The sequence below is a fragment of the Lygodium microphyllum genome, chromosome 20 (assembly GCF_053477565.2).
Source record: "Lygodium microphyllum isolate KBCC chromosome 20, Lygodium_microphyllum_v1.1.10, whole genome shotgun sequence".
In the NCBI taxonomy this organism is placed as follows: domain Eukaryota; kingdom Viridiplantae; phylum Streptophyta; class Polypodiopsida; order Schizaeales; family Lygodiaceae; genus Lygodium; species Lygodium microphyllum.
Genome location: NC_141154.1, coordinates 34946112 through 35018200, shown reverse-complemented (window position 1 = coordinate 35018200; position 72089 = coordinate 34946112). Strand labels below are relative to the sequence as shown.

At 40.7% G+C, this 72089-nt stretch overlaps 1 protein-coding gene across 1 annotated transcript; it reads left to right on the top strand.

The window, feature by feature from the left end:
* Positions 1-47200: 47200 nt before the first annotated feature.
* Positions 47201-68538, top strand: LOC148018830 (P-loop containing nucleoside triphosphate hydrolases superfamily protein). Its single transcript, XM_087701131.1, has 13 exons — positions 47201-48266; positions 54430-54615; positions 63296-63481; positions 64827-64910; positions 65052-65093; positions 65179-65250; positions 65370-65468; positions 65560-65760; positions 65848-65886; positions 66094-66198; positions 66277-66345; positions 66515-66640; positions 67520-68538. Exons 1-13 carry the CDS (start codon positions 47328-47330, stop codon positions 67727-67729), a joined length of 2358 nt encoding a protein of 785 aa, XP_087557257.1. The 5' UTR covers positions 47201-47327; the 3' UTR covers positions 67730-68538.
* The last annotated feature ends 3551 nt before the right edge of the window (positions 68539-72089 follow it).

Genomic DNA, 72089 nt, shown 5'->3' with positions numbered 1-72089 from the left:
TTCCTTTTTTTTTCTTTTTTTTTGGTGGTGGAAAAATGAATACAATCAATGCCATACTTTGAGGCTGTTAGCCTTTCATTTGGATTTGAGAAATGTTGGGATCCAAAGGCTATGAAGAATGGATATTACAGATATGATTGTGTCACCAGCCTTGATGCTAGAAGAACTGTTGTTGAGATGAAGATATACACTTGAGATTTTGCAAACCTCCTTGCGTCACACGTGATGTTGGTACAAGTGAGGTAACGACTGCCGTGAGCCAACTATAGAGCTTGACCCAGAAAGGGAGCGTGGCCCATGAATGTGCTTTGGGCCATGCAATGTGGGCGGTTGGCAAGGGTGATTCGTGCTTTCAGCAGCGTGGCTTTGCCGCGGCTCCTTGTGGGGTCGATGGTCTTGAGATGATCAGGCATTGAACACTTTCGCCCAAAGACCTATCTCATCCTGTATCCACTTGTCGCTTCATGAGCCATGTGTTCCGTCAAAAAAGGAAGCCTGCAAGATACAATCCAAGGGTTAGACCTGGATATAGGATACAACTGTTTGCAAGGAAGGGATTTTAGTGTGGTTTATCAAGCGCATATGACAAAAAGGGGAGGGGTGAGGCTTGCAGTGTTTGTTGTAGAGGGATGGCCCCCATGATAATGTTCATTTTGCCTCCAGCCATTAGCAGGTATTGTCTTATTCTAAGTTGTGTGGACTAGTTGTCATGGAGTGGGACAGGGCATACCCTCGAAAGGATAGACCAAAAAGGGAAGAAGGTGTATTGAAAGGGACTACACCCTGTCTACACCATTAGAGTTGTTGGTCAAGGCTTCCTATGGCGGCAATGTGGGTTGCATGCCCTTCACTTGGAGGTGGGGATGGTCACACGGCTTTTAAATGCGCGATGAGAGGGGGACTTGAGGAGCTTAGTTTATCTGACCCAACTCTTGTCCCTGCGCTTGACTATCATTGCTTCTGTGTGTTGACATTGTTTATACACGGTGACACAAAAAGCAGTGTTTATTTATATACATATTTATGAATCCATGTCACTTCACGAGGATAAGAACCAAGTATAGAACTCGAGGTTGTACCGGAGCGTGGCACACGCATCTAGTATTCGCGGCAGCTTACTTAATACCGACAGATATTTTGCCATGTCGAGTAGCATGGAACCTTGACCGAGTCTACTGGCAATATGTAACTCCTCCTCAGTCTAGATAGGTTGGGTCCTTTTGAGACCGCCATTTGGCCAATCGCTCTTCTGAGACCGTCAGCCCCTAGTTTGGCCATTACAACGTGGCTTTCGCACCAACGCTGCTCAAATTGACTCTGGCCTACTGACAGTCGCTTTAGTTGCTCTATGTCTACGAGATTCGATCGGCAGAGCATTTCATTGAACGTGACGGTTAAGCGCAGTTCGTCAGCCTCCTCGTCAGAGATGAGTCGCATGCGTTCATGCAGGAGCCTGTCGTAGTGTTTGTTAAGATGTTCTTGCTCTTCCCATAATAGAGGAAAGGTGAAGTAATCTCCAAGCTGCTCCTTGGGGATTGTGCCCATGTCTGCAAGGACATAGACACGTGCGACCACTTTGAGCTTAGCATCCAACTCAGTTAAGCATTCTGTGACACTTCTATGTTCAACGAGGGCTCGCTCGGTTGCTATCTCATGCAAAGTTCTAAGAGTTTCATTAGGCTTTAGCATGGCTGGGGGCTCAATCCTAGATGAGCAAGATTGGTCAACGCTAGGATTTCTTATGCTCTTTGGGTTCTCACATTTCTCCTGAGGTTTTGCTGCTATTTCGTCATGGTTCTTCTTGGATGTGACTGGTATAGATTTGTCACCCTGTTGTGATGATGTTGTATCCACTCTTGATTGGTCAATGCGAGTTCTATTGTTAGTGGATAGAGTGTTGCAAGCAAGTGTTGATGGCAATGGTTGCTTTGGTTTTTCAGAGCACACGGGTGCGTCTGAGGGTTCACCCCTATTAGGAGAGGCATTAACGGGTTCGTTGGTGGATGGACTCGATGCTTTATTCCCCAGTTCTCCATCGCTCTTGGTCTCAATGCTCTTGGGGTCCACAACCACCTGTGATTGTTGTTGCCTTCGTTGTTTTCTCCTCTTTTTCTTGATCAATGAAGGTGCATCGCTCAACGACTCAGGACCCTGAACTAGATCAACTGTTGATGTGCTTGGTTGGGCCTCAGCATTCTCTTCCTTTAGTGTGTCCTTACGGGACATGGCCGTGGCCTGCTAAATAGCCTTGCTAGGTTGTGAGAGCACAATTACCTCCCTTTTCGGAGAGTCTAGCTCTAACTCCCTTGAGTTTAACTCCTCCAGCCTGGGCTTTAGGAACTTTTGAAGCGCTGGAGTTGTCGAGGCGGTTGGTTGTGACACCTCCTCCATAGGTAAACCACTAAGGACACGTTTCGCAAGGGGTGTTGTCACGGCCAAAGATTGTGATTGCTGTGGTCCCCGATTGGAAGTAGTGGTGGCTAGTTCAGTGGACTGGCTACCATTGGTAGATTGCGGTGTCAAGTCGTGAGGCAGATCAGAAGTGGTCGTGCCTCTTGCTACCCTTAGAGCATTCACTTGTGTAGATCGAGTATCTGTTGATCTAGCCACTGTGGATTGCACCGGCACATCCTTAGGTTGAGAGCTAAGGGTGATGTTGTGTCCTGCCTCTTGGACATTTGGAAGCTTTGATGTAGGTCGAGATTGGGATTGAGTAGCCGCACTTGGCAAGTGTTGTGCTTCCTGTGTCCGTGTAGGGGAAGAGGGTGTAGGAGACTTAGGACTCCTAAGTGGCTTTGACACTGGCTTGGAGATTTGCTCGTGGATGTTGGATGATTGTGCTATTTGCTTTGTTGAGCATTTAACCTTACCCTGAGCAATGTTGTGCCTATGATGCCTGCTATCCTCTTGGGGAATCAAAGGCTCCTTGGGCACTAGCGGCTTCTGCGTATCCTCAACGATTACATTTGGCATCTGCTTGTCAAGCCCGCTAGGCCGAGGATCTACCCTCCGATTGGTCCCGTTTGGTTTCTTGATTTCGATCATGAGGGGCTCGATCATTCCACTGTTGTTGACTCAAGACTTGGTTTTTCGCTTAGATCTCCTCCTACGCTTCTTTGCTCTTGATACGATCTGGCCTTCAGTCGACCACGGAGGTTTAGCAAGGGGTTTTGGCACCCAAATCCATCGGTTGCCTGTATAATACCCTTGAGCCCAAAGCCACACCTTGGATATCCATCGTGGCGTTGTGCTAGCTCTCCATCGATGCTTGCGTCTATAAGGCTTGGGCTTCTTTTGGGGTCTTCTACGATATTTGTAGGTCCAAAGCATGTCCTTGGCATTGTCTCTTGACCTTCTTGGTTTAGGCATGGCCTCACTCACTGGCTCTTGTTGTTCGACCTGTGCTTGTATTAACTCTTCCAACAAGTCCTTGCTCTCGTTAACGGGCTTGACTGTTACGTCAGCACCTTCCTTGCCTTTCCCTCGAGGTTTGCTGAGGTCACCCTTGCTAAAGGTCATGACTATCCTCACACCCGGTAGTGTCAAGTGTATCCTCTGAGCTACGTAGTCCGCCTCACACTTGGCAGCCTTTTTGAAGGGCCTTCCTAGGAGGATTTCCTTTCCACCATTCTTGCTATTGGGAGGAACATAGAACAGGAGTGGCAAGCTCTCTGTTTCAATTGTTACAAGGATTCTGCACTTCCCTAGAAGTGCTTGTGGGTGTTCCCCGTAAGGATTAAGAGTTGCATCAGTCGGTGTGAGCTCTGGTTGGCCTAGTAGGGTCCATGATTCATAGGTCAAGATATTAAAATCTGCTCCTTCATCAATTAGAGCATCAGTAGTATGCTCTCTTTTCGCGGTGAGTTTGACCCTAAGATGAGCAGGTGGTACTATGTCTTCATCTTCCGGGTCTTGGCTTGTAAATTTAAGCCTTCTGACAAATGCCCTTGAGTTCTTGATTGCACAACCAGATGTGGATTCTCCACTGCCGTCTTGGATCGTCAGTGTAGTGCTATTCAAGGTACATCTCTCGTCAAGAGTGTCGTGTCTAGTCATCCTTGCATTTGTAGCTTGCTGAAGTTGCATTTTGCTCTGACTAGACACGGTTTGAACACAATGTCTTTGTGTTCTCATGGTGTGGCTTTTTTGCCCTTGATGGCTAGATTGGCCCATTGATGCTTTAGGGTCTCTGTTTCTCTCTGTTCGGGAATGGGCTTTTGGTTGCTCTATTGCAAGTGAGACTCCATGCTCGTGTGGAGCCATTGCTACACTAGGGTCCAATTTGAAGGACTTGTCACCGCAAGGCCATAACGGTAAAAGCCATGCACAGTTTGGAGGACCGTTTATAGCCAAATTTGAACCACTTACTCTCAGTTTCAACCCAGTAATGGATCTGTGATATGGTTTCGACTCTACATAGTTTCTCGGTTAATTTCACTATCTTCAGGTTAAAATTTGAGAAAATCTAAATTCAACCTAACACGTCCGAATTGCAGGGTCCGAGTGGGTCACTCGGACGGGCCGAGGCGTATGGGCCGAGGGCCAAGTTCGGACTATTCGGACGAATTCGGACACAGTCACTCGGGCGGGCCGAGGCATTTGGGCGGAGGGCCGAATGTGGGACGTGGCCGAGGGCCGAATTTGAGTCTCAGACGGGTTTTTTCCTCAGACGGTCTAGGGTTTGGCCGAGTGGACCGGGTGGTCCGAGGGCCGAGTCTAGGCCTCGGACCAAAGTGCGATGTGACTCGGACGCGCCGAACGCCGTGCGTGTTTTTTTGCCGAAGCTCGCAAAATTCGTCGTGCAAGGCGCTGGGGGTCTTCCCCCTTGTCGAGCAACTCCATATTGGTCCTACTACTGTAGGGGGAGGTGTAGAGTTACCTGGGCTAGCCAAAGATCTCCCTGGTGCCAAGATTGAAGCGAATTTCCTCGCCAAGCTTTCCTCTTCTCTCCTGCTCTCCTGAAACCCTGCAATGCACACTATGGCCTTTCTTGCCACTTCTGGCCCTTATACCCTCTTCCGGGTATGGTATTGGCACCCCCAATAACTCACTTACCGACCTTAGGCATCATAAGTAAGTTTTTTACCCCTTTTGCACGATTCTTGCCCTGTTTTGCAACAATAACCCTAATGCTTATTTTCTTTGTTTTTCTTGTTTTCTCCTACTCTAACGCATCCAAATCACAAAGTAAATACCTACACTACTCCATCTCACAACATAAATCTCAAGAAAAACAACAAACCTACTTGCCAAGGAGATCAAATATCATGTTCAACCCCCTTGCTTCCTACCTATCTCAAGCACCGGTTCGGGGGAAACCCTACTCCAATGCTCGATTCGAACCGCGCAAGCGCTCAAGGCTTGAATCCGTTGGTCCCGGCAACGGAACCAAAATGTGGGGGTTTTCACTCAACCGCCAAGACCCACGGACCGCTTATTGCTTCAAGCGTTCCAAGCCGAGCACTAATGGCTACCTCTTACATAGCCGACGTGCCATCCATATCTATGGGTGTAGTGAGCTTACCTCCATGCCGTTCGAGTTACCTCCTCTCCCGCGCACTCCGGTAGCTCCATGATCCAAGTGCAAGCCATCCTCAAGCTCCACGCTCCAAGCTCCATTGCCGCGAGCAAGACAAGAGAAGAGAAGAGAAGAGAAGAGAAGAAGAGAGGAGAAGATGGAGAGCTTCTCCTCCTCGGTCCCTCACCCTCACACACTCACTCCCTCACACTCTCACACTCCCTCTCTCAAGCATAAGCTTCAAGCAAGCAAGAAGAAGAAGAAGAAGAAGAAGAAGAGGAGAGCTACTTTTGGCCACACACAAGAATGAGCTTCTCATTCACTTTTCAACTTTATATACAAAACCCTAAATCCCTTTTGGGCGGTCATCCCCTTTTCCCCTTTTTACATGGCCGGCCGTTGCCTAGGCCCTTTTTCCCATTGTCCTTCTATCTTCCTAGCTTCCTGTCCCACCGCCCGTCTACATTTACAACTTGCATGGATGAGAACCCGGTGCTCTTTTACAAGATTTCAGGGTGTGCCTTTTTATTTTAAAATGCGCCTTTCCCCTTTTGCCTTTGCCTTGGACTTTTTAAGGTTGCCCTTGCGCTTTTGGCCTTTTCTCCTCTTCTTTCTTCAATCGGGCTACCTTTTTTCTGCCTTTGCCCTGCGTCTTTTCCATTTCCTTTTGCTTTCTTCATGTTGGGGTTAACAATCAACATCATAACTATCCACAAATCACTTTACTACTTCTTCTTTAGTCATTTCATAAGTTCTATCCACCTTGATTCTAGGAGCAATGCTTTTGATTTGACTTGTTATTTCAAGAGCATCCAATGTAAAGACTTCTCCACGTGATTGTAAGGTACCGCTAGAATCCATTCTTGTGAAAAGAAAGGAGTATTTCAAGCTTAACAATATTGGCTATGAAAACTCTTCAATTGAATCAAAAAATCTCAAAATAGACAACTTCAATGGAGGGCATCTAGGTATAGCTAGTACTAAGTTTTAGCCTCACTTTTTTATTCTACCCTTGCACCTGAAGATGAGGCTCAATTGAGCCTCACTTACTACTTCTACAGTAGCATGCATCAACAAGGCTCAAACTCATATTTGAGCCTCACTTGTAATCTCTAGTGTAGCACATCATGGAGCGAGCCTCACTTGGTAGAGGGAGGTGGTGCCCAAACTCACATTCATACCTCACTTGCTAGAGCAACACAAACACATAAAGAGAACACTTTATGGAGGCTCACTTTCTGGCTCTACCCTTGATCATGAATGTGAGGCTCAAACTAAAGTTCGTGAGCCTCACTTGCTACTACTACACTAGTATATGGATGTAAGGCTCAAACTTAAGTTTGAGCATCACTTGATAGCTCTATGCTAGAACATGAAGGTGAGTCTCTAGCTTAAGCTCCGAGCCTCACTTGCCAACTCTATATTAGAACAAGGAGGTGAGGCTCAAAATTAAGCTCACTTAAGCTCGAGCTTGAATTACTTTCTCTACACTAGTAGAGGGAGGTGAGGCCCAAAGTCAAGTTCATGCCTTAGTCGTTAAATCTATACTAGTGCATGAAGGGAACACTCTATTGAGGCTTACTTTCTAGCACTGCCCTTGACCATGAACATGAGGCTCAAAATTAAGTTAAAAACTTAAGTTTGAGCCTCACTTGGTACTGCTACACTAGCATATGGAGGTAAATTTCAATCTTAAGTTCGTTCGAGCCTCACTTGTTGATTCTACACTTACACATGAAGTTGAGACTAGACAAGCCTTGCTTGCTAGATTTACACTAACAGTTGAAGGTGAGGCTTTAACTTCATTGGCTCACTTACTAGGGTCCCACAAGCACATGAAGTGATAGCTACAATTTTTTGTTGAGGCTCATACATAGGCTCAAGCCTCACTTTCTAATTTATGTTACCTTAGTAGAAGATCACGCTTGTGAGTTTGAGCTAGTCATATAGTGTGGAAGCTTCACAATATAATCTCAATTTTGTGTTATCATAAAGACTGGAGGAGTTGAGGAGATAAAACATTTAAAGTGAGCAATCATCACCAAGTAAAAATGGCACACACTTTATCTAACTAAGTAAGTTCTTCTAGCTTGTTACTTTTGAACAATTATTTGTTGAGTTACCTAGTTAATAAAACTCCTTTTTATTAATATTGTTGAATGAAAACTTAGATTAGACATTAGTGACTTACTTATCATGTTGCAGCAACTTAGATTAGACATTAGTGACTTACTTATCATGTTGCAGCATACAAATGAGCAACAACAGCAAGTTATTGTGAACTTGGAAAAGAAGGCTGGAGAGCAGTAACAAAGATTAGGGAGAGATGAGAGAGGAGAAAAACTTTAGGAATGATTAGTGATAGATTAGGAAGGATTAGTGGTACATTATGAAGGAGAGAAATGAACAAAGAGAGACTGAGGAAGGAGAGATATGGACACACAGATTAATGACAAGATTTGAGGAGAGAGCTGGATGTAGGTTGGAGGAAGGAGAGAGATAGGCACACATGTTAATGACAAGGTTGGAGGAAGGAGAACAACAGATGCAGGCAAACAAGGTTAGAGGAGCAAAGCTTCAATTCAAATTCGAAGAAAGGGGGGGAGAGAGAAATGGGTGGACACAAACAAGATTGCAGGGTGTGAAGGAGATGTCGAACCAACTTCAAGTGCTACTATCATGCATTGAGAGAATGAAAGGAAAAGAAAATGGCGTTAAAAACTCATGCATAAGTAATAATAGTATTGAATCTTCCATACGCTGAAAAAACTAAAGGGAGAGATGGTAGTGGTAGCTAATGGGTCCTTGACATGTCCTTAATTCCCATGCAGCTCCATGGTCTGACATCATTATCTCACGGTTCCTTGACACGTGGTTAACTACTCCATGATCTAACATCATGATCTCGTTATTTTTCACAATAATTTATTTATTTATTTATTTATTTAAAAATAGAGGTAATATTTTGATGCTACCTAAAACACATTCTAGAACACTATCTCTGTACACAATTCAATTTTTTTAAAATGAAACATCGGTTTGTCATAGCCATTTGATACACATCAAATGTTAACTTTTATTCTTTAGATGAGACTTTTAGGCTCAAAATCAAGTTCAAGCCATGAGCAAAGCCCATAGCTGTCTTGGCTGGAACTAGAGTTTGAGCCTCAAAGAGAGGTCTTTCACTAACCAAGGTTGATGAACTTAAGTTGAAGCTTCAAAGTGAATTGCATGACCCTATATTACTCAAAGTCCACTACCATTCTCTGCAATAGTGTAGCATCCCCATTCTCTAAGCCTCTATCTAAATTTTAAACAATGCCTATCACATACTAGGGTTGTATTTGGTTCTATCCATTTTGTTTGCAAAATACCACGCAACTCTTGCAGCCTATAGGTTGTCAAATCCTTAGATAACACTTGAAGCTCGAACTTGAGTTCAAGCCTCATAGCGAAGCTCATTGATATCCTACCTAAGAATAGATTTTGAGCCTCAAAGAGGTCTTTTAATGAACCAACAAGATTAAGAGCCTCAAAGAGTAGTGTGACCGTACCCTGGCCAAACTTGATAACCATTCTCTAGAAACCGATGTGAATTCAAAACCATTGTCTACGACTCAACCTAAAGTTCAAGTTGTGAATTGTGGCTACCTTGAGGCCATAACCCTCCTATGAAGATCAAACTAAAGTTCAAGACTCAAATTCCATTTTTGGCCAACCATCAATGTAATCTGATCATGAAACCTCATGTTAAGGTGCCATGCTATAATCAATATGCTACAATGGAAATTTTAGCACATGCAAATGCTACAATGAAAAGCAATTCTATTCATGAGCTTCACTTATTTCTCTTTGCTTTTTGCAAAAATTGGAGGGTCTAAAACAAGGTGATTCAATGTTTCTTGTTGATGATTGTTCAAGAAAGGCACATGGGGTTGTTCATTCTCTTGATCCATCTCAGAGATGTGGATTTCAATTGATCAGTACAACATGTGTGGCCATACATGTTCTTGAGAGCTTTGATTATACATTCTTGATTCCATTTATGACAATATGCAAGAAATATGTCTCAAGCTATTGCAAGATTATCAAATGGCCATTGAATGGCATTGTCATTGACAAAGACAAAGTCGGTACAAGAGACAACATATTTTAAGGAACAAATGTTGAGCAAGAGGATGGCTTCATAGGTAGAGAGAGTTGGAAAGAAAAAAGAGCCATCCTACAATATGACAATAGATCCACAAAACTTGGTGAATGTGTACTTTTGTTGGTCCACCCATATGAGGCCATAAATTATAGCAAACTAGGGGAGACTAACTTGGATGTCTTTCTTGAAGTATCCCTAGATCCATCAAAGCCAAGTGAAATGGATGTGTTAGATTCGAATTTAGTTAGATGGGGCCTATTAATCAATCACTTTTGAGAATGGTGAACCCTAGAGAGATAGGAAACCATGATCTACTATTCATAGCATTGAAGATGAAAGGATGGAATAAAATTTTTATCTCTATGAGAACCTAGATGGTCTTAGCAATGAAGATGAAGATGATTCCATTTTTCATAACAATGACAATAGTATTGAAGCTGGGAGTGACAATATAGAAGTAGGTTTTTTGCTTCAAAATGAGGATGCTAGAGAAGAGGATGCCATGATTAGTGACTATGATAGCATAGATGGGATACTAGAGAAACGAAGTTATGTGCATAGAGTAAGGGTTCAAAAAACAAATAGGAACCCTACATTTGGTAAAAGATGTGATATTGCAAACATCCATCAAGTTGCAACAATTGATTGTTGTGTGAATAAAGATGTTGCCAAATTGGAGATAGATCCAAAATCATGCAAGTGAGGTCAGTCTTCTGGGGACACATCTATTATAGTCAATGCACATATATACTAGATTATATGAACATGGCCTTCGAACATCACCAAGACGAGGACTACTTTGAGTTTACATTTGATGGGAAAAAGGTTTGTAATAAAGCATGGTATGTAATGCAAGAAATCAACATTTTATAGGCTCAAAAAAAAAAGCATAGATGGTGCAAGGAATGTGTGTCATGGAAACACTAGAATAATTAGGAAGGGTATGACACATTTGGAGATGGCAAAATCGCTCATACTAGGTTTCATTGACAATAATGTAGATCAAATGCCATACAAGTCAAGAACATTTATGCATGGGAATCGTGAAATGCAGCAAGTGCTACCATCAATGTACAAATAGGTTAATATTTTACATGAAGTGAATGACACTTTGGTCACCCTCAACTACAAAATGCTATCACAACCAACTTCGTTAAGGTTGTGGAACACAATATTCAAGTCAGTCTCCATATCTAAAAATAGTACATTCTCTAAATTTGACATTTGCATGGTAATAAAGGTCAATAAACTAGAGTCAAGTATGAATCAAGAGGAGCATGCCACATACTTGGCACAAAGGAGAGCACACATGTTGCAACAAATGAGTTGTAGAAATCTATACTATGCATGGAGAAGCTTGTTATCAAAAATATACCCGAACAAGTTCTTGTGCATTATACATGATAAAATGGACCAAAATAAGGCTATTGTATCACAAATCAAACTAGTTTCCAAATCACTAATTGTTGTTGAGAGGCTTCCAATATCCTTTACAGGAATGCTCACACATGGACATGGACAAACTGCTTATGATCGCTTTGCTTGGGTTAATGGCCTAGTGATCCCAACTTCACAATTGCATCTCTCTCAAAATGCCCGAGTAATTTGAAAAGAAAAGAGAAACACATGTATGGTGACTTGAGCTCAGAAAACTCAAATGTTTCATCTCAAATAGATCTTTTTTATTGTGTTTTGTCTACTAGCAATGCTTTATTATCACATGAACATCACAAAGGAGGAAAACAAGTACTACAATGTACAGAGTACAACCAATGATGCCATTATGAATGTAAGCACAAATGAGGACATATGAAACAAGTAAAAGAGTTGCTAAAAATGGGTTTTATTTAGCCAAGTCAGTCCCCTTTTCCTTCTCCAATTCTTTTAATCAAGAAGAAGAATGGATGGTTCCACATGTGTATTAGCTATAGAGATCTCAATGAGAGTACAATCAAGGACCGATACCCCATTGCTCACATAGTGCAAATCTATCCCAAATTTTGCAATCTTGGGCAAGGAATAGTCCACTGATTCACATCAATATTTCTTTTTTTTTCTAATTTCCTAAGGCTGTGAAGATCTCTATTTCCCATATTTATAATGGAGTAGATCAATTTAAGCCTTGCCTTCATGATTTTTCCTTTCAAAACTCAAAGTTTGCTTTTCAAGAACTCAAAGAGAGTTTTTTTTTCATGTCTCTAGCTTTCCATGGTGAGTTTTCAATATTTTGAATGCAGCAATATGGCACCTCAAATCAAGTCATCAACATCCTCTTGGGTTGCATGATTCACAATAGTAGCTCACTATGCTAGCCACATTATTTTGATTATTAGAGAGGGTGTATTACCCTTAGAAATTATACTTTTTGCTTGCTTTTGGATTTTTGGTCATGTTCATTAACCTTTGGGCACTTGGCCATATCCGTAGGGAACTTCCCAAGGCATTTAAGCTAATCGTGCAAACTACTTATTCGGTTGTTTGCATGAGGATTTGAGTTAGTTCCGTGATTGGACATGGAGATTTAGCAAGTGGCTTAAATATTCAATGGAATTTTAGTCATGTTACTTGACGAGTTCATATGTATCATGCTTAAGTTTAGATGTCTGCAAGGCACCTTACATAGGAAAAGTTTTACCTAGCCTTAATCTATCATTTTGGGGATTTTAGGAAGGGGCTCTTTGGGCTGAAATTGGGTGTGGATAAGGGCATGGATTTTAGTGCAACTCCAAGGAGAGTAATGGTATCATTTGTTGTAGGGAGTTTGTTGATAAAAAATGTATAAGGAAAAGGAAGATATCTCATGCTTTTTATTCATGAAGAGAAGTAGCTCATAGTAAGAAACACCAAGAGAGATCGAAGCTTGAAGAGAGAGAGCTCTTGGAGGCCTTTTATGGATTGGATTATAGTAGTTCATGGCTTAATACACGGCAATGTGACCATAAGGGTGACTTTATAATGTACAATGCATACCCTCAAACCTTGGCTTTGTCTTATAATATCTCTTGACAATATTGTCAAAACATGTATCTAAGTCTACTCTCCATGTTGAAGTCCTTGTTCATTAAAGCGATCCTACGTGCATGAGCAAAAAAATGTATGCATCATTCATGAAGTCAATAATGAAAGCCTATATTGTCTCTTATAAACATACAATAGTTGACGATTGGCCACACCTCTTATGAACCCCCTAGACGACTTGTGGAAACCTTAGACAACCCAAGGAAGACCTATTAGAAAACTCATTTACAACCCTAATAAATACTTCCCTAAGAATAAGATAATTGGTTCCCCTTTGATATTTCCTAATTTCTCTAAAGCATATCTACATATAATACTAGCTAGACTTCCATTGCCTTTTTATTAGTAGAGATTTTAGAGATTGATCAATTAGAATAGTTGAAGGTTCAACATTATGTGGAGTAGGTGGAGCATCACCATTCTTTTAAGATTTGGCTCACCAACAATTGTTGGAGTTTCACTACCAGTTGAGAAGGATTTCAACAAACCATGATCTATAAGAGCTTCATCAAAATTTGTGGGATCTTCACCTGTGTTGGACTAGCTATCTACTTAATTCTTTCCATAGAAAAGAAATCCTAAAAGAATATTTAAAAGGTGTAAGGAGGAGGGTGTGATGAGCCTTAGAAGTTGTTATTCACGCCATATGGGGGGGGGGGAGGGGGGTTGGGGGTGGTGTGCTATATGGATACAAGAAGGAAGGGTGTCATGTACAATGCGAGCAAGGTTGTGCAAATCATATCGAGTATCTCTCTTCATGTCCTATTAGCAAGCATTTTCATGGAGGAAAATAGGAAAGAAAAGTGTCTAACAAATATATGAAGTGGTACAAGGGGTCAGAGGTGGGGGGTGGCAATGTGTGGTGGGTTTATGACTTGTCTTGATGCTTGCTACTCGCTCCATATAAGACAAAAAAAAGTGACCAAAAAGTGAATACCTCATATATTTAAGCTTCTCTTTGCCACATGGCATTCATCAATTGGATGGAAGAATTCTCTTTGTTTGAGCAAAGCAAAAAAGCAAGAGAAATTTGACCGACTTCAAGAGAGGCTTGCAATTTTCAATTTTAGGAGAGAAGAAACTGAGTATGTAAAATAGCTCAGAGACACCAAGAAAACATCAATCAACTTATAGAACTCACACATCATTGGAGATTATGAAAATCAAAAGGTAATATAATCTTTAGCTTTTGTAAAATATTGTAGGTTCCTTTTTCAAAAATATTCTATTTTTCCAATTGGAGATTACGTATGAGGATAGCTACTTAGGAAGAGCCCAAGGGATCAAGGAGTGATTCAAGGATGTGGTTCTTGGGTATTCTAGGATTGATCCTCATATTTCATTAGTATTCCATAGCACTTACTCAAAGAAGGCAACATAGCATATACTCTGCATAGAATCTCTTAAAAGGCTTCTTACCTACTTAGGGCTATAATATAATGATAATAAAGTAATGTTTCTCAAAAATATAACTACCATTAGGATTCTTAGATATAGTCCTATCTAGTTGGTTCTGAAAGAAAGACATACATTCTTAGTAACCCATACCTTGGCTACGATAAACTACTAAGTGCCCTTGCTCTTCCACAAAATAGGACCCATGAATTCGAAGGATATATTGCATAACAAAAAAAAAGTAACAATGAGTGTATGTCATTAGAATTTGTATTTCAAAAACATAAAGATTCAAATAGATCTTACCAAATAAAAGTGATATCTTTTTCTCCCCATTCAACAATTGCCTAAATAAGATTTGTAATTAAACATCTAGACTCTTTTAAAAATTATGTCTTTTGTTGCATAAGAACTTTTAGAAAGATGTCTAAGAGTGTCCAAGCCTCTACTTGTAGGAATATGACTTATGATGTGTTGGCCGCATTTGTCATTATCTCACACATTACTCTTCAATACTCCGATATCACATTTACCTGTTTTTCTCTATGCTTTTCAAAAAATCATCTGGCTTTTGATCTTACCATAGAAACATCTCTTGTTTTCCTTTAAAATGTTGGATTTTTTATTAAGTGAACCTAACCCCTATAGAAACCTATTTTTAAGAGTAACATCTCACATTTATCAATATACTCGTCTAACAAAGATATTGTGTAATTGAGTGGAGATGATCAAGATGAAACCTCTAAATCTTGAAAATTATTCTAATATCTATATGCAAAGTACAAATATGAACAGCCCTGTAAGAAATTTAAAGAATGGGATCTTATATGTCTTCTATATTTTTAAATTTACTAAAATCTACATAGTCTCTTGTTGGGACTCTTCTTAGTGATTGCAAACTCCTCCAATCTTTGGACCCCATACTTTCCATGCAGTAAATCTAATGATATTTTGCATTGGCCTCATTACATATTCTAAGCATTTATTTTGCAGTCTTTAAATCACAAATTGTATGCCATTCTACATTGGAACTACCAACCCCATCAACTACCAAGATTTCTCCAATATTTTGAGTTTGAATGATATTAGAAATGTTGAGATATCGAGCTCCACTCGTGATATGCCAAGGTGATCGTTGTGCATTTATGTCACCGACTTGTCAGTTGTAGATGCGGTTGGTACACCGCCCATGAATAATAGCTAGATGATAGCTATCCTTATCTACTCTAGTTCGTGGCTCAGTTAGTATGCCACCTTAGTTAGTTGTCTTTGGTTTGAGACCCATATATAGGGTTCTTCTATTTCTTTGTATGAGACTTCTTTTTGGCTTACACAACTAAGAAGAGGAAAACTGTTTTCAGCCTCCACCTTTGTGTGTATTCCCCCATTGTGCAAGCAAGAAAGCTACAAGTGAGACTCCTTCCTTCTCTCCCACAATCTTGACATGGTATCAGAGCCTTGTTCGTGGTAAGGAGCTCAAGAAAGCAAGCCAAGCTCGCGGTGTTCTGGTAAGAGGAGCAGTGTTGCTTTCATTTTCTGTTTTGGGAGCAGATCTCTGTAGGTAGCACAGCCGGAAATTGCAAGAGTGCATTGTCTCAGGTTGAGACGCCCTTCGCGGTGAAGCAAGAGGGCAGTATATACTGCGGGAAAGGCCTTTAGCCCTTGGCAACCCTGATTTTTTGATTTGAGGCCATTTCGGGGTCTGTTTTGGAGGCGAAAGTTTTCTGCACGCACTCAGGAAAAGGCCCAGTTTTATGCTGTGCAGCCACTGTTCTACAGGTCGGTGAAAAGTTACTGTAGAAATTGCATCGTATGCCTGTGCGCAGAGACATTGGGAGTTACAGAATCATTCTTGTTGCCTATTGATGCAAAATCGTCACTAGGAAGTGACTGTGTGGTCAAATACCACTTTCATCAGTTTTGCAGATTTGCCCTTGTGAGGCTGAAGCTGTGTTCTTTGCAGTGACAGAATTTTTTGCAGTGTTCTGAAATGGCGTCTAATTCTCTTTCACAGATTGTCACTGAAAAGCTTGACAAGAACAACTTCCAAGCATGGAAGTTCAGAATGACGAATTTCCTTATGGGAAAAGGATATTGGGAATTTGTTGCAGAAAATGAAGAAGAACCAGTTCTTCCTGATGTTTCCAATCAACAGCAAATGCAGGTATTTAAAACATGGCATGAGAGAGCCAGGAAAGTTATGTACTGGCTGTCTATCAGTATTTCAGACTCTATGATTGTGCATATTCAGGATGCAAGTACGCCGAAGGAGGCATGGGATACTTTGTCAAAAATGTATAGCACAAATACGCAAGCCAGGAAAATGCAGCTCAAGCAAGAGTTGCATAATGTGCAAAGAGAAAGTATGAGCATCAATGACTACCACATGAAGGTGAAGAAGATTGCAGATGCACTTGCTTCCATTGGGTCGCCAGTGGAAGATGATGATTTAGTTTCTGTGACCTTGAATGGTCTAGGAAAGGATTATGCGCAGTTTCGGACATCCATTTCAGTTCGTGAAAGATTTCCTGATTTTGAGGAGTTGATTGCTCTTCTAATTTATGAGGAGCAAAGAAATGGTGGTGCATCTTCTTCAGGAGGAACTTCAAAAGAAGTTGTCTTCTACTTAAATGCTGGAAGAGGTAGAGGCAGAGGCAGACGAGGCCGATCTGGAGGCCGTGGTAGAAATCAGAATATGCAGCAAACTCAAGAAAACCAGTCCTATGGAGGAGGATGTGGTAACTCTAGAGGCAGGGGGAGCCAAAGAGGTCGTGGTGGATGGCAGAGAGGCCAAAATGCAAACAGTAATGTTGAATGCTACTACTGTGGTAAAATGGGTCATATGGCTAATGACTGCTATAAAAAGCAGAATGACATCATGAATGGAAAACTGCAACAAGGGAATTATGCATCTTCTAGTAGACAAGGTGATGACAGAAATGAGCATTTGTTTATGGTGCAGCATATGAACAATTCTGTGACAAGTGCAGAAGAAAGCAACGTTGTATGGTATGTTGACTCAGGTGCATCAAACCACATGACAGGTCATGCAGAATGGATGGAGGATGCAAGGAAAATGGAAAAACCAGGATTTGTGGAGACTGGTGATGATACTGCACATCCTATTGTGCAGATTGGAAAAATTCCTTTGTCTATGCAGGATGGGAAAAAGAAATACCTGTCCGATGTATTTCATGTCCCGAATATCACCAAGAATCTGGTTTCTGTTGGTCAAATGGTTGAGCAGGGCTTGTAGGTCAGATTTAATCCTCATGGATGCTTTGTTGAGGATATGAAAAATAAAGGTCGCTTGATAGCAAAAGGAAAGAAGAAGGACAGAATGTTTACATTGGATGCAGACATGCCTGAATTGAGTGCAGCAATGTTTGCACATGGGACCGGTGTAGTTGCAGATATTGATATCTGGCATAAACGCATTGGTCATGTTAATGTACAGCGACTTAAATCAATGCAGCCCCAAAACATTGTTGCAGGATTGCCTAAATTCAAGGTTGCAGAAATGCATAAGGTATGTGAAGCCTGTCAGTTTGGAAAACAGGCAAGGAAACCATTTCCTAGACATGTTCAAGAGAGTAAGAAGCCATTGGAATTAATCCACTCTGATGTGTGGACTACTAAAGCTGCATCTCTTGGAGACTGTCATTATTTTGTCACTTTTATTGATGACTATAGCAGAAAAGTTTGGGTGTATTTTATGAAAAAGAAAAGTGAAGTTTTTGGGCATTTCAAAACTCTTAAAGCTATGGTTGAAAAAGAAACAGGCCTGCAAATAAAATGCCTAAGGTCAGATGGAGGGGGAGAGTACCTCTCAAATGAGTTTGCAAGGTTACTGCAGGAGCATGGCATAAAGCAGCAATATTGATGCAGTCATACCCCACAACAAAATGGAATTGCAGAAAGGAAAAATAGGCATATTGGAGAGGTATCTCGTGCCATGCTCAATGAAAAAGACTTGCCAGATTTTACTGGGCTAAAGCAGTTGCTACAGCAATCTACATAATGAACAGGACTCCCACTGCAGCAATACATGGGATGACTCCAGAGGAGAGGTATACTGGTAGGAAACCGAATATTTCTCATTTCAAGATTTTTGGTTGCATTGCCTATGTTCATGTGCCAGATGAGTTGAGATCCAAGTTGGATCCAAAAGCTGAGAAGTGCATCTTTATTGGTTACTCTCTGCAGCAGCAGAAAGGGTATAGATGCTATAACCCTTCTACTCGTAAGTTTACAGTGAGCAGAGATGTTGTTTTTGATGAGATGAGTAGCTGGTATAAACCAGTAAATGTGATTGATGATGTAGATGCACAAAATGGTAATGCTGCACAGAATTCACAGCAACAGTCACAAAATATTAGTGGACCTGGAGCATCCTCTAGCAGTGGTTCACATTCTTCGCCATGCACAGGCAGATTGAGATCAAGAGATTCTTCTCAAAGCAATGTAGATAGTGGTATGCAGGTATCACGAAAAGGAAAAGAGAAGGTAGATCAGCCCATGTTTGATATGAATGCAGGTCACTCTTATATGGATGGTGAATCCAGTAGCTCAGAACAGAGCATTGATGATGAGTTGGGTATTCCTTCTATTGTTACACCTGGAGTAAGGAAGACCAGGGATGTTTTGAGAGCACCTGGGAGTGAACCTACTTTGCGCAGGTCTACCAGAGCTAGGTATCCTATGGATAGGCTGAAATATGATGGATTTACAGCCATTCACTATGCCTATATGGTCAAAGTGATACAGGAACCAGAACCCACTTCTTTTGAGCAAGCCATGGGACAAGAAAAATGGGAGAAAGCCATGGATGAAGAAATGGATGCCTTGGAAGCAAATGCTACATGGGAATTGGTACCTTTGCCTAAAGATAAGAATGCAATTGGCTGTAAGTGGGTTTATAAGGTGAAGCACAATGCAGATGGTTCTGTGAACAGGTACAAGGCAAGATTAGTAGTCAAGGGGTATGCATAAACATATGGCATTGATTATGAAGAAACATTCAGTCCGGTTGCAAGGATAGCAACCGTAAGAGCAGTCATTGCTATGGCTGCATCAAAGGGATGGTCTTTACATCAGATAGATGTAAAGAATGCCTTCTTGCATGGTGATTTGCAAGAAGAGGTCTATATGGAGCAGCCACCAGGTTATGTGCATGTTGTTCATCCTGAGTTTGTTTGCAGGTTGAAGAAAGCATTGTATGGCTTGAAGCAAGCACCTAGAGCATGGTCTGACAAGATAGGACAGTATCTTGTCACTATTGGCTTTCAGATTTCCAAGGCAGATTTCTCACTTTATGTAAGAAAAACAGAGAAAGGTATTATGCTACTTGTCATTTATGTTGATGATTTGATTATGATAGGTAATAGTGATAAAGATATCCTTCATGTGAAAATGCTATTGAAGCAGAAGTTTGAGATGAAGGATTTGGAAGAGCTGCGTTATTTCTTGGGCATTGAGGTGATTAGATCACCAAGTGGGATACAGCTCTTGCAGAGGCAGTATGGATTGGACATGCTATCCAAATATGGGATGACAGGCTGTAAGCCTATTTCAGTTCCTTTGGAGCAGAATGTGAAGCTGAGCGCAGATGCAGGTGAGCTTCTGGAAGACCCTACTATGTACAGATGCATAGTAGGAAGCTTGATTTATATGACTATTACCAGGCCAGATTTGAGCTATGCTGTTGGACTGGTAAGTCAGTTTATGCAGGCTCCAAGGAAACCGCATTTGGATGCGGCTAGACGCATACTCAGGTATGTGAAGTCCACATTGCAGTATGGACTATTTTATGAGACTGGGGTTCAGATACAGCTGCATGGATACACTGATGATGATTGGGCTGGCAGTATTTCTGATAGACGATCTACCAGTGGATATGTGTTCTCTTTTGGGAGTGCTGCAGTCACTTGGAGCAGCAAGAAACAGCCAACAGTTGCCTTGTCGAGCACAGAGGCCGAGTACAGGGGTGCAGCAATGGCTGCATGTGAGGTAGCTTGGTTGCATAAGCTACTTTATGATATGCATCAGCCTATAGATGGGCCAGTTGTCATTTATTGTGACAACATGAGCAGTATACACTTGGCAAATAACCCAGTCTATCATGCTAGCACAAAGCACATTGAGGTGCATTATCGCTATGTGCGGGAGAGGATTTTACTAGGTAGCTGACATATTTACGAAGGCATTGGGCGCAGAGAAGCTGCGCAAGTTCAGAGACCTGCTTGGTGTGCAGGAATTGGGATTGAGCTCGAGGGGGAGTGTTGAGATATCGAGCTCCAGTCGTGATATGCCAAGGTGATCGTTGTGCATTTATGTCACCGACTTGTCAGTTGTAGATGCGGTTGGTACACCGCCCATGAATAATAGCTAGATGACAGCTATCCTTATCTACTCTAGTTCGTGGCTCAGTTAGTATGCCACCTTAGTTAGTTGTCTTTGGTTTGAGACCCATATATAGGGTTCTTTTATTTCTTTGTATGAGACTTCTTTTTGGCTTACACAACTAAGAAGAGGAAAACTGTTTTCAGCCTCCACCTTTGTGTGTATTCCCCCATTGTGCAAGTAAGAAAGCTACAAGTGAGACTCCTTCCTTCTCTCCCACAATCTTGACAAGAAATACCTGTATGAAAATAATCATTTCAATGTTTGACGACTTTCATTTGGTACCTGAGGAGTTGTGCAAATCCACTATATCTCCATCTTGGATTGAATCTTATACTCTAGTTCTCTGGTCCCCTACCATTATTGTTCTCCAATTTCCTATTCATGATGCAAATGCTAGCTCTTTTCAAATTTTTTCCTTTTTGAATATACACTTTATCCAACTTCAACACAAAATATAAAATACTACGACATTCTTTCTATAGTAAGCTCATACATATGAACCATTGCAATCTACACTCTCTTGAGATCCACCCAAATATAATTAAATATGTTGTATTCAAAGACATCTTTCTTTTTTTCTTTTCATAGGATCTTGACCCTTCTATATGATTATACTCCCCAAAAACACTTGGAATTCTATGATTCATAACAAAACTAGCAATTAAAAGTGTAAGGGATCTAGGCAAACCAAATGTACTTATTCTATTACATCAAAGGTTTTTTAAACTCTGTGTGTGTGTGTGTGTGTGTGTGTGTGTGTGTGTGTGTGTGTGTGTGTGTGTGTGTGTGTGTGTGTGTGTGTGTGTGTGTGTGTGTGTGTGCGCGCGCGTGTGTGCGTGTGTGTGTGTGTGCATGCGCGCGTGCATGTGCACATGCGCGTGTGTGCATGCATGTGTGCATGCATGCATGCATTCGCGCGCGCACACACAATAACCTTTAACTAATATCCATAGTATCACATGTCTCTACAACTTCATATCATTTTACTATACCAGCAAGTCTTTTACTAACTCTTTGAGAGTTGGGCCTCTTATATCTATATTTTTATGTGATTGAAGAATCCTCCCAAGGTCCTTTTAGCTCATGGTTTCTTTAAAAAGCTTGTTTCTTTCCTCATTTTGCTAGATATTAATATCTAAAATTTGAGAGACATATTTTCTTGCAAGATTTAGTCTCTTTTTTTGTCCCACCACACAACTCGATTATATGTTTTATAGATCCCTTCCTCTCTCTGAATCTTGCATTTTCTAAAATCCCAACCTTGTTCATTGGCTCATAAACAATTTTTCATGACATTACTAATGGTTCTTTCATTTCATTCATTTGTGTTGTGTATGCATAAGATGCAAAATATGACCTCATATACTACTCAAGCATCCTATAAAAACCATCTTCAACATATCTCATCAAGTCATGAACATTTAGAAAAGAAGGAGGGTTACCAATGGAAGGGTCCCTCTACCTATCCACAAATCCATGTGTTTCTTTCCTTGTAATTGTAACTTGTTCTCCGCATCCTTATCCAACAATACTCAATGATGTATAACTTGTGCAAGATGAATAAATCAGATATATCTAAATCATAAGCTTGTACTTGCATGCCTTGTATTAATTAAAGAGATATTGATAGACATTTTAGTTTATAGAATCAATTGGGCAACAATAACATGAAGATTGTCTCCAATTGAAAGGAATTTACATCTAGGTAGATCACCCCGAATTCATTTATCTAGTGAAACAACAAAATATTATAGGCTAGATGGCCAAATGGATTCTTTTGATATAGGAGGGTTGAGCTCCAAGGACATCATCATCCTTGAGTACACATACAATGGCCAATTTTCTCTCCATATTGGATACTAGGAAAGCTCCAAAGGACATTGATGATGACTTTCCAAATGCTTATGTGTTCAAGGCTTCTACATATCAAAAGGGGAATGCTACTATCCTAAATCTATTGTGGTCATAGTATGAGAGGATGATGGTATTCTTGTCTATCAGCCAACCTTCTCTCAATTGATCGATTGAGGCAGTTAGCACTTCATAGTTGTCAATTTAAAGTTATATTAGGCCATTCATATCACCAAAACATGGCTAGAGTGGTACAATGGATAGTATTGCTTATGGAGAAGGGAGCTATTATCTAGCAAGAAGCTCATTAGGGCCTATCCAAAGGCCACTCTTCTATAGAGATCACTATTAGAAGAATTTAAGAAGTTGGATTATGGTGGTCGATGATACATGTAGACATCTTTAAAATGGTACAACAATGTGATGCTAGTCAAAGATTGGGCCAACCAAATGCTTGCCATTGGATGCCACTTCATCCAATTCTACCTCTGAAGTCATTCTATAAGTGGGTCTAGATTTCATCAAGCCCATTGGGCCAATTTCTACTAGAACAAAAAGTAAATATATATTTATATAGTTGGGAGTTACTCTACCAAATGGATGGAAGCATAGATTATGAGGAAAAATTTAAAAAAATACAATTGCAACATGCTTATTCAAAGATATCATCACCAAATTTGAATGTTTTGTTGAAGTGGTCAATAATAAGGGTAGCCACTCCATTAACAAAGTGATCTACCATTTGATTGCCTTCTTCATGATCATCCATAAAAGGTCTTCTCCACACTATCCACAAACCGATGGTTTGAAAGAATCAACCAATAAGACTTCGTGCAAGATCCTAACAAAGTTAATGGAAACACCTAAAAAGAACTAGAATGTAAAACTACCATCCATGTTATACATACAAAACTTGGTATAAAGGGGCTATTGGGCTATCTCTTTTCAAGTCAACTTTGGGGTAGAAGTAGTCACCCCTCTAGAATTCTTGGTTTCCAGAATGTGCTTGGTGGTTTAGAATAAGATCCTTTTAAAATATTCAATTATGAAGAGCATATCTAAAGTTTCTATCTACTATCCAAAGTCCCAATTTTGGTAGAAGAAGCAAATTGAACAACTTTCAAAGAATCACATTTTTAAATGTGGCTAAGTTATTAGTACAAGGAACTAGCTAGAGGGATGATGGTTTTAAATGGTTCTTCTCTAGATGTCGAGGCATGTGCTCAAGGAAAGACAGCCTTAAATAATTCTCCCTTGAACAAAAAGTTGATGAAGGTGTCTGTCCTTTTTGGATGTATCACTGGATCTCATTTACTTGGGTGATTCCATTAGTCAGCAATTCCATAATACACACATTAATCAACACTAGCATTTATGTGTTTAAGAAGCTCTCCCATGTACTCTTTTTCATTGTTGGGGTGCCTGTGGATATCCCTTGACTATTTATTTTTGTGATACCCAATGTTTAATCACTTATACTTTATGTTGATGAAAAATGATTTATTTATTAATTCTCATAATAAATATATTTGTTATTAGGCTTAGTTGGATGTGTAGAGGGTGACGGATATGTTCATGATGCTAGGTTTAGCATTCATTCTATTTTGGACCATAATATTTTTATTCATATTTTCTAATTCCATCAAGATTATTTATTGGAGACATGTTGATGGATTTATCTATTTTTATGGAATCATCAATTATTATTAATAAGGTGCCTTAGCATTAGACTATTATTTTTATTATTGTCTCATCTTGAAACTTACTTACTTATTTGTTATGAAGGTTATTAAACCATAGCTCAATTAAACAAGCAAAATTAGAAGAGGCTTGTCAAGTTACTTTTGTATGTAAGGGTTGTTTTGGGAAATCTCTATTCTAGTACAACTAAATACGTGCATTAAAGAGAGGCATCTCCATCCATGGGGGGGAGGTTGTATCTAATATTGCATCATGCACTCTCGCATCCCTTATCCTCTTAATTTCTTTGTGGATTCATCTCAATTGTTTGATTGACAGTAATGAGAGTGATAACATGAGCAATGCTTGCCTTCAAAACTCGAATGCGGAAGCTTTCCAACAAACCAAAATTCAAGCAAAATAAACCATTTTTGGTATTCCAAAATACCAATTACGATGCTTTCTATTTGATAGACATGTAAGGATTACACTTATTGCACACAACTAATGGGTTTCATCTCCAACTATACCAAACATCCAACTTATAGTATCCCTTTCCAATTTACAAGAATGTTTTGAAGAATAGACTAGAGGTTCCAAAGCAGAGTTTCAATTTCGAAGCTAGGTCTTTAGCTATTTCAATGGATTTCCATGGGTTTGCCTTTGTATCGTCCCAAGGTATAAAATGCTTCTTCCATGCTGGTGGCCTCTTGATGGAAAAATCAATGGCCCATTTAACATTCAAGGTGGTAGCTTTTCTTTTTTACACATGCAACTAATCATCATATTTTACTTATCTTTTTTTCTATTTATTACTTTTTAAAAATATTTTTTCTCTTTTTTTGCTTCGGTAAAACATGATGGCTATTTTTAAACATTGACACTGCTTTTCACAATCAAATGCTAAAAACGAACGACAAACGCATCTTTAATCTCTAGTATCAAACGCTATAGACAAGGATGAGACGAGAGGAGGAAATGATTCTACAAGACAATATCAAATGATGTGAATCAAGACAAGGACATTTGCATCTCTAAGTGAGCTGTAGTGTAAATGCAATAGTGTCAGTGAGTGTAGCAGTGTCACTGTTGTATTGTAAATGTTAGTGTTGCAAGTACAAAACACACAACAACCCTTCCCTCTGTTATCTAGGGAAACATAAGTATGCATCAACAACCCCTCCGGTTGAGGTCCTAGTGGTCAAAGCCTAGGTACTGCCTCATCATGCCCAATGGCCTCGAGTAGGACTACGTGTCCCTTGTCTTTAGCAACTCATGTGCCATAGTCGGGCCATGGACGCAGCCCATGGACGATGATAAAGCTGGTTGCCCCTATTGGCACGTGCATCATCGACCCATACTTCTTGGAAAGCTCATAGAACATCATGTGCTTGTGCTTGAATCCCATTGTAGGCAGCCCACAATTGGCCACTTAAAGGGCCCTGGTGGAGCTGGCCTTTGGCTCTTTTAATCCTTGAGTTGATAATATAACTTGCAAGTATTAGCAAAATCACCGCTATCAAGAAGAGGACTAAGAGATGAGAGAAAGGAGAGTAAAAGAGGAGAGAGAATGAGTGACAAGGAGAGAGAAATACTAGAAAGATAAGAGAGAAGAGAGAGAAGCCATGGGAGCTATAAACAAGAAGGTAAGATGGGAGACAGTAATTATATTATCTTCAAAAGCAATGAAATTTACATGTTTCACACCTTTTATACCTATGCTAGTGTGACAAGATATTATAAATAATCTCTCACTAAAATATAAGTATTTCTAGCTTCTTACAATCCATCCCTTTTCCAAGGGTTTTTCCCACAAAAACAAATTTACAATGGCTAAAAAGGGTGGAGAAAATAGAGTACTACTCTGATTTCAACTATACAAATGATAGAAAATGAATGAAAAAAATGAGATATATTGATTGAAACACAGACATAAAGGGAAACCTCTATCATGTACACAATCTTGATATCTTCAAAAAGAAATTTGAGCCTTTAGATCTTCAAGAAAATGTCATTGTGGTGAATAGATAGCTTGTTAAAAGAACAAACCCTGTTGAACAAAAACTGCTATAGCTTCTTATAGAAGTATCAAAATGGAGTGTGCCACATGTCAAAATGTAGCTATTGAAGAATACTTTGATTTTATGTCTTTGAAAATTAGATAGCATTATTTTTTAAAAAACATACTACTATATAAGTCTTGTTTGCACTAGAATTGGCTCATTTGTAACTATGCTTCAGCCACACTAATGTATCCTATAAGTAGGAACACTCATCTAATATAGAATATGGCCTTCTAGAATGTACTAAATAAGACCTTCTTCATCAATAGGAGGTAGCTCATCAACTATGTCCACCTAAGTACCATAAAAGGGTTTGAGCTTGCTCACATGAAACACATTATGAATCTTAGTGGAAGAGGAAAATTCTAGTCTATATGCCAAGTCTATGCTTTAAGGTCCTATAGGGTCCATAAAATCTATAAGCAAGTTTATTACTAGAACCATCCTTCAATGTAGAGCAATGAGACTTGGGTACTTTCAGCAAAAGTAACTCTCCTTCATAGAAATCTAAAGGTCTTCTTTTCTCATTAACATTACATCTTCATTTGGTCTTGGGCCTTCCTACAATTTAACTTGCATTATTGAAGAAGGGTCTACATTCTTTCCTATTCTTCTTTCCCACCGTGAGGGTTAATCTTCTCACTGAAAATGATTCTGGGTAAGGGCACCTTGTAATTATACATAGCCTCAAAGGGTGAAACCATAATACTAGCATGGGTGGATATATTAACCACCTATGTTAGACAATAAAATGTATCTATGTGGGAAAAAAATGGGCTACCTTGGTGAGTCTATCCACCACCATTTAAATGTTATTCCATCTCTTTTTGGTTGTTGATAAGCCAATAATGAAATCCATGGTAGTATGTGTCAATTTGCCTTTTCAAGATAGCTAATGGTTGCAATAAACACCATCTATCTTGAGCCCTTCTAAGAAGTGCACCCTACATTATTGATCCCCAAGTAGTAAGCTATAGATGTTGATGTTGTGTCACAGGCCTAGCGAGTAGGCGTGTAGGTCTAACAGGGGGCTCGAAAATGAGTAATAACTTATTATGGAGCCAAGAATGTTGAGTTGGTGAATGTGGCATATGGATGCATTGGACTAGCCCCACAGGGCGGGTCTAGCCATCGAATGCGAGCATGGGTACTAGATGCGGCCACGGTTGCTGTGGGGATGGGTGTTATGGGTGTGGATGTTATTACATGAGTTATTAGTTTATTTAATAGCTATTAATTATTAGTTTAGTTATTTCTATTATTAGTTAGTAATTATAAGTTTAATAATTTAGTAATGCATTAGTTTAGTAGTAATTAATTAGCAATAATAATATATGATTAATTATCAATTAATTAGTTATTTTTAGTCTGGTAATTTAGTAAAACATTAGTTTCATAGTAAATTAGTTATTATTAGTCTAGTAATTTAGTAAAGTATTAGTTTAGTAGTAAGCAATTAGTAACAATATATGCATATTATGAAGTTGCTAAGTTAGTAGTAGTTATGTGTATATTCATTACAAGATACAGGTCTCATATCGACATTCAAAGCGATGAAAATATTCACAAAAAAAATTGCCCCCGTCGTCGCTAAACATGTCGGTATTAGCGACACCATAGAATCATCACTACTTGCATCACATTTGCGACGCAAATAGCGATGTGTTGCAATGCAAACTGCGACACTAATAGCGACACATGCAATAAATTTGCAACGCTAATAGTGACGGTTATAGAGAAAAAAGAAATTTGAGCACTTAATGAAAGCACTCATGGAATCATGGAAAGATACAAATGATGATAATAACATAATGTATAGAAAATGCCTACATAAATCACATGACCAAAAAAGAAGAGGATGTAGCTTGAACTATAGATCCTTGCCATCCAAAAAGCTCGTCCTATCGCAAAGGAGCATCAAATGGACTTTGCAAAAAAAGAAATAACTACACATCAGTCCACCATACAATAATGCATTTTAATTAAATTTAGTAACTACGGACAAGAAAGATGAGTGACTTATTGAGCTGTCACGTGCATACAATCTATCGATCAATGCAGTGAGACTGTGTCTCTTTGCATATCGAGTCTCTAGGCCAGTGGGATCGTGGTTTGTAATGGAGTGCTGCAAAGAAAACAAAATACAACTATTAGAAAAACGATTGTAAGTGCAAGCGATATTGCAAAAAAATAAGCGAGAAGAACAAAAGAAAAACTTACAAAGTTCTCCAGATAAGTCCTGTTGTTGCCACTCCCAAGATGATGGACCACTTTTACCTCCAGTCGTGCCCTCGTTGCCTCCGCTTGCTATCTCCAACGTCCTGGAGAATTTGTAGCCTCCTCCCTGAGTCAGCGCCAATCATCTACATCTAGCCACTCGGGCTTTGAGGCCCCACTCTTAAGTGCCTTGCGTGCGTCTGATCGTCTGTGTGACATATATGCACACATGCACTCCATAATCCAGCCTGTGGAGAACCTATCTGCTGCAGTGGGTATTGGAAACTCCTCATATAAGGATGTTACTATGTAGTCCTTGCTCCCCTCTGGTATGTTCTTTTAATGATCCAAGACGTTGTGCCGAAAAACTTATTGGCACAACTCTCTCATAGGAGCCATCACCCTCCTCCCCTCATCATTCATGATGGCGACTCCTGTCCTATCATCTACAAGGTATCCATACCTCTCTAGGGTATCTCTAAGATGTGTCCTCTCCCACCTGCGATCGTGCTCTTAGGCATATCCAGGAGACCCTGTATATCTGGTGTACCCACAGGGGTGGTATCTCTCGGAGTAGCACCCATAGAGGTGCCACTTACGAACGGCTGAGCAAAAGTTGGAGTGATTGGAGTAGATATCCCCAAAGGTGTGACAAATCTCATAGGTGATGCAAATCCAGCAGAACAACGAGACAAAGACATTGTGTCGGTACCTCCACAACAACCACCTGAACCACCCTCTCTTGAACCTGCACGAGAGTAAGAAGTAGCACCTATATCTCTAGCCAACCGCGAGCTCACCGCATCCATGTCTCCACAGCATCCCCCAAAACCACTCCCTCCGTCCGGCCCAAATCTGGAGCATTGACCTCGTCTACTGGAAACCGAAGCATCAAAGCATGCCAAAGTAGATCGAACGGAATGACCTAATGGTGTCCGAGACAGCTCTTGGTTTGCCATATCTCTGAATCGAGCCATATGATCTGGAGACATACGTGTGAAGATCTCACATAGCTCCTCGTCGCTCATCCCTTGACTGATTGTACTATCCAAATATCCACAAAGGTCACATGCACAGACAAAAATTAATGTTAGCATAATCAATACAAAAATTCAAGCAAAGCACGGTAATATAACTCTTTTAAAAATGACATTATTTAAAATGCATATTCTAAAGTACCCTTATAAGTGATTCATCAACAAATTGAGTAGGTAGATGCCCCAAGTATGATGTAGCCTATGGTCCCATATCAATCTCTTGACACAACTCTGCATACACTGAAAGGTCGATAGAAAGGTCACCACAAAAGGATGAGTCCACCTCGTTCTCAAAGAATTCTTGGCCTCTTGTCTTTCCATCATTGTTACTCGATTCTGCCTCCTCTACATGCTCCAAGCTTTAGGCGGCCTCCACCCCTTGCAATATCGAGCCCTCTATCTGCATACTGTCCTCATCTATGATGGAAACATTACTTTTATCATATACTCTCGCACTAACGCCTCGGACACCAACTAACCTTCAACCATGCTACCTTTTGGCCGAGCTCATTGTTGCACAAAGCCTTTCAGGGTTTTCATGAAGCACTCCAAGAAGAATATCCATCGCGTATGGACAGGTCTCACAATCTCTACTTCATCTACAAGATGCACTAGGAGGTGGGTTTGTATCGTGAGCATGCTAGTGGGCAAGTACTTCTCAAAGAGACAGACCATCTCCACTGCTCCCTACCTTGCGGATTCAATAGAGGATGTCTTGATCTCCTTCTATGAGATCCATTACACTAAATTTGACAACCTATGAATCGCCCCATGTATTTTTGGAATGAGGCATCCTGCGATCGTGATCAGTAGTACAAACTGCCACAAATGAAGAAGCATTACGAACAACGACTACACTCCAAGTAGCAAAATACACAAGTCACTTACAATCCATTTGTAGTACAAACCTAACATATCTTATGCCAATCATGGGATTTTAGCCATGATAATTTGTCATCTTTAGAAAACACGGATCTGAGAGAACACATCATACCCGTCGGAGTGCGGATAGACTTGATAATTTGCTTCACAAAGCGCTCTTCTTTAACCGTCAATATCAGAGGAGACATGCAGTCTTTCAGACTTTCCTACAAACTTGGAGCCTGAGATGGAGGCAATGATCGATGCATTGATGCCCATGGATATCGAGACATCTAATCCACTTGGAGAGGAAGTATCCATACCATTATATGATGGGTGTCGAGTATCTCGCCTGAAGATGCTACTTGCATTTCTAAGTGTGCAAGCAAAATACGAGTGGAGTGATGTGAATGTGACCAAGTTGTTAAAGTACCTTCTACATACACTTCATTGATTTCTTTTCAGCACCATTATAAAAAACAATTGTGCTTTTTCAAGGTGTTTTATGATTTCTTTTCAGGTTGCTAAAGTATCATATATTATCACTTGGAAATATCATGCCTAAGTCTCATGATGATGCACGACATGTTTTACAAAAGCTTGGCATGGACTACAATAGCATCCATGCATGTGTCAACGATTGCATGCTGATTTGAGGAGATTATGGAGACATGTCCAAAGTGTGGTGCTCACGGGTATCGATAGGACTTGCAAGGGCAAACCATCCCTCAGAAAGTTCTTAGACACTTTTCACTTATCCCCCGTATATTTCATATGTTTTTATGTTGAGCATGGCGAGCTTGACAACGTGGCATGCGCAGAATAGATCCACAGATGGAGTCCAACGAATTTCAGCGGATTCACACGTATGGAGCCAAATTAACTCTACCTTTCCAAGCTGTGCACGAGAGCCAAGGAATCTTTGACTCAATCTTGCTATGGATGGTGTGAACCCATTCGGTCTCCACTCAACATCTTACAGTGTGTGGCATGTAGTCCTTGTTAAGTACAACATTCCACCATGACTTTCTTTTCTACGAAGAAAGAACACCTGATCCTTAGCTTACTCGTTCCTAGCCGCTACAAAGTCAAGAATATGAATGTTTATCTCCGTCCATTAGTTTATGAGCTTAAGATTTTGTGGGAGAAGGGGGCCATCGTGGAAGATATGAGCAAGCGTGATGGTTGACGGTCCGCCAATATACGAGCCATTCTCATGTGGACCATGCATAACTTTTCAGGATTCTTCGAGTGCTCAGGTAAGTAGGCTTTCATTCTCGTTGGTCATATCTATCATAGCTCATTCAAGTTTGTGTTTACTAAATAGAGGTGTTGGGATAGGTCTGGTTACCTCGCATTATCATGCATGTCCATTTGTGGCCCACAGTTAGACTTTCGAAGGTCATGAACCATGAAGAAGATGGTATATTAAGGACATGCTGCTTTCTTGTTGGAGGATTATGAACTGAGGGAAGGTTTTCTTGGACGACCTCTAGCATGAATGAACACCCAAAGCTGGTATGAGCTGAAAATGGTCCATATGAAGTCGCATCCAAACGGAATGTGACGATTCTCAGTTTTCTACGAGTTGCCGTATTGGACCCACTTACAGATCAACCACTTGCTAGATCCCATGCATATTTTCAAGAATGTGGGCAGCTTACTATGGGACCACATCACAGGAAAGAGAGACAATGCACAGGCACGAATGAGTATTCTCGATATCAATGGCTCTATTAGGACTAGGGTATCTACTTGTTGTGGGGCCTTAAGAGCTCATGTCCACTTTGCAAGTGCATGCATGTATGCTAAGATTTCAAGTCCTAAGTTCTCACTAGTTGATTTAGATATCAAAATCTTTGAGATTTTTGTAGTTGTTCTTGTTGTCTATGACCCTATTAGATTTCTGAATGTTTCAACTTATGATTTTCAATTACAAGCAAAGGTATGTTGTTCTTAATTTGGTTTATGTTCAAGTGCATTCAAGTACAATGTGCACAAGCAAGCTTTTTCATTTTTCCAGTAAACACACCTAATCACAATATAGTATTCTACAATAGTATTTAGAGAATCAACCCATAATTTAATAAGACTTTAAGTTATTTCAATGGTTTGATTGGTGGATACTCAATTGGATTCTCTCAATTTTTGTGTTTGGCCTTTTTGGCTTATGTTCAACTCTCAATTTTTTACCCTTTAGTTTCACTATGTGCCCTCTCATTTAATTTATATTTGTGGTTCATGTTCCCTGGTTGTGTGTGCAGGGGTGTGCATGTGCATGATGATATGTCACCTTTATACCCTAGTGTTGTGGGTCATGTGTTTAGCAAGTATACTAGGAAATTGTGCACTAGTGCTTGTGTACACTAGGTATCATTTACGATGCGCATGTTGAAAGGACTCAATATAGATATGCAATGAAAGGGAGATGGCAAAAGATATGGAGGCTAATCTTCTTCTTCTTCTTCTTCTTCTTCTTCTTCTTCTTCTTCTTCTTCTTCTTTCGTTGTCAATAGGATACACACAAACAATCTTACTAATGTGATAGATATCTTTTGACTCTAAAGTCTCTTTACACACGACCTCTCATTCATTTAGTGCATACATAGGATATAGACTTAGCCTATGCTCTATTTCTCAACACTCCCCCCTTAAGCTCAAAATGAGCTTGTAGATACAATATCCCAAGTGCACTTCTAAAGTACTCAATTTATCTTTATCTAATTCTTTGATAAAGATATCCACAACTTGGTCATTGGTTTTGGCACGTACCAAGTCTATCTCTCCATGCATGGCTTTCTCTCTAATGAAATGATAGTGCACTTCAATATGCTTCATCCTTGCATGATAGACTGGGTTCTTTGCAAACATGATGCTACTAATGTTATCATAATACATGATAATTTCACCATCTATCTCAATCCTCATATCATATAGAAGTAGTCTTAACCATGTTTGCTCACATGCTGCCAATGCTATACTTCTATACTCTACTTCTATGCTTGATAAAACAACTATGGGTTACTTCTTGATAATCCAACTCACCGTTGCTAAACAAAATGAAAAAGCATAACCATTGGTGGATCTCCTATCCTTGATACTTCCTACCCAATCTCTACATCTGTGTATTCCAACAATGTAGGCTTGATCCCTTTCTCATAGAACAAGACATTCAATACTCTCCTTACTATATCCAAACATGACTTGCATGGCTTTTGCATGAATTGACTTATTACTCCCACTGAATAGCCCAAGTCTAGTCTTGTTCTGGTCTTCCTCCTCTAATGTACGTTCAAGAAAGCATTCTTGACATCCATTTGATATCAATTCTAAGCCATAAATCAAAGCTAAGGCAATCACCTATCTCACTATAGTTATCTTTTCAATTGGACTAAATGTCCCCTCATAGTCCAATCTATATGTGTGTGCATAACCCTTTGTAACCAACCTTACTTTGTATTTTTCCAATGAGCTATCAGACTTGCACTTGACTTTATAAATCCACTTACATCCAATTGCTTTCTCACCATCAGGCAACTCAACTAGATCCCATATCTTGTTATTGGTCAATGCATCCATTTCCTCATCCATGGCTTCCTTCCCATCTTTTTTTCCAACTCCTTCCTAAAAGCAAGTAGACTTTACATGCTACACATAAGATACCATGTATGCATAATGTATATTTATAAATCCATTATATGTCAACTTGTCAATCGGATGCCTTACTCTATCCAATCTTCTCAATTGAGGTGCAGTAGATGGTGCCTCAACTGTTCTTACATGTGGTAGAATGTACTTTCCTACACTTTTTAATCCTGGAGTCCTAACATGTGGTATCCTCCCAAACTCATCATCCATAGACTCATCCTCTAAACTTTCACCCATAGGCTTCTTTCCTTGTGTAATTTCTACCTTCTTTTGTGTACTTCTCAACCTACCACTCCATGGGCTATAAGTCTCCTTCCTTTCTTCATGGCCTTGAGGTCTAGACATCTCAATTGCAACTTTAAGTTTATACCAATACTCATTTTCATTGAACCTTACATCTTTGCTTATGTAGACCTCCTCTCTAATTACAGGATCATAGCATTTATAACCCTCTTCTCATTTCGGTAGCCAAGAAAAATGCATTTGATAGCCTTTAGTTCCACCTTTCTTATCAAATCATCAGGGACATGAATATAGCATACACAAAAAAACACCCTAAAATATGTACTTGTAGATGCTCTTCCATACATCTTCTCATACCGAGCATGTGATGAGTCAATGTTTTAGGTGTCCTATTCATAATATGAATTGCAATATATACTAGCTTAGCCCAATAAATCAAAGACAAATGCATATGGCTCATCATAGCCCTTGCAACTTCTGCAAAGATCATTTGATCTATATTTGCATGTTGTCACAAATTGCATGGTGAGCGGACTTGCTTGAGCTAATGAACAAAACACACACCATACACACAAGAGGAAGCTCACTCACGAACACAAGAAGAGAGATAGAGGCCAAAACATTTTCTTGCTAGTTTCTTATTCTTCTTTTACACACAATACAATGTACACAAAGTATAGATAAGATACCATGTAAAGGAAAGCAGCCTACTAAGTCAAACAGTGCATAACTAACTATACTAATCGCCTGGCACTATAACTATACTAGCTATAGATAAGGCAACAAACCAAATATAATAAGTGATAAGTCAATAGCCATGTGAGGATCATAATGACCATCGACATGCTAAGTGTAGATGTGTAGACCTATCTAACCAGGTGGTCAATGTCTACACATGTTGAGCTTACAATCTCAACACTCCTCCTTAAGCTCAACTATATCTCTGCAACTCCAAGTAAGCTTCAAACTTTTTAAAGCTTCTCTACATCCCATGCCTTTGTGAAAGTGTGAGCTATCTATTCCTATGTATTGACATGTACCAAGTCAATCTCTCCTCAAAACACCTTCTCTCTCACAAAATGGTAATGCACCTCAATGTGTTTTGTCCTAGCTTGGAACACTGGGTTTTTAGCTAACTGTATGCTACTCATGTTGTCATAATGAATAACAACTCAACCTTCTCATTGCACATTCAAAGCATCCAATAAATTTTGTAGCCATACTGTTTCACATGCTACCATAGCATCACCTCTATACTCAATCTCTATACTCGATAAAGCAACTGTAGGTTGCTTTTTACTACTCCACATAATTGCTACACTACCAAGGGAAAACATGAATATGCTAGTAGATCTTCTATTAGGCATGTTACCAACCCAATCTACATCTATATATCCACATGTATATCCTTACCTATCTCATGAAAAAGTCCATAATGCAAAGTGGACTTTACATACCTCAATATGCATCTAACAGCATCCAAATGAGGCTTTTTAGGCATTTGCATAAACTGACTGACAAGGCCAATAACATAATTCAAGTCTAGCCATGTGATAGTCACATAAATCAAACTTTCTACTATTCTCCTAAACATAGTAGGGCCTTCTATCTCATCTTGAACATCAAGGCTCAACTTCACATTTTGCTCCAATGGCACTAAAAGAGACTTACATGCTATCATACCATACTTGGACAACATATCCAAGCCATACTGCCTTTGGGATAGCCATATACAATCATTACATATGATCACCTCAATACTTAGAAAGTATCTTAGCTCACCCAAATCCTTCATCTCAAACTTCTTCTTCAAAATGTCCTTAACTTCAGCAATCCCATTGCCATTGTCACTACCATTTATAATAATCAAGTCATCTACATAGATGACTATGATGACCAAACTTGTATTCCCCTTTCTCACATAAAGTGAGTGATCAACATCAGAATCATAAAAGCCAATGTTTACAAGATACTCTCTGACCTTGTTAGACCATGCTCTAGGTGCTTACTTTAGCCCAAGAGTGCCTTCTTTAACCTGTACATATATATGGAATGCTCTAAATCCTCATAACTTGCTAGCTGCTCCATATACACCTCTTCTTGCAATTCACTATACAATAAGGCATTCTTTACAACCATTTGCTCCAAACTCCAACCTTTGGCTATTGCTTAAGCAATCACACATCTATCAGTTTCCATCCTAGATACTGGATTGAATGTCCCTTCATAAACTATACCATATATTTGAGCATAGCCCTTTGCAACTAGCCGAGCCTCGCACCTACTAATAGAATTATTTGTCCTATGCTCAATTTTGTAGACCCACTTACACCCAATAGCTTTCTTGTCCTTAGGCAATGGTACTAGATCCCGAATCTTATTGGCCTCTAATGTAGCCATCTCCTCATCCATTGTTGCATCCCAATGACCATGGCCAAGAGTATCCTCAAAATAAATGGGCTCAACATCCTCAATCACCTTTACCATATAAGCATAATGGTGAGTTGTGTAACCTTCAAAAACAAATCTTTTAATAGGATACCTAACCTTGCTAGACCTGCGTACCACTGGATCACTTAGTGAAGCCTTAATCAACCTAGATTGTAGTGCTTTTGAATGGCCAAAAATCACACAAGCCTTCTACATGCAATGAAAAAATCCATAGCAACAAAACACACTCTCATCTTGATTGATTGAGTGGAGAGCTTCAAGCTTTATTATTACTCACTAGAAATCATAAATAATATTCTTTTCCTCTTCTATGTCAATGTTACACAAACCCCTTACTTCTTTAAAGAAGCAGGCCATGTGCTTCTTCCACAGGCGGCCCCTATGCTTTTGCTCTCAAGTAGGCCCCATGGTTAACCAAAGGCTTAAGTTGTCCCCTAGCTTCTAGCATTCAACCATGAATACGAAACCAAAAAACTTATCAATGCCTTGCTATCATACATCGATTTGCAGTCTTCTATGGCTTCCAAAATGCATTCAAAGCAAGCACTAATGCCAAAAATCTGAGCTCCTCTTCAAAATTTTCTACATGTTTCAAGTCAATTAGATGAGGATTTGTACTTGATTTAATAGTGGATAGCAAGCTTTCAATTTGATATAGGACTCAATACAGATGTGTAATGGAAGGAAGATGGCATAAGATATGGAGGATCAATTAATCTTATTCTTTATTCTTCTCTATGTTCCATTGTCAACAGGATACACACAAAGTGTCTCACTAAAGTGATAGATATATTTTGACTCTAAAGTCTCTCTTTATACACAACCTCTCATTTATTGAGTGCATACATAGGATATAGACTTAGCCTATGTTCTATTTTGCAACAAATGTATTGTGCATTGTGCGTGAGCACTATGCATAAGTGCAATGTGCTTGTACAATAGTGCAACACCCTATGGTACAATGGGGTGAGTGTTGTGGAGTGGTTAATTGCACAAGTGGATAATGCAATTATAGGGGATATGCTAGGTGCACTAGTGTGAATGTGCACTAGTGTGCATATTAGTGCACTAGGGATAGGTAATGTGCACAAGGATAGTATGATGTGCCCTATGTGTTGTGATATGTGCACAAGGGTAGTATGATGTGCCCTATGTGTTGTGATATGTGCCCTATGTGCACAAGGGTAGTATGATGTGCCCTATGTGTTGTGATATGTGTGTGGGAGATATGCAAAGGTAAGTGCACTAAGAGGATTTTGGATGTGGTACACAAGTACACGCATGCACTAGATGTAGTGCATGAGTGTAGTACACGTGTACGAGTGCATGTGTGTTAGATCAGTGTACTAGTACACAAAATAAGTGCAATAGTGTTGTGCACATATAGGGTGTCCTAAGGGCTATGTATACAAGATAAGATGCAAGGTGAATATACTAATTGGGTTGGTATGTACACTAAGGTGGACTGAGGAAGTGCACAATGAATGTTTTTGCACTAGTGCATAGTGCATTGGGGTGTAGTACACTAGGCTAATGTAGTAGGGTTAGTGTGCAAGGATACAACTACTGTCCTAGTGTGCTAAAGTGCAAGGTATAGTGCACAAGCAAGTATACGAGGGTAGTACATTAGGATGAATGCTAAGCAAGTGCACTAGTGTGGTGCACATGAACTAGAATGTGGTGTGAAATGCACTAAGATGAGAACATGTGGGTGGTTCTAGTGAGCGGTACTATTGGTGGACTATAGATGGGTGCACTAATGCACGTGTATGCTAGTGCATGTGCACAATAATGCGTGTGCACCATGCATGTATAGTTTGCTAGTATACTAGCGTAGTGCACTTGGTTGAGTGGCTAGGTGCTATGCAATGGTGTTCATGCCCTAGTCTATGTGCAAGGTGGTGTATTGCTCTAGGTGCAATCCATTAGGGTGGAGCTAGTGGACAATACATGTGTACTAGTGCACTAGTATAGTGTAGAATGCATGTGGGCATACTAGATGCAATACACTAGCATAGTGCAAGTGCACAATGCACATTCACTTGCATAGTGTGTACTAGTGCAATGCGCTCTATGTGCAAGGGTTATGTGTGGTGGATCTAGAATGGGCTATGCAGTGGTACACAAGTGCATTGCAAGGTGTCACCTTTAGCCCTCTTTCTTCCCCATGACCCTCCCTTGTGAATAGGGCGGGTGATTGGATAGAGAGAGGAAAACGGGGGATGCTAATGAGTGCACTATCGTGTGTGTTGCTCTAGGTGCAAAGATGGTGTGTGCATGTGTGCATGCACACATGCACACATGCACACACCATCTTTGCATGCACGTGAACTAGAGTTTGTGAGCATAAGATGGGTGCATAGTGAACTAGTGGGTGCTTTGGGTGCATTTGCTAGACACCCCTTCTCTCCTTACTCCCCTTTGGCCCTCCCTTATGAATAGGGTGAGCATGAGGGTTGTAAGAGAGAAAATAAGGGCACTTACAAGTACACAAGTGCATTGGATATGGTGTCATGACCTTAGCTAAGTGCACTAGAGGAATGATAGTAGAGGGTACTTAGAACGAGGGGATAGAATTGGAAAGGGTCCAAGACAAGGCTTTAAGGTATTCATTCAAGCTGTTGTTGAGGATGGAGACACAAGAGCCATGGACCACACTTTCCAAGGCTATAATGCAAAATGCTCCACTCCCATGTGGTAAATGGGAGAAGCTTACTTGGATAGACAAGATTTTGGAGGTCCACACAAAGCAATCAATTAAAAACTATGACACTGTACTAGGGTTGGTCAAGATGTGGAAAGGAGTGGTGGGGCACTTGGATTGGGCAAAGGAGGGCCAAAGGGAGGGGACTCCCTCCTGCTCCAATGAATTTGGACCTTCCCACAAGCAATGAGGGACAAGCCCCCTTCCATCAATGAAAACCCTAGCCTTGCTACTAAGAAGATTGCAACTAAGGGGATACTAAGATGGTCAAATATATGGAACCATAGTGACACTGAATTATACTCTATTGAGGCACTCATTGAGATGTTTGGACTAAAAAAAGATGAGGGAGATTGGCTCGTGAGCCTGTTTAGTGAGAAGGAGTCTTGGCCACCAAATAGGTAGATATGCCCCACGGCTATATGGAGAACACTAGTAAACTATAAGGGTAAGCCAATAATAAAAATGAGAAGTTGGAGAGACTTTCAAGTAGACAAAGAAGATATCCATTTCAAAACCTTAAGCAAGTGGAAGGGCAACTATCCTAACTCAACGCTGAACAAGGGTGGCTTGGGTATGGAGAGCAACCCCAAGCAAACGACTAAACTTATTCTTGTGGAATGTAGTTTCAAGGAAACTACCTACTAAGGATCAATTAGCCAAGTGGGCCAAAGTAGGGGCCAATTGTGTGTTCTATCCGGCTTAATAGGAGATTGTTAAACATCTCTTTTGGACTTGCAAAGAGGCCTCAAATGTTTGGTGGAGGCTAAAAGAATGGTTTAAGGCAATGGGCCTTAATGAGCTTATCAACATGAGGACAAGCTTGTTTGGAGATAAAGGGAGATTGAATGAGGAATCTCTCAATTTGTATAATGTGGTGAGAGCCCTTACAATTAAGCATCTATGGAGCAATAGGAAAAAGTGCTATTTAGGAAGGAGAATAAGGACCCAGTTGTGACAATGCCTTCAAACAAATTAGAAGTGATGCATTGGCTACTTTTAGAACAGTCAGAAACTAGTCTCATGTCTATTGTCCACGTTCTTTCCTCTAACATGATTCCAAATAGCCCTAAAAAGCATACCTAACTCAAGTAAGGTTCTCTTTTTAACTAAGTACTATGTCTATTGGTGGGTTAAGACATGTAAAAGACTTAATATCTTATTGGCATATAGGACACTTGGCCAAGACTCTCTAAAAGGTTATCTAATTGGCTTAATGCTTCACGCGGATAAGGAACACAATAGCCCCATATCACACAAGTAAGACATGTGCTTGAGTATACTAAATCTTATTGTCCCTACATGACAATAGATTAGATGTACGAGTATGTGTATATGAGCCTAATTGTATGATGCAAGGATGTGCAAGTGTGCCTACTCTTTAATGTGTGTGGGTGCCTAGTCTTTAATGTGCACAAGTAATTGGGTGCCTATGCCCATGAAGCCATGTGAATGTTTTAATCTAATGCACGTGTGTAGATTTGAGTGAGTGCACCTAGGTGTAAATTCACCTATCTAGTTGTGTATGTGCATGGATTTACATTATGTGAGTTTGCATTGGTGGGTTTAAAACATCTATACCAATGCAAACAAAAGTTAATGAACATAGTTTAGATAAGAGACGAGGGTATGTACCTTTTGTCTTGAGTCCCTTGAGGTTGGTGGGCAAAGGCTTAGACATGGCTCACTTGATTGTTGCATGAGTAGTTTCCATTGAGATTGGTGCCTCTTTTTGGGGTGGTGACTCTCCTTTAGCACTCCTATGTGTCAATCCAAGGCTATTTCTTAATGTGAAAGTGGTGAGGGATGATGTAATGATGATGATGATAATGGGGTGATGATAATGAGGATCACAACCATAATCAAGGCAACAATGGTGGGGGTACAAGGACTAGGATGGTGGCTATAGTGGTGAAGAGAATGAGATGATACTAAGGATGTTATAGATGGTGGGATGGAGGCCATTTTGCTTTCTTGACAATGTTGAATTTGATTTTGCTTTTGCCAATGATAATGAGATCATGAATGTTTCATTATGCTTGAGGTGGCATGATCATTGTTGCTCATGGCAACTTACCTTATTTGTCAATTGAGGCAATCATTCTATAGAGAAACACTAGAGCTAATCATTGAAATTGTGCTTTAAAGAATCACTCAAGGTAATGGGTTGTTTTATGCCCCAACTAGCGATCTAGGAGTGCTTATGGCAATCATGTGGCAGGTAATGCTTGAGGTAGCACGTGTTGTTAATGCTTGAGATAATGTGGTCAAAAGCACTTAAGATCATGGGTTGAAAAGCACTCTTGGATTATGTGCTAAAAATCAATTAAGTCACATGTCTTTAGAAGGCCACAAACTCTTAGTAACATGATTGTCAATACTTGAGGTGAAGTGCGTATACCTTTGGTTATTCAAGGTGACGTGTGATTTTTCAAGCACACATCACCCCTTTTCATCAATGCTTGAGGTGACTATATTGTTGTGTGCTTGAAAACACTCAAGGCAATGGCTAACATGTTTGGCCAATGGGAAATTAAGATGGCTTCAAGTCAACAAACAGAAGAGGTGGTAACTACTAAGCAAGATCACCCCATGGGTTCCGTGCACATGATAAGGCCTCGAGTGCTACCTTCTTAGGAAAGGCATTGAGTAAGCAACAAAGTTTGAAGCCTTAAGTGGTAGGGTCAAATTGGTTGAGTAGGAGATAATGTTTGAAGCCTTGAGTAGGTAGAAAATCTAAGTGCCTCGAGTAGGAAATAAGATCATTGATGCCTCATGTTTGCAAGGATTAGACTCCTCAAGTAGGCTATGATAGTGTATGCATCAAGTAGGCAAGAAAGTTGAGTGCCCAAGTTGGTAGAAGTAGATGACTGAAGTGTTTTTTGTCAACTCAACTTGCTTTTCATGGTTGAGGTAGATGTCCCATGATGTAGGAGTATGTTGCAAGATTGAGGTAGGTCTAAATTTATGGAATTTGTGGTGGTGCCACAACCCTTTGTGAGGTGAGTGACTTGCTAGCTCTATGAAAGAGTCACTGCAATATAATTAGGGTAGTCTCAATGTGTGGCCCCAAAGAGAGCCAAATGTGTGTAACTTGAGGTATGATACAATTGAAGGTGAGAGTGGGTGAGTGGAACTCAAAGTGGTTGACCTTGGTGTAATCAAGGTACTTACAAGATAGGGCTCAATTGTTTTGTCGCAAGAATGGTGCTGGTTACTAGGTGTGTGGTGGCAAGGTTCTCTCACTTAAACAAAGCAATGCAACCCTTTAGGTCATGGAACTAGACAATTTGAGAGATGTGGTGAGCATCTCAAGGTAAATGCTTGCTGTGTGCCCCTCTCATGTCTTAAGTTATGGCATGTTGAAATAAGGGTGTTAGTGTGGGAAGGTACCACTATGAAGGTTGCCTATAGATAGAGGCCAATGTGAGATCCATAAGGACACACTCGAGGTAGGATTTGAAGGCAACTTGAGGTAGGAGTTGATGTTGAGGATGGTCAAGATGGATGACATGAGGCAAGTGGGTCAAGAGTAGTTGTGGTACGAGATCTCCACTCTCCAAGTAAGTGGTGAGGGTAAACACAAGGTAGTTGAAGTGTGAACAAGGGACCACATGAGTATCCTAAGTCCAAGAGTGTGAGAACTCAAGGTAAGAGGTGCTCATGTGAACTCGATGTGAGATGGTAGCATGCACTCAAGCTAGTGCTACAAAGACCTCTAAGGGACCTCCCAATGCTTATGTTCCTAAAGCCACACCAAGGAGACTCAAGGTAGTATCAATGAATGCTCATACATTTCAATAAAAGGGATGCAAAACTTTGAACCTTAATTCTTACAAGCCTTCAAGTATCGAGAAATCCAAACTATGTGCCCATCAAGCTTCTGCATGTCATGGTATACTAGTAGACGTATTTGAGTTGGTTTATGAGTGTGAAAAGGTCAATTCTAGTCTAAAACGTACAAGTTCAATCCATAAACCTAAATTTTTTTAATCCTATGGCTTTTGTACATCACAGGGATCCCATGAGCATTCAAACTATGTCTTGGCAAGTCCCAATTTAGCTCCTCGATAACCCCATTAGTCACCAAGAGATGTTACCAAACCTTAATGCTAGCAAACCAAAAAACTAGGAAAATTTCAAAGAAAAAGATGTGACATGGCATTTTTACCCCTCCATCAATAAGTTCCGTTTATCCCCAACTATGTGCAACCTAATTAAGAGCTACTCAAGCTTTACTGATAAGTTTCCACCACCTACTGAAAGCATGTGAATGCCTAATGAGAGAAATGCTCAGAAACCTTGTGAAAGTAAGGTTTTGGGCTTATTTTTTCTTAAGGAGCAACTGAATCACAAAATTTCCCACTATGCCTAGCCACTATGCCATCTAGTTAAGTGCAAACCCTACTTAAGACTTATGATTGCTTGAATACCACTTAAAAACAAAAATTACAAAGCATGTACAACAAAAATCAGTAAATTTTCAACGATCATCTAATGTCAATGAAATCAACAAGTCTTCTTTCAATGGATTCCATGTATGTGGCCCACGACTAGCTAGTCCACCAATGCATGACTAGTTTAGTTGAGGACAATCTTTGTCCAACACATCTTTCTTGCAAGAAACAATGACAAATCAATAAATTCACCACAAATACAACAACAAACCTATAGTTTTCATTATTTCTCTAATTTTAAATCAAGCATAAAACTTCATCGCTATTCGGCACAATCAAACAATGTCTTCATGGCTAGCTACTCAAACCATAAGCTCCCCAAAATGTATGCATGCATCTACATGCCATTGCTTTAGCAAAATCAATAGTATTTAACATAAAATTAGAGATTTCTAGTAGCTTTTCAACCCAATTTTAGCAACACATGATCCACTTTGATGGATACAATCATCATAGCTTTTGACTACCTTGTCTAGATAATCACCCCTAATTCTCCATGAATATAGCACATCAAAATCAATAGAAGTAAATATTTAGAAAAAATTTAGAGAACATACTTATTTTAATCCCTTTGCTATTACACATAAGAATTTAAACCCTCTTGCAACCTACTCTAGTCCATAGCATCCTCAAATTGTTTTCCTTCCAATCCACCTTCCTAATGTATGCCTCACAAGGTTTTCACCATGATGTTTTTACTTGTGTAAGTAGCAATGATAATTGGTAGATCAAGATTCCATCTAGACCCAACAAGAAAACTAGAATGTCAACGTTTGATAACAATACACAAAACCCTAATCAAAATCATGCATATTGTTTCATGTACTCCTAACCCTCTAATATCCCACAACCTCTCACATGGCAAGCATCCATGCTGCATCATCTTGTTGGCCTAGCCTATGCACAAAAGCTACTCTATGGACTTGATAACTAAAATAAAGCAAAGAGAAGATAGATGGGGAAAGGGGACTCACCGAGTTATAGTTTGGAAGATTCGTGTGTTCTCCCAAGCTCCACCTGATGATAATTATACATAATAATTAAGTATCAATACATGATATCGTTGTTAATTATAAACATACATATTAATTATAAATCAAGTATAATTTATGTAATGATATTCAATTGGAATAAAAACATAATATATATGAGAGAGAGAGAGAGAGAGAGAGAGAGAGAGAGAGAGAGAGAGAGAGAGAGAGAGAGAGAGAGAGAGAGAGAGAGAGAGAGAGAGAGAGAGAGAGAGAGAGAGAGAGAGAGAGAGAGCCTCCTCCTTACTTATTGAGGAGGGGGAATAAAGTGGAAAAAAACATGTTTAAAAACATGAGAGAAAAATAAAAGTTTTTGGGGGGTGATGAGAGGTTGAGTAAAACACGATCCCCTCAATTTTGGTTTGAGAGGACTATCTTAGCATCATTTTAAGAGACCAAGCTAGCCATGGAAGTCTAAAAGAAGCACCCACTTTAATGGATCCCTACTTTAGCCTTTTCAAATTACATGGGATTCGTAGTAAGGAGACCCATTAAGCCCTCAACTATTTGCTATTGCAACACACCCATTGTTTTGCTACTGGGAAAGATGTCAAAAGGAGCCAAGTTGGAGGGAATTAGATACAATGGAAAGAAAACTGTAGGTCATGGTCTCACGGATGACCTCTTAATGATATTCAAAGCAAGCATGAAGAATCTAGAGCCATGTCCATCCTTGAAATATATAAGAAGGTAGGGATATTGAGAATTAATTTCAAAAAATCCATCCGTTTTACTGTCATGAATGAGTCATTTGAAGAGCTTCAATGGGGAGGAAAGATACTTGGTAGGAGGAATATCTTTACATACCTAGGTTATCTTGTTGGGATAGGAGTGGAAAAATCTGTGAGAATAAGCTGGGTTAGAGACAACTTATGAAGAAAACGGATCATTGGAGATCCATCTCCTAGCCCCTCCATATCAAGCTCGAGATACTTAATCTATCTATTTGCTAACTTTTTAGGTTTTATTTGCCTCTCATAAGGTAGAGTAGTAGGTATGTCAAAGCTTGGGATTCTTGCAATGGAAGTTTTCTATTGGGAATGTATGGAAAGAATAGGTACATGATGCCAATCAACATGGATTCTCTTAAGAAAACTATGGAGGAGGGTGGTCTTCAACCTATGAATGTACAATTTGAAGAGAATGCTCTTAAAGCAATGTTGCCAAATAAATTTCGGTTGAAGAATCTTCCTTGCCCATAAATGCTCATAGAGATTGTATGCCGTAAGAATGGGAAATTTTGCAGTGCTTAGGGGTAAGTAACTTGGATTTGTTTTTAAGTAAGGAGCTCATGGATTTGTTTTAGGTCTCATATCTTCACGAAGAAGTGTACTCTTTAAGGTTAATAGAGAGGAGGAGAGCTTGAAGTGAATATGCAAAACAATGCCTTTTGGCTAACGGGGCATGACCCTCCACTTGTTGCAATTATGGGAAAAAGAGGATCCTCATTACCTTTGAAGAGTTTTAGCAAATTGAAGGACTAGTTTGATGACAATGGTGCCCTGAAAAAGGTACTCAAGGTTTAGGAAGGGACAATCTTTCAAAGGCCCATAGACTCACAAGGGAATTGGTGGCAAGCAACATCATGAATTATGCTAGAGGATTTTCTTTGGGAAACAATAAATAGGTTTTTACTCCCAAATAGTCAAGAATGAATGTTTCAAACATTATGAGCATGGCCACGATTAACAATAGAGTCAATAGGCTTTGGGGAGTCAAACTCACTCCAAACGTGTTGGAGCTTATATTGGAAAACTTGCGGTCTCTCAAAATCCCTTTGAGGGATTGCATCTTTGCCTAAAGAGTGATCACAGGGGGTTGTGATAGCTATAGAATTAATGGAAAAGCGTGGGATAGCGGATGGACTTTACCTTTTGTGGCAAGATGAAGGTAGTTAAACATCTACTTTGGGATGGATGCATTGTTTCTGTAGCATGGAGAAGCATTATGACCAACTTGGGAATTGGGGATGCTCATAATTTTGGTTAGATACTTTGTATTTTTAGGGCATGTCTCAAGGGGAAGTATAAACCTCTAGCCCTCAATACACTCAGGATCTTAACTCTGTAGGAAATCTACGATGCACCAAATAAAACTTGATTTTAAGGAGTTAGCAAGGAGGTAGAATGTGGAGTAGTCAAAGGTAAATCATATAACTACTAGTGTGTACCAAGCATTGTAGGTAAAATTGACAAAAAGGGACTGGCCAGGTTGAGTTTACTTTTAAATTGGCCAATTTCTCGAAAATGTATATTGGGATAAATTTTTGATCATAATCTTATCATCTAATAGCATCTAAAGGTAGGTGCCATACAATGCTCACAAACAATTGAGGTTTAATGTATAATGAATGGTAAAATTGTCATAGTAAACATTCAGGTTTAAAAGCTCGAATTTTATAAGGTTTATAGCTATTAAAAATATTTTAGAAATCCCTCCAAAATTTTGAGGTAAAGGTCTTATCTAAAGTATTCTTAACCTTGGTGCCATGCAATGGCGTCCTTACCCTAAGTAGAGTAGAGTCCAGCAGGCGCGAGACATGAGGATTTTGTATTCGAGGCAACGTAATTGAAGCGTGCAACCACCACGGCAGCTGCCATGGGTCTCAGGAGTACGCCTGATGAGAGGAACAGAAACAAACATGCCCTGAAGCTTTCTCCATTCTCGCCAAGGTCGCTTTCCTTAAGAAAGCACAAACGCAAGAAAAGCCTGCGTGCCGATGACGACGCTGCACAGGATATCCAGCTCCAGCAGACCGATTCTGAAATCCCACAGACCCAGGATACAGAATCTGTACGGGAAGTCGATGGACAAGACGCCATTGATGAAGCGACAACTCCTCCTTCGTCCAAGAGCTCAGCGAAGAAGAAAGCCAAAGGGCAGCACCGGAGCTTAGATAGTGGCCTCCCTACAGACAGTGTCTCCCAGGAGCAAGAGCCCCCTCATGAGCTTGGTGAGGGTCCGGAATGTCAGCTCATGCAAAACGGTGTAGGAGAAGCAGAAGCTGATATAATGGGGCTTGGGAGGGATGCCATGAAATCTCAAATCACCCCCCTTGAGCTAAAAAAGCTGAAGAAGAAACAGAAGAGGCGAAAAAGCTTGGAACTTGCAGTCTCTGATGTTACAGATGCAGAGCATTCTGACAGGAGTGGTGGTGAAGATGCAGAGCTGCAGGGGACAGGACATAATGATGATAGACGTGATGGTGAAGAGGCCATGGATGCTCCAGAAATGGGGCATGCCTCAGGGAAGTCAAAGAAGAATTTAAAGGCAAAGGATGCAAGTGACAACGCTGGGATGGATTTACCAGGTGCATCAAGAAAAAGGAAAAAACATGCAGACAATGCAGTGCCTGATATAATAGATCAACAATCAGATGAAACACAGGTCGATGATGTGAAAAAGCCTAGATTGGATGCTAATGCATATGTTGCACAAGTTTCAGGAATTATGAGTAGCACTGGGTTTGACACACTTCCAGTCTCTGAAGCTACACAAAAGGCTATCAAGGATACTGGATTTACTCACATGACAGAGGTGAGTCCTAAGCTTTTTCTCTCTTACAAATAAATATAATAATCTCCATTTTGCAGTTGTCAGTAGCCAGAAGATTCCACGTGCTTGTTTTCAAGTCCGGAAAAATAAAAGAAAACAGAACTATAGTTGCTTCCAGTTCAGGAAAGCCAACATATTCCAATTGCAAGCATTTACTATGTTTGCAACGAAAAGGCCTCATGCTAAAAGCCAAAATGTTTTAATGCTCTATGTGAGAGTGAGCAATGGAATTGAAGGAACATGGAGAGAAGAGAAGAGAGTACGAGAGAAGATGAAACATAGATTCAAATTGAAGGAAGAGCACTCTGATCATTACACGAGTTAAAAGCCATGTGAAGATTTAAACCCCTAAACAAGCTCCTCATGATCTTGTGAACTCCCCTTTTGAAAGTGATGGGAAGGTGAGGAAGTCCATAACCACATAACCAATATCAATATCCCCTATGAAAGGGAGAGCACCTAAGGAAACTACTAGAGGAACAGTGAGGGATTGGTAGCAACTTGTGGAAGAGAAGGTAGCTTGATGGGTGAGACAAAGAGGAGATGCTCAATAGGACCTTACATACAAGAAGGGAAATGAAGTTACAAAGGTGGCAAAAAAAAAGGGTTCCATGTGGTTTCATTTGCCTTTGTAGGGCTTGGTAGGCCATTGGGCAGTCGACGTGCACCCTTTGTTCAATGCCTTGTCCTCTCTGGAGTGACTACTTGGATTCCCTTGGTAAGATAACCATCGCCTCTGTTTTTTCCTCATCAATCGGCACCCCTGAGTGGATGGGTTAGCTTGTTCTATTCTTAAACATCCCAAAAACACACCTAATCAATGAAAAACCCTAAAAAGGGAGGCAGTTCGAGAGAGTTTCAGTGGTCTCCCAAAAACCCTCATTTTTGGGGCATCCTTTTGTATCTATAAATAGACAGGTTGCCCTTATTCAATCTTATCCCGTCTGTGCAGGTTTCACATTTTCAAGGGCAAATTTCAGCCATTAGTTTGTTAGCAGATTAGTCAGTTCATGGTTGAGTCTGTACTTGTGGTACAACAGGATGGGCATAGAGATATTTTAGGCATTTTATTTGCCATTGTTTATTATGGTTTAGGCATTATTTGCAGCCAGTCGACCGGCATTTAATGTTGGCCGACCAGTCATATTTTGGGCATTTATTTGTCCTATATATTGTCTGGCTCCCTCCTCCACTTATTCATTCATCACTTAATAGTTCTTGGAGAGAGGGAGCAAGTGCCAGTGCCTCCACAACCGGTGATTCACATTGTATCTGTACTGTCTCATGTCTTGGTATATGGATTCCATTTTTCGAGCATACATCTGAGTTCTCATTTGTATTGTGTTCTCTCTTTCTTTTCATTTGTGTTGTGTTCAACAGTTTATTTCAGCACATGTTTATGCTTCCATTGCTGCACCACTTTTGACATGGTATCAGATGTCAGGATTTGTGTTTCTGCTATGTTTTCTTGTTGTTTTTTGGACTGTTTTCACCCTTGCTGATCAGGCGGCTGTTGCTCCATACATGCGACCTGATTGACTTGCGTTTTCTGCAGATTTGTCATTGCCTGCTGTCCAACACCTCTTGCTGCCTGTGTTTTCATCATCAGGCTGTTGGCGACAGTTCTCTACACCTGTGTGCAGCCTGTGTTTTGTTGTTTTCAGCACTATTTTGGGCTGGGCGACTGACAGAATAGTCTGTTTTTGTTATTTCTGGCAGATTTAAACTGATTTTTTGACTTTGTGCAGCAAATTTTGGCTTCTTTTGATCAGATTTTGAGTTATACTGTCTGTGAACTCTTGTTTTTTTGCAGTCTATGCTCGTGGTTTGGCTGTCCTCCCTCTTCAAATCCTTTCTTTTCTCTACTTTTTTTCTAAATTCCTACAGATGGCTCCTTTGTGCACCTCCACTGATGATACGCTATATGGAGATTCCAATGATGCTTTTGCAGCTTTTGAGAGGGGTTTGAAGACAAAGAAGTCGAAGGCCTAGTGTTACCACTATGGCAAGAAAGGTCATTTACAGAAGGACTGCACAGAGTTAGCGGCTTCTAGGAAGAAAAAGGAGCTGAAGACGAAACGGGATGCGGATTCCTCCGATGAGTCCTCATCTGCCTCAGATTTCGATTTCGATCCTCCGGCTAAGGCAAAGTCCAAGGTTTGGAAGGGATCCTCTTTTTCCGTTCGTGGGAAGGGCTTAGTGGCCCCTTTCTCAGTTGCTTTCTAGTGGTGGTGATGAGGTCATCCCTCACGACTCTCTAGTGCTAGAGAGGGAGTGTGAGAGGGTGGTGAGATAGGGCAGTCGTGCCTCATCTATATTTCTATACAGATGCACAGGATCCAAAGAGGGACATCCCTGACGCATCGACCGAAGTCTGGCAGGTACAAATCTTGGAGCTAGGATTGACATCTAGGTTCATGATGGGCTGGTTATTTGACCGAGAGCAGGTGGCTTTCGTTTGGAGCTCACATGAGGAGACACTTTGGCGATCTGGCCAAAGACGGGGAATCCATGGTCATTTATGTACTGCGGCCTTGGTGACAAGATGATCACGTATGCTACATCAGAGGCATTGTTGACAGACATTGAGAACTGCTATGATATTCTCTATCTTCAGGAGCTGGTACGATCGACATTGCCATCAGGTTCTCTCGGAGGCACCTTGATGGTGGCTTGCGCACCCACTACTTGGGTATCCATGGTTCTACTCTAGTGGATATTGTTGTGTGTACTATGATGCGATATTATCATTGTATATTGTATTGTATTAGATCACCCATGATCTGAGAGAGGGTGTTAGCAGATTAGTCAGTTCATGGTTGAGTCTGTACTTGTGGTACAACAGGCTGGGCACAGAGACATTTTAGGCATTTTATTTGCCATTGTTTATTATGGTTTAGGCATTATTTGCAGCCAGTCGGCCAGCACCAACTAGTCATATTTTGGGCATTTATTTGTTCTATATATTGTCTGGCTCCCTCCTTCACTTATTCATTCATCACTTGATAGTTCTTGGAGAGAACGAGCAGATGCTAGTGCCTCCACAGCCGGTGACTCACATTGTATCTGTACTGTCTCATGTCTTGGTATATGGATTCCATTTCTCGAGCATACATCTGAGTTCTCATCTATATTGTGTTATCTCTTTCTTTTCTTTTGTCTTGTGTTTAGCAGTTTATTTCAGCACATGTTTATGCTTCCATTGCTGCACCACTTCTGACACAGTCTACCTCCATGTGGCTGTCCAACCTTCACGACTATTGCCACCTCTCCCTCCAGCATCGTAGTGCCCTGGCGCCTTCCAATTGTCGCCCACTGTCAGGCGCTATCCCGTAGGCTGCGTTTGGCCTCCGGCTGCCATCGCCAACATCTCCAACATTAGGCGACATCCTATAGCTTGCGTTTGCTTCCTTCTGGAGCCACCTAGTGTCATCTTTATCTTGCGCAGCTGTTGCCTCAGTCTCTGGCAGCCATTGGTGTTAGGGTTTTGCAGTTTCCTCTCTCTTCTCACTCCGATTGGTGGTCACAGACTAGGGATCCGTCTCCGGTGGACGTCACACTTCAACATTGCTCTGCCCTTGAGCCCACTGTACACTCTTACATTCATTTACAACATTTATTTACTTCAGAGTTCTGTTCTCTCTCTCCCTTCTTCTGTTTGTGTTTGAGTTCTTGTGTTTGAGTTTTGAGTTTTGCCCTTTGTGTCTGCGTTTGTCTCTTTGTGTTTCTGTCGTGGTCGTACACTCCGTGTGTCCTCAGTGCAAACCCTAGCAGTTTTCTTCACAAGGGGTCCTTAGCTCTGTATGGATTATCGAGGGAACGGAGTACGGTGCTATTTCCCTAGTTGACAGGCTTTGCATATATTTCTAGACAGTTTCAGGTATGGAAGGTCCTCAACCACTTGTAGGCGAGACAACTCATAAAGAGTCATAACTGAGATGCCCCAAGTGATAATGTTGAAGATGCTCACTGTTCGTAGGCTTCTTGTAGTGGCTAGAGTTTGGAAGTGATGAAACTATGAGTCCTCAGTTGTCGGCTTGAAAAGAAATTGGGTCATCATGTAGAGGCCACTAGTTGTGCCTCACAACAAGCAATTACTAAACCGGTCTGAGAGTCGAGAACCTCGATTGCGGCCACTGTAAAGAAGACCGTTCGCCCCAACCGACTAAGTTGTTGAACAAATGACAAGTTCACCCCAAGTTGGGAGACATAGTAGACATCGTTTAGAGTAGTGAGATTCGGACCTTGGTTAGTAGTAAAATCGATGTAATTGTGAGTTGGAATGTGGCTCCACTATCCACAATCCAAGTGCTAGAAGAAGTGCTTGGTTGTGAAGAGTGGACCTTTGCAGTCACCTTGGTGGTAGATAGCTTGTAGATGCAAACAAGGCTCGTATCCTCACATTTCTCTTAAGAGATGAGGTGGGCCTCTGTAGACCAGCCAAACAAGCTTGCCAAGCAACATCATATTCAGGGTGTTCCATGAGTGGAGATGGCTTTCATGGCCATGTAGAAAAGCAACAATTGATTTATTCCATTTTTCACATAGGAAATTTAAATTTTCTCTCTCATCCTTCCTCAGCAATTTTCAGCTGATTCAGCCATTTGAGGTGGAGATTTTGTCGCATCTCTATCGTAAACCCTAGTCTACAGCAGAAATTAGGGTTTGACAGCCTCCTCAAGAAGCTTACTCAGAAATTGAAGGCCTAGAGACTTGTATTTCTAGTAGTGAAATTGGGGCAATTTTAGGAGATTCAAGTGGCTATTCAGCTAGTAAACATTTGGGGCTGAATTTATCACAGGAGCATAATTGAAGGCCAATCCTTGAGCAAACCAAGGGGCAAATTGGTTTGAAGGCTTGCTGGTCATAGGCAATTGGAGAGTGAAGGAGATTCTAAGAATCTCATTGTATTCCATCGAGATTGCAGTTTAAGTTAAAGTAATATTGCAAGGGGTGCTAGTTTTGCGGCCAACAGGTTGTCCATTGTCCAAGATTAAGTGGTAACATTTGCATTTTTAGTTTATGTGAATTTTATACTTGCTGTAATTGTTGATTAATCAGGTCATTACCACCATCTTCAAGAGGGAAGATTGGTTTCAAGGTGTGTTTTCTACTTGGAGGAAGCATTCAAAGCATTTGCACGTCTTAAAGTCATGAAATGCTTGAATTGAAAATTCAAAGAAGAACAGATTAGGTTGGTCAAAGAAAACATTGTTGATAAAAAAAGGCGAGTCCTTTGGGAGTGGTACAAGTAGTGAGGATGAGGCTAATGACATTCAGTTTGGAGATGAGGAGATGGATGTGGATGAGAATTGAGATGTTGATGATGTTCGACTCTGAAGTCTTGTGTAGGACAATGGACCTAAGAGTTAGGGATTTACGTTTAGGATATGATTGTTGTATAAATATTTCTATTAGCAATTCTCATGTGAGATGGATTCATTTTGATGTTTCATTGAAACATGGTATGTCTGAGTTATTCATTATGGCATTATCCTTCTTCTATATCTAAGGTTATGGTTGGTAAGGGATGATGGATGGGGCACACAAATGGTTGGTCTATTTAATGTTTGATTGTATTTTGTATATAGTGATGGATCATGTTTAATGCATGTTTTGCTATTGAGCTGGAAGTATATTTTTATGTCTATAAAATATTAATGATTTTGATCTTGAATGAAACCTACTTCGAAACCATATGAAACCCTTTTCATAACACTAGTTTCTAAAACCCCTGGCAACTATGCCCCATAAATTCCCTTCGTGTTCTATAGGACAGGAAGGCGTAATTTGCCACTTCAGTTACTACATCATATGATATTTTGTCTATCCTTTGGTCAAGAAAGGAGGTCTTTTCTACATGAGCTTGTGCACTCTTATAGAGCTCTCCAAAGCAGCTCACATGGGCATTTGTGGTAGATTTTGTATGTTGCATATTTTGAATTTCAAACCTTTAGAGTCAGGAATCTTGGCCAATGCTTTATTTAAATAGGTGTTGGCAGTGGGATGATTCTTTGACTATGAAGGAGGACCTATTAGTTAATTAAATCACAGCTAGTCTTCTATTTTTTTTTTTGAAAGAAAATTTACAAAAAGTATTAATCTCATCCCCTTTCTTTGGGGATTGTGAAATTGTTTGGAGCAGATTCAGGCACGATCAATCCCATCGCTTCTTACCGGAAAAGATGTTCTTGGAGCTGCTAGAACTGGTTCTGGGAAGACCCTTGCATTTCTTATACCTGCTGTGGAGCTTCTTTACCATGCACATTTCATGCCACGCAATGGGACCGGGGTGATTATTATTTCTCCCACTCGAGAACTGGCTATGCAGGTTTGCAGAAATCCAAAGTTCTACCACTAATTCTGTATTCTGTTCATAAATTTAGATAAATTACCTGGGCCATGCAGGTTTTGATTGATACTATTTGAAGCATCTCTTTGCAACTAGAATTTATTTTGAGCAAAGTCATATATTGTCAAGGTGCCCAAGGCAAGACAGTGGTGCCAAAAGAAACTTTGTGTCAGCCAGAGTAGTCGGTGGTTTTGTGATTAAGACCCTTTATAAAAGACATATGAGTGTTTCTAGCTGCTGGAAACTTTAATGAAATATACATTGAGCTCTGCTGCATTGCCATCAATGTGTTGCATTGAACCAATGGTGCAAACTATTTAGATGGCTGTTTTAGTAATTGTTTCCATGCATTTAGAATCATGAACTCAGGTACTTTGGAAATCCCTGAAAGCTTGGGGACTCTTTAAGTTTTCCTTGCAAAGATTGGGGTTTCCTTTAATTGACAATGAAAAAGTTCCAAGGGAATAATCGAAAAAAGCCAATGTGAGTTCATGTTGAAGTCTGGCCTATTGTATGCTGTAAAATATTGTCTTCACACATACATTCAGAGTTACAATGTGGTAGAGAAATAAGTCGCAGGCAACCAACAATGTCCAGTCTCGACTCTTATCTGTGCATGCTGTAGAACTAGTGGACATGAACAGCAGGATAGCAATTAAAGAGAACTTACCAGGTTCCAAAGGAGTGAAGAGAGGAAGGCACACAAAATGAAAAGTTAGACTTTGAATGTAGATGAATGGTTCTTTTTCTTAGCTTCAGTTACCCATGACCTGAATAGACTAGTTTTTGCAGTTGGAGGTGAAGCCCCTTGTTTCCAATTTGGTCGTGACTCGATTCCCCTTGTCCAAGGGTGGGGTGGTTTCTTTTTGAGGTGCAAGCAATTCTCATAACTTTTCATATGGCATTTTCTTTGCCACAGGAGAGCTCATTTCTGGGTAGTTTCAAATCCACCATAGGTCAATCACAAGTCTAGGAGTCCCTATTGCGAGAGGTCATTCTAATGTAAGTAATGCATATTCAGTTTTGAGCTGTGAAAGGACGAATGCCCTATAATTGAGTTTATTATGATAGGTCTTTACAAAAAAAGTTTGAATCTTGCTAGTCTATGCTTCTTCATCATAATTGCTTGATGGCAAATTCACCAAAGGAGCGAAATTAGAGCTATTCTAAGAGGTGACACCCATCCAAAGTGTTGCGAATTGCTCTAGATTGCAGCATTTTCTCATGGCTTGGTTTCAATGTAGCTCAATTCTAAGGTGCAAACTTTCAATTTAATGAAAGTTTCACATTGTAGCTTGTAAGTTGTGTGTATGTGAAGAGCAAGTCAATTAAGTCACGATGATGGCTTAAGTAACCCTAGTAAATAGTGGGCGACATTGGCAAAAGTTGTACAAAGTTATGTCTAGTAGCTACTTGTGAGTACTTGGTGTCAGTTTGGGGTCTAGGCCATTGATTGGGCCATTAAATGTCTAGTGGTGAAATTGTGGGACTAGGGATTAATTAATAAATTAATGCTAGTCCAAGGCCAATTAATGTTGGTATCATTAAAGGTCCCATGGGGGTTAGCACATTTATTGTTAATGGATACTAGTCAGTTCTTGGCCAGGATCAAATGGACAAATAATTATTTTTACAATTTAAACAATGAAGATTACAATTACAATTATAATGAGAAGGTTGCTAAGTAGCAAAAGAGGTTGCTACTTGTCAAAATTATCAAGTTGAGAGAAGATTCTTGGGGGATTGTTTGAGGGTTAGTCTAGCATTTAGAGATTGAGGAAGGAGTTACCATCGGATAAGCTTTGATAGAGGCGACAAGTGATTGTGCAGAGCAACAAGATAGAGGCAGTAGGTTTCCTTCTTAATCTTAGTGAGAGGTGGCGATATAAGAGGAGGGCTCATAGTTGTATTGGGGGGTTTTCCCCTTTTCAAGTTGTTGGTCCCATCAAAATTGCCATTAGAGCTATTATTCAAAGGATACTCCTTTCAATTGGATTTCTCTCTCATCCTTTGACATTTCCTTAGCAATTCTTAGTAGATTCTAGCTATTGGTAAAGATCAATTTAAGTTGTTGTTGAAACCCTAATTTGTAGTAGCCATTAGGATTTCCATAGCTACCTTCAAATCCATACACAAGTATTGAATACCCAGGTACTCGATGTAGTAGTTGAAGGCATTAATTTGCTGTTGATATGAGGGGTAGCCTAAGCCCATTCCCAAATTTTTGTGGTTCGCATGTGAGAGTTTGATGACCCAAAATGAGCTCAGTTTTTTGTACAATCAAGGGGCAAATTGTATGCAAGGAGTGCTGTTTTTTTATGACAGCCATTTGTATTGAAGATTGAAGGAGATGTATCTCAATGTACTTCAACCTTATAGCAATGCCAAATAAAGAAATACCACAAGGGGCATCTATTGTTGGAGCCAATTGGGTATTAAGTGTAAAGTGCGTATTTTGAGATTTGTGCTGAGTCAAATTAGGTTATCATTGTGGAGAATTGCCCTAACACAGAAACTCAAACACAATTGTACCACAAAGCACAAACTGATAATAGAACACTTACGGTTAGGGTAACTCAAAGACAATAAATACAGTGAATAAGAATTGAATGAATATGAATAATACAATGCTCATGCCGCAAACACACTATGTAGTGAAGGAATATTGACCCTCAAACTTTGGTGTCTCGATGATCAGGGCAAAGAGTGTGAGTTGGAGAGAGTGTCTTAATGCGATGGATTCTGAAACACAGCAAGGTAGCCTTTGTAGGTGTTTGGCAATAGCAAACACAGTAGTAGGCAGCTGGGGTTAAAGTAGGGGAGAGAAAATTTGCAAACGCAGCAGGCTAGCGACAGCCTAGTCAGCAAAACACAGATTTGTGATGACATCGCAGTCAAGCTGGCAGCCAGCACAGCAAACTGCAGCTGTGGGAGGTGTCCCTAGTAGTAGACAGTCATAAGACGTAGCCTCTAGGTGGTTGCAGGCTGTAAATGCAGCCTCCAGGTGAAGGTGGAGAACAGTTGGCATCAGGGAGTTGAGGAAGCGGTGAGAAGAAGGCTTCAAAATAGGTGCTAGATGGTAGTAGATAGTGTGAGACAACTTTCTTGAGTGGGTAGCAGAGCGAAGAGCATAGCTGAGAGAGATGGAGGTTGAGCAAGCGTGAGCGAGAGAGTGTGACGGCTGAAGAGTGAGTGAGCAGAGTGAAAGTACGAAATCGATAAGAGTGTACCAACAATGTGTTGGTACACAAAGCATAAAATGTATTTATACTTAGGGCACGTAAAGGGTGCATTTACATGTACAATGTGCGTGTACTATACGTGGGGGTTACCGGGACTTTATCCCAACAACCTCCCACTTAAAGGTCCGATGTGAACCACTAGCTAACCAACTCCCACAAGTCGAATGCAATGCTTGTGCTGAGCTTTGCTTAGGCTTTTAGTGAGAACATCTGCAGGGTTATCTTGTGTTTTAATCTTGGTCAATGTGATTTGACTATCTTTTAGAATCTGTTTGATGAAGTGATATCGCACATCTATATGCTTTGTGCGTGAATGATACATGGCATTCTTAGCCATATACACAACACTCTGGCTATCACATCCCAAAACTGCAGTACCCATAGACATGCCGAGATCATCTGCAAGTCTGCTCAACCATATAGCTTCCTTAGAAGCTTTAGAAGTTGATATGTATTCAGCTTCAGTGGTACTTAGTGCAACGATGTTCTGCAACCTGGAACACCAAGAAATAGCCCCACCAACAATTGTAAAGACATACCCGTTGGTGGACCTACGAGTATCCAAGTCACCTGCCATGTCTGCATCACAATAACCCTGCAAACTAAGTGCACCCTGCCCATAGCAAATACTTTTTCTTTTTGTACCCTTAAGGTATCGAATAATACACTTGACAGCCTTCCAATGTGCTTTGCCAGGATTTGACATAAACTTGCTAACAACTCCCACTGCATGAGCAATGTCTGGACGAGTATTAACCATAGCATACATAAGAGAGCCACAAGCTGATGCATAAGGAACTCCCTTCATAGCATTTGCTTCCACGTCATCTTCGGGCTGTTGGCTTTTCTAAGCTTGAGATAAGGAGGTAAGGGTACCCCAAAAGGCTTAGCTTCAGCCATGTTAAATTTGTCCAATACCTTTCCAATGTACTTTTCTTGAGATAAAAATAGCAATTTCTGCATTCTATCTCTACGAATCCTCGTGCCCAAAATATGCTCTGTATTCCCCAAATCTTTCATGGAGAAAGCTGATTTCAGCTGATTTTTGAGAGCATCCAAGCTAGTCTTTCTTTTTCTAGCTAGTAATATATCATCCATACATAAAACAAGTATGATGGGATTGCCCTCTGTATCCTTTCTCATGTATAAGCAATGATTTGCATGGCTGCGTGTAAACTCTTGAGATAGCATAAAAGTGTCAAACTTTTTGTACCATTGCTGTGGTGCTTGCTTCAGCCCATACAGGTTGCATTTTAGCTTACACACCATTTGCTCTTTCCAGGAACTACAAAACCCTCGGGCTGTTTCATGTGGATTTCCTCATCAATGTCACCATGCAAGAAAGCTGTTTTACATCCATTTGATACAGCTCTAAATACAAAACAGCAATAAGAGCAAAAAGCAAACGTAAAGTGGTCATCTTCACAACAAGTGAGAAGACCTCTTGGAAGTCAATCCCTTCCTTTTGTGCATACCCTTTGGCAACTAGCCTTGCCTTGTACTTGGGTTTCCCATCAACTGTCTTTACTTTGTACACCCTTTTGTTTGGAAGTGGCTTTCTTCCCTTGGGCAGTGACACAAGATCCCAAGTATCATTTGCATATAGAGATTTAATCTCTTCCCGCATAGCTAGCTCCCACTTATTGTTGAACTCACATGACTTGGCCTCTTTTTATGTAAGAGGCTCACCCTCATCTGTAAGCATCACATAATGCAAGGAGGGGTCAAACCTATATGGTTGCCTTCTTACGTGTGTAGACCTGCGTACCCAATGATCTGTGAGAGTGCGCAACGGAAGAAAAACACGAACACAGAGGAGGAGAGAGAGACAACAGAAAGATGAAGGAAGAAAATCTGCACTGACTGTAATGAATGTTGAATACAAAACTGTGGATCAGTCCCTGCACGCAGCCCGAAGCATCAGTGAGGGCACCAGATCAGGCTGATGATGACGGCAGCACCGAAGATGGAGGAAGATGACGGAGTCGGAGTGTGCACCTGCCAAAGAAGGAGGGAAGATGATAATACAACTGACTACCAAGTGGGAAATTGCTATAAATAGCCAAAAATCCCAAAAATTGGCCGACCTGAAATTTGAGGCCATAAATATGTCCGACCAGCATTTAATGCTGGTAAAAATGCCAGGAATGCTCAGAAAAATCCCGGAAAGGGTGGACAATGTCCGGCAGGTGAGGCAGGCTGAAGAATGCAGAAACTGCCCTGGGAAATGCACATAAAATCCCGACTAGAGGAGAAAAATGCACTGAAATGCAATAAACTGAGTGCTCTAGAATGAGCTACCTCCTCCGTCAAAACAAGTGATAGACAAGTCAGAGCTCCTAAAGTCCTCGTCTGACTCAGACTGAGGCTCACAGGCAGGAGATGACAAGGCATGACAAACATGATTGCTAACACCCCCTCTCAGATCCTGGATGTGGCTGAATGCCAAGGGAGAAACGGATCCTGGGGTGGTAAGAGGAATGCCAAGGTCGATGAAGTCCGTCGATGTAGACTGCTGTTGCTGAAGGAGCTCCTCACGATCCTGGGAATCCCCCTCTAAAACACTAGGGGCCAGGGAATCCACAGCCGCATCACCGAGATCGTTCCCCTCTGAAAGGGATGGGAGATACGAGGGAACCACCGGAGGAGAGGGTGGGGGATGGGAAGGAACCTGTGGAATAGAAGGTGCATAAGCGGGAACGGGTGTAGCAATAGATTGCCTCGGAGGACCCTGCATCAAAGAAGGGGAATGGAGCCTGTAAAGCCCGCTCTCCTGCCAACTTGTAGATAAGACAACTCCTGTAAAAGAATTCTCAATAACAACGGCATGCTCGGTGAAGATCACTCGTGTGCCAAGCCTCGTAAGGCCATAAACTGAGAGGAGGGGACGGCCCAAATCCGGAACATGTAGGGCCTGTGAAAAGGAGCTCGAAGGTCGGTCGGTAAACAAAGCCAATGTGCCAACACCACTAATAGGCACCGATAAAATGTCACCAACAGTGATTGAACCCTCTAATGGACGGAGATCCTGTAACAAATCACCTCGGGGAGTCATATGACTCGAAGCACCACTGTCCACTAACCAAGGCTGCACAGAAGACATTGCAGCCATGGAAGAAGGATCCTCCAAAGCATGGATATGAAGGAACACTGACTCATGGGTAACAACGGGGGTAGAGGTAGAAATAGGCTCCGATGTAGATCCATCCTTCGCTCCCGGACGAAGGTGAGGGTACTTCTGCCAGCATTTCTCTTCGGGATGTGTCCCTTTCCCACAGTGTGGGCACTTCGGTCTCTCTGAATCTGAGTCAGAGCCTGAAGAACTGTCCTTCGTAGCCTTTGACTTCGTCTTCTTCTTCTTCTGTCCTCCCGAACCTGCAACAAAGGCTCTAGTGGAGTCGGATCCACTAGCACTGACCTCTCTGAGTCGCTCGTCACGCTCCAAGACAAGCGGGGATAGCTCCTCCCATAGAAGCTTCTCGCGGGTCCTCGAGGTAAGAAGGCTGGTGTAGAAGACATCAAACCGAGGCGATGGCAGCTGAGTCAAAAGAATCATAGCCATGTCTTTAGAAGATATCGTCCGTGTCAGAAGTGGTGCAGCAATGGAAGCGTAAAGAATATGCTGAAATAAATGCTGAAACACAAGACAGAAGAAAGAATGAACACAGTAGACAGATGAGAACTCAGATGTATGCTCGGGAAATGGAATCCATATCGAACACGAGACAGCAGCATACAACGGTGAGTCACTGGCTGCGTGGGCTCCTCAGCACCGGCTCCTCTCTCCCAGAAGGATCTCCACTGATGGCTGAAGCACCAAAGACTGTGGAGGAGGAGCCCTATAAATAGCCACAAAAGTGGGGAGCATAAAATGCAGGTCGGCCAGCATTTAATGCTGGTCGGCCAGCAACAAATGCTAAAAAATACATCATAAATGGCCACAAAAATGTGCCATAAAATATTGCATAAAATGCTACATAAAATGCCCAGCCTCTGCACACAGACTCACACCATGAGCTGACTAATATCTGCTAACAGTCCGCCGAGGGATGCAAGCTCATCCCTCATATCCTGTAATCTGTTGATGTGGTCCTTCATGGAAGGACTATCATCAATAGCGAGCATCCGCAACTTCTTTTCGAGAGATATGCGGTGGGCAAACGTCTTCTGTTGATAGAGAGACGCGAGCTTTCTCCACACGTCTGCTGCAGTCTTCAACCTGTGAACATGAACAAGGACAGAATCTTGCAAACTCAGAAAGAGGAAAGATCTGGCTCTAGAATTAAGCCGATCCCATAAGGCTGCACGATCCATAGATGTCCCATCTGCGGGATCTACCTTAGGCCGAGGAATAGGAACAGAAACAGGCTCCCAAAGATCGAAGGAGTCCAAGATACACTCCACCTTGCAGGACCATAGAGAAAAGTTGGAGCCATCCAACCGGTCCTCTTTGGGCAGCTGAGGAAGTACGGGTACGTGTACAGGGGGTACCAAAGGCTGCATCTTCGGCCCACTGGAAGCGGCTCACCGAGATACATGAATAGAAGGGGGACGAGAAAGAGGAATAGACTCCGGACGACGGTCCTCGTGATAGAAATCACGTCTCCGTTCAGATGAGTGTCGAGACAAAAGCTCGTCATCTGAGTCATCAAAGTCCGTAAACTGATGAAAAGACATCTTCCAATCTGCAAAACACCAAACACCAAAGAAAACTGTGCCGAAGCCGAAGTATGACCAGTAGTATGGTCACCAACCACCAAAACGTAGGCTGTGATAGCCTACAAACACCTGGAGCTGCAAAATGCAAGGGTATCTAATGAAGATCACCAGAACAGAAACCGCCAGTACAAAACGCAGCCTGGGAGAGGGTCGCCAGCAGGAGATGAGCCGCTAGGAGTGGAAACAACCACCAGTCCAACAATTAACTATTGTTCTAACTCACATATGCATTTGCGCTTGGTAAAAGATTCATGGTTACATGACAATTGGAGGGCAAACAGGTTTACAAAGTCTTGTGACAAGGTGCTCAACTTACAGCTATTTAGTGACACACTTGTTGGATGGTAAGGAATAATGGAAAAGGGTTAATTTATGATTAAGACTGGAAATCTTGATTTTATCAGAATTTAATCAGAAGTTGTAACAACGTGTGTGGCTTCTCTAATGGTGCATTTGAAGATTGAAAGTTCTCAGCCATCACCCTCTCTAACATGCGTGGGATTGGACATTTCATATCATATATAATTTGAATAGCTTGACAAGTTAATCCACACATTCTTTGCAGCTCTATGCTTTATGCATTTTATGTAAGCGCTAGTTGCTAGCTACTACTGACCTGATGATTTAGCCCTCTATAAATATTGTTGAAATCCTGCTTGAGGTTTACTCGGTTGATTTTTTGTTTTATGTTGAAATAGATCTATGGAGTTGCCAGAGATCTTATGAAATACCACAAGCAGACCCATGGCATTGTCATGGGAGGTGCTAATCGTCGTACTGAGGCTGAGCGGCTTTCGAAAGGCGTTAACCTTTTGGTTGCTACACCTGGAAGACTTTTGGATCATCTTCAAAATACTAAAGGGTTTCTCTACAGGAATTTGCAGGTTAAAGTCTTTCTAACACTTGTGTTTTGAAGAGTTTTCTTACCTTCTGGTCTTTTAACAAGCATTTAGAAAAAGATGAGGCTCTTACACTGCTGCATGAATCCCACTCAGAGGAGTTCTTAAGTGACAGGTTTGCATGCTCGGAGTTGTCTACTTGTAACATATACTACATCTTTATAATATATGTGGATACGGAAAAACATGAAAAGACAGAACTTATGCCCAAAGTTTTGCACTACTTGCTACTTAGCCACAGTTGTGGAAAACATTGCAACCTGAAGGGAAGACCATTTTAATTGTTTGAGATGTTCATGATACTAGAACTACATTTCCTTGGACTAAGCAGTTCTTCAAATGAAATCATATGATGTTTAGTAGTATGACTAATATGGTTCAGTTCCGGGCAAGTTTGGTCTATGCCTGTTTTTTTATAAATTTCAGAAAGGATAAAAACAGTTTCTAATGTAATCTCTTGTACATGCTTGCTAGATGCTTCTGTTTGTTGTTCAACTAACAGGTGTTGGAGAGATCTTAAACTGGGTGTCTGATTATTGTCTTTCCAGTGAAATCAAAGATGCGTAACTTTTGGCTATCCATGCCTTCATAGTTGGGTGCATGCCATAGAAATGTCTTGAGGGGTTCGACATCCTAAGATGCACAACTTTTGATGAGCCATGCCTTTGCAGTTGGGTGAGTGCCAAAGGAGGGTCTTGGGGAGTTCAGTCATGGGACCTTAGTATGAGGGTTGTGCTATAGCAGCTTAGTTTATCCTGATTTAGACACATATTGAAACTTAATTCGTTCGGATAGGCTTGGTCAGTCTAGAGCATTGCTAAATATGGCTACCAGTGTGGAATTTTCAAATTTTGAAGTATAAACAATGTGCAGGGCTGTTTGGGTTTGAAGATTAAATGAATAGTTGTGGAAGGCGCAAGAGTATCCAAATTGCTCATGAATGACTACAGTTCACAGGTCTATACATACATTTTCCTGCTAAGATGTGCATTTATTGTCCACATACTGGTCAATAAGTTCCCCCATATATCCTTCCCTTGGTGAGTTTTTGCCAGTTCCACCAGCCATCTAGTCTTCCATCATGGGTGCACATGAATGGAAAACACAACCTTTGATGTCTTACTGTTTAAACATTTTGGTAATAGCTGAAGTTTTTTTGTTGAATAATAAGCATTTATATGTTTATTCAGATTAATGTTGAAGTTTGTGTCGGTTCTTGGGTTATTGAATCTCAGTTGAACTTGCATTTTATGTGGGTTCTTGGGTTATTGAATCTCAGTTGAACTTGCATTGAGGTTTCTTGTGACAGAATGATGTTTGTTTCTGCCAGTGTTTGGTAATTGATGAAGCTGATAGAATTTTGGAGATTGGATTTGAAGAAGAGATGAAACAAATCATCAAAATCTTACCAAAGGCAAGGAGTTCATCATATGTCATGCTTTGTCAAATGCTGATATAAGACACAAAATATGTTAGTTTGTGCTTTTGATTGATCAAGAACCGAGTAACATTCTAAATGCAGGTGCTCTCTTTTGTTGTTTTTTTCCTTTGGTAGGACCGGCAAACAGTTCTATTTTCAGCCACTCAAACCACAAAGGTGAGGCATTTGCATACTGGACATGGTATAGCACTATTCTGTTGATAGTTCAGGTCAAACACCTACTGTTATGAGCCCTTTGCAGGTGGAAGATCTTGCTCGTGTATCTTTCAAGAAGGCCCCTTTGTATATTGGAGTGGATGATGGGCGGTCTAAGGTATGTGATACTTTACTGGAACGGTTCAATCTTCTCAGGCTGTATAGCTACAGGAATCTTTTTTCAAGGGACGTTGAGTTACTCAGCGTATGCTCACTTTTTTAGAGTGTTTTTCTCAGGCAACTGTTGAAGGTTTAGAGCAGGGCTACTGTGTTGTTCCAAGTGCAAAGCGCTTTCTTCTTCTTTTCACATTCTTGAAGAAGAACTTGAAAAAAAAGGTGATTTGTGAATGTTTCAATATGCTGCTTTCAGCATGTCTGTGCTTATGTTGTTTGTAGATATTAACTAGAAATCTTTGTTTATGACTAGATTATGGTGTTCTTTTCGTCCTGCAACTCTGTAAAGTTTCACAGTGAACTTCTCAATTACATAGACATTCCTTGCTCTGATATACATGGTAAACAAAAACAACAAAAACGTTCTACAACATATTTCGAGTTTTGCAATGCTGAAAAAGGCATTCTGCTGTGCACTGATGTTGCTGCTAGAGGTCTTGACATTCCTGCAGTGGTAAGCTCAATGTTTGATAACTGATTATTTTGTAGTCATGCCATATATTAGTGGATGTTGATTTGTCCCTGCTCACGTGCTTGCCAGGATTGGATTATTCAGTATGACCCTCCAGATGACCCAAAGGTAACGTTTGATGTCTGCACTTTGATACCTTGGCTATTCACCAGCTTTATGTTGTGGTGATGTTTGCAGTCCTCATGAACATGTATTTGATATGGATTCAATCTAACTGTAATTCTGCAGAATCTGTCAAAATAGTCAGTCAAAAGATTGGAGTGAATATATTATGATACAGTATTGTGTTTGATTCTTCTTTTGACTCCTGTACAGGAATATATTCACAGAGTGGGTCGAACTGCTAGAGGTGAAGGTGCCAGAGGAAATGCTTTACTATTTCTTATACCAGAAGAGCTGGGTTTTCTGTCATATCTGAAGGTATTGTGTGTTCTATCCTTTATTTTGTGCATATAGTTTCAAAAACTATTTTATGACCACTGCTGCCTGCTTTCTCAGGGTGCGAAGGTGCCCCTCAATGAGTACGAGTTCCCAGCAAATAAGATTGCTAATGTCCAATCACAACTGGTTTGTTGTCAACCCTCTACAGGCTTCTTGTTAGAGTGACACATCAAACAGTTCCTCTTATCCTGCTAAGTTTGTTTGCATGCCATTTCCATCAAATATGTCAATCTGGAGGTTTGAATTGGAGGCTATTTGTTTTGATTCTGGGAAAAATTGTTACTTTCTTTGGCAGGAAAAGCTGATTGAGAAAAACTATTATCTTCATCAGTCAGCCCGTGATGCTTACAGATCATACATCCTTGCTTATAATTCACATGCAATGAAAGATATTTTTAATGTACATCGCCTCGATCTCCAGGTGTGTTTCCTCTTTGCATGTAGTAGTTGGATACACGTTTTACAGATGCCTTTCCAAGAAGCAATGTAGACTTACGTTGTAGATGGCTTTCCAAGAAGCAGTTTGAAGTTTCTAGTTGCAGTTCTGCTTCTTAAAGGCAAAGTGAATGGAAACTACACTCAAAACTTTATCCTCTTTAAAGTTTCTATCATGTTGCAATATCTACATAATACCATATTTGGGTGGTTGCTGTCAATTTGCAAAGCAAAGCCAAGGCCTGCAAGTAGTTGTGTTATGCAAGATGTACATCTGATTAATTGTTCTAACTCATGGGAACTGTGTTTAAGTGGCTACAGTTAATTTGTTAACAATACAAAGCCCTGCAATGAGTTGTGGTCTACATGTATATCAGTTGTTGTAAAGGCCTTTCTCTAGGTTGTGAAGACCTTTCATCCAAGACTTTGAAGATATCAGAATGAAAACATTTGGGAAAATGTGAGTGAGAGGGAGGATGGGATTGATTGGAGATTGCCACAGTTGGAGATTGGAGAGTCATGATAGTAAGCATCTGCTTGTGTACAGTTGTCATGATAGTAAGCATCTGCACGTGGTTAAAGGTTGCAGGATTAATAGTCAAAAAATGAAAAATGAAAAATCCTATCTTAATGTGCAATAAGTGTAGGCATCATCGTCTGGGCAAGCTCTCAAGGTATACAAGTATGTCCATTTGGAGATGTGAAGCTATATGCATGTGAGATACAGTGATGCAGATCTAACACCATCCAGTGGGTACAGGGGGATGTAAAATGCGATGTGTGTGCACACGTGCAATTCTCATAGAAACAATCCCTATTCACTTGAAGCAACAAAAGGAAACTGACAGGTTTTTTGCCTTTGCAGGCCGTGGCATTATCTTTTGGCTTCACGTGTCCTCCGAAGGTAAATCTCCAGATTGACAGCAATGCAGCCAAGTTTAGGAGGAAAGGAATGAGAGGGCCTAATGCAGGGAAAGGCCGCTTGGAGGGGAAGGGCAGTGGTCATACTTTCAGTTCAAAGAATCCTTATGGGAAGCGTGGTGAAGGAGATAAAAGGCAGCTTGTGCGCATATAAAAGTTCTATGGGCAGTCCCTGCGATATCTTGAGAGCAAAAGGAAGAATGCTCTGTGATGTTGGTGCAGCTTTTCTTTCATCGAACATGAATGAGAGCTTCAAAGAAGTGACTAACATGGCCAGCAGTTCAAGCTATCTTTCTTCATTTCAGAGACACTGGTCAGGGCACTCACACATGAATCCAATGGCAATGGCCCCTTTAGGTTCAGGTTGCTGTGTGTGTACCTAGCATCATATTTTATCTGTGGCAATGGCAGAATAATGAAGCAAAAACCGTGGACAAAGTAAGCCTTCCCAGTTGTGTGGGCCAGACTTGCATCTTGAAATAGCTGTCACATGGCAACACTCTTCAAACATGTGGAGCTTGAAGTTTCATGCTTGAGAGCATGTCCGTCAACCAGTTGATCAATCAACTGCTCCATGGCAGCTTCCAGATCATAACTAGCCAGGCGAGACTGTAGCTAGGTAACAGACAGTTCACATCATAATCTGTCATCGGCTAACCAAGACAAATTATACTGCCTCTACTTTCTTTAACACTATTGCACAGGTTTCATGGTGAAGATAATTATCAAGAATTTGAAAATGTGATTGGCTTAGCTGTCTTAAACTTGATGATTTAAGCTAAACAACCATATGGCCAAGGCATTTGTGTGGCCCAAGTTTACATACTATTGAAGCACCTAGGGTTGGTTCTCTTGCAACATGAGTTTCATGTGTGCTGTATTCAGCCGTGACGCTGAACCACACACCAAGATCCTTCAAAGATGTATTTTACCTTCAAGTAGTATGAGAGCAAATTTTTATGATGCTTTGTTCTATGAGTTTAATGGTGGATAGGCTCAAAATGTTGAGATTGAGCCTGTGTGGTGAGTTCAGATGAAAGTTGCAGATGGCTAATCATAGTGGGAGCTAAAAGCTCTTAAGAAAACCATCCAATACCTTCATTATGTCCATATGTCCATGAGCATGCATGTGCAACACCTATATCTTTCCAAAATCTCCATTGTCTCCCAAGTATCCTTTTATGAATTTATGAACTAGCTAAACTCAGGAGAGCTTGTTTGGAAAAGGAAAACAGGAGGGGAAGATTCTTTCAAAGTTTCTTTTTACATGTGCAGGAAAACACACCCCCTTGAATGCGGCTTGTAGGTGCATGAAATTGCTCAACAAAGAAAGTGTAAGTGTGCTTTTGGATTGATGGCTCCTCAGATGGTTAAAACTCTTAACATGTAATAATTTGGAAATTAGGTAAGTTGTTTCTTCAGGCTTGAAGATGCATTCGAGGAAACCAAGTTTTTGCCTCCTTTCCCATACAAATAAAAGCTTAGTATGAGCTCTTTTTGCTTCATGGGTATTCTCCACCTCCCACATACATGTATGTATACGCACTTTGACCACTTATGAACCACCACAAAATGGTTTTAGAATGAAGGTGGGTATGGTAGGTAATTAACTTTGAGTGGAGGTCATTGATAGGGGCACACACACACACACACACACACACACACACACACACACACACACACACACAGTGTGTGTGTGTGTGTGTCCTTTTACGAAAAAGAGAGAGTGTAACATTTCCGAAACAAAGACGCGCATTTCGCATACGAATCTCCTCTTAGGAGGCTAAAAGGTTAGGATTATAGCAAATTTTTTTAGTTATTCCTCTCTCCTCTAGTCGATTGTCGTGCTGGAGGAGAAGAGAATAGAAATGGCCACCTAGCTGCTTGCTGGATGCCATAGGACGAAGGAATACATGCGCGATGCCGCGTAGGGGAGGGAGGAACCTCTCCCTCTCCCCATAAAACTCGTGGCTATGGGAGCCTTGAGGGGGGGGGGGGGGGGGGGGGGGGGTAAAGAGCCGAGACTTTGGGCAAGAGTGAGAGAGGTGGTCGTTGCTGCCATAAGAGCAAGGTAGATTGTCTTGCTGTCGTGAAGCAAGGGGAGAACGCCGTCCGATTGGCCGCCGAGAGGGAGGAGACAAGGTGCTGGGCTGCCGTGTAGCCAGAGGTCGCTGCCTGACTGCCGAGAGGGAGAGGAGGAGTGGAACGATGCAGCCGTGGGCCAGGAAAGGGCGGAACGGCGCCAGGAGATCGCCGCCATCTGCCTCCTGGCCGTCGTCAATTTTCCAATAGTCATCCCCTTGTTTTTAACATCCACGTGGTTCTAAAACCCCAGAAGCTTCCAAGAAGCTTCTTGGAAGCTTCTAAGGGGAGAAGCTAAGCCCCCTTCATGTGCCTCTTCACTACTTTCCACCCCACACACGAGAACTCCTCTTAAGGGCTCTATAAGCCCCCTTTCCCCCCAAATTTGACTTGAAGGGTCTTCATGTGCCTCTTTTAAGCCCCTTTTTTCCCCCACCCAAAAAAACCCTTCTTCAAAGGTCTCATACACCCTTCCTTCCCCTTTGTTCCCCCCTTTTTTCTTTCCACCAAGAGCTATTCCCTCCCCCCCCCGGCGGGATTCAAAGCCCCTTCTCGTGCCCATTCTTAATACCTTTCAAGTGGGTTGAAAGCCCAGTTACTCCGTGATTTAACCCCTCACTAGCGAGTTATACATTCTCATTTCTTCCTTTTCCGATCCACTAAGACCGTTTAAAACCCTCCCGAGGTTTAAGCACCCCCTTTTTCGTGAAATCCTCACTTCTGGGTTTCAAACCCTTTTCCCATCAACCCTACAAAGCAGGTTTTCTTTAAAAATCGGAGTTTAAGCCCTTGGCATTTTCATGTCGCCATTCTTGACGATTGTAAGGTCCTAATCGTGAAATCCCTACTTCAAGGAGGAAACCTTCTAAAAACCGTCTCTGAAAGACGGTGCAAGTTGTCACAAAGGGAGCTATGCGTGCAAAAAGGAGACGGCCAAGGTCATAAATCTGCATCCAAGACCGAAAGGCCGCATTCGCGATGGCTCCTAAGAAAGCCGAAGGCGCGACCGCAGGAGGATCGTCTCCTAACATCCACGTGGACATCTCACCACAAGTCCAGGTTTTTCTTCCTAATTTTTATTTTACGTGCGTGGATGATTTTTGGAGATAGGATGCATTTTTTGTCTTAAATACTTTGGTTAATTTAAAAGAATTAGCTCACGACGGAAGAGTTCGGTCATTAGTACTTTCAATAAAATAAGCAAAATAAAGTGAGTATAAAATTGATATGCATTTCTAGCAAGTAGTTTTTGTGCATTGCGATGAATTGAAAGTAGATTAATGTCCATATTTACAAAACAGAATTATGAAAGCACACTCCGATTAAGCATGAAAGGAATAAACCACATATTGCATTATTGAATATCTTTTTTTTGGAATGATTCTTAAAGAAAGTTATTAGCAATCGTAGGAAATTGCTAGGACTACATGAAGAAGATTTAATTAGGCAAGTGGTCTAAGAACTTAATTTAACCGAAGGGTGTGTAAGTTCTGCATACGACAAATTCATTCGGAAATGAAAGTAGTAAAAGACTGCATGTTTTAGCATGAATCTTATTCGCATGTTATAGAATGATTAATTGGAATTAGGCTATAACCTAACCTATGCTTGATCTTAAACCGAAAAGTTAGGATTTGAAAATCAACTTACGCGTAGACAATAAGTCATGTGGCTATGAAAATGATAGCGTAATTATCTTCAAGAATAGATAGGTTAAATTGGCATAAACCCAAACATGCAAGGTATCCCAAGGAACTGTCTAGGGTTAGCCCGGTGAAGACATTTACATAGTCGCACGCATTGCCAAAAATTGAAACTCCTATACCCTAAATACTTGCCCACATTCACGGAATGTAAGGACAGTAGGACATACTTGCGAGAAGTGATCTAGGGTTTTCCTAAGAATCTCTCACTAAAAAGATGAAACTCGAAACCCTAGGACTAACAAGTCAGCCTAATGCCATCAGGAACAAATTATTTCGTGACTCCATTCGATGGGTAAATAGTCCGATAATTGATGCGACACGTGCATCAAGTTGTAGAGTTGCATGATCTTGTGATTTGATCACAAGGGAATGGCAAATTCCTCGGAGTGAGATTGACAGACTCTTACGCACGCTATCTTGCAAGAGGATGAATAATTATTCTAATATAGTATCTTTTTGGGATAAAGATAATTGCTTGGAAGCAAAGGACAAGCCAATAAATTGGAATAACATATGAGCTTAAGGTATTGATCAAGTCGGGTTAATAGGGTACGCCCTAACCCATGATATAGGGGATCTTGCCAAGTCGGAAGTAATCCCGGATCGAGTGCTGGATGCATTCGGAAAGAAGGATTCACTCCTTAGCAGTTGGCCAACAATAACGACCAATGGAAATGATTGTGCTTGTTACAGATTTGAGAGCACTATTTTGCTTTGTTTGATCAA

Excerpts from the sequence above, each read along its gene's own strand:
- LOC148018830 (XM_087701131.1), top strand. The coding sequence starts at position 47,328 with ATGGGTCTCAGGAGTACGCCTGATGAGAGGAACAGAAACAAACATGCC. Across the intron at positions 65,251-65,369 it reads TGGATGATGGGCGGTCTAAG|GCAACTGTTGAAGGTTTAGA; the intron begins GTATGTGATACT and ends TGTTTTTCTCAG. Across the intron at positions 66,346-66,514 it reads CTAATGTCCAATCACAACTG|GAAAAGCTGATTGAGAAAAA; the intron begins GTTTGTTGTCAA and ends TTTCTTTGGCAG.